At 32.0% G+C, this 72,089-nt stretch overlaps 5 protein-coding genes and 1 pseudogene across 6 annotated transcripts in view; 3 read left to right on the top strand and 3 right to left on the bottom strand.

Annotated features, from left to right (window-relative positions):
* The window catches only part of LOC130948609 (heat stress transcription factor A-5-like), a 4,258-nt gene extending 1,405 nt beyond the window's left edge, over positions 1–2,853 (top strand). The window contains exons 2-3 of one of the 2 annotated variants that reach the window (XM_057877403.1): positions 1–225; positions 1,472–2,853. The exon at positions 1–225 is cut by the window's left edge and continues 79 nt beyond it. In XM_057877403.1, the coding sequence (XP_057733386.1) occupies positions 1–225; positions 1,472–2,677 (1,431 nt within the window). In that variant the 3' untranslated portion in view covers positions 2,678–2,853. The other variant, XM_057877404.1, reaches the window with a different exon arrangement.
* A 12,764-nt stretch (positions 2,854–15,617) lies between these two features.
* LOC130950888 (RING-H2 finger protein ATL8-like) lies at positions 15,618–18,618 on the top strand. Its single transcript, XM_057879487.1, has 3 exons — positions 15,618–16,257; positions 16,475–16,572; positions 17,719–18,618. The coding sequence occupies exons 1-3, from the start codon at positions 16,099–16,101 to the stop codon at positions 18,143–18,145; spliced, it is 684 nt and encodes a 227-aa protein (XP_057735470.1). The 5' UTR covers positions 15,618–16,098; the 3' UTR covers positions 18,146–18,618.
* A 10,201-nt stretch (positions 18,619–28,819) lies between these two features.
* Positions 28,820–30,976, top strand: LOC130950095 (protein FAR-RED IMPAIRED RESPONSE 1-like). The gene is made up of 4 exons (XM_057878647.1): positions 28,820–29,190; positions 29,344–29,543; positions 30,191–30,276; positions 30,860–30,976. The coding sequence occupies exons 1-4, from the start codon at positions 28,838–28,840 to the stop codon at positions 30,974–30,976; spliced, it is 756 nt and encodes a 251-aa protein (XP_057734630.1). The 5' UTR covers positions 28,820–28,837.
* Positions 30,977–33,665: 2,689 nt separating this feature from the next.
* LOC130950094 (uncharacterized) lies at positions 33,666–36,148 on the bottom strand. The gene is made up of 8 exons (XM_057878646.1): positions 35,947–36,148; positions 35,380–35,437; positions 34,779–34,856; positions 34,626–34,691; positions 34,328–34,402; positions 34,201–34,254; positions 33,963–34,049; positions 33,666–33,735 (listed from the first exon to the last, which is right to left on the bottom strand). The coding sequence occupies exons 1-8, from the start codon at positions 36,146–36,148 to the stop codon at positions 33,666–33,668; spliced, it is 690 nt and encodes a 229-aa protein (XP_057734629.1).
* A 4,930-nt stretch (positions 36,149–41,078) lies between these two features.
* LOC130951271 (cytochrome P450 77A3-like) lies at positions 41,079–44,240 on the bottom strand. Its single transcript, XM_057879919.1, has 2 exons — positions 42,882–44,240; positions 41,079–41,751 (listed from the first exon to the last, which is right to left on the bottom strand). The coding sequence occupies exons 1-2, from the start codon at positions 44,128–44,130 to the stop codon at positions 41,447–41,449; spliced, it is 1,554 nt and encodes a 517-aa protein (XP_057735902.1). The 5' UTR covers positions 44,131–44,240; the 3' UTR covers positions 41,079–41,446.
* A 16,623-nt stretch (positions 44,241–60,863) lies between these two features.
* LOC130950093 (aspartyl protease APCB1-like) lies at positions 60,864–62,859 on the bottom strand (annotated as a pseudogene).
* Between the last annotated feature and the right edge of the window lie 9,230 nt (positions 62,860–72,089).

The following is a 72,089-nucleotide window of genomic DNA, read 5'->3' as shown; positions in this document are numbered from 1 at the left end:
GCGCCGCAATCCACCGGAGGAGGAGCAGGAGGTGGACCGGCGCCGTTCTTGTTGAAGACTTATGACATGGTTGACGATTCCGCCACCGATGACATCGTTTCTTGGAACAGCTCCACCAACAACAGCTTCGTTGTTTGGAACCCGCCAGAGTTTGCGCGCCTTCTTCTACCTACCTATTTCAAGCATAACAACTTTTCTAGCTTCATCCGCCAGCTTAATACCTATGTGAGTTGTTGTTCCTTCGAGTCGCAAGTATATATAGAGTTGGTGCTTATACTTATTTTGTAATTGTGTTCTGTGTGCTGGCTATAATTCAATTTTATGTTACGTTTGATAGTGCGATGAAATTGAATGGCAAATTTGATTGTGTATGATGACATCAATGATCATTATTGTGGTGAAATCAACGGAGAGTTTAGGTTTGGATCTGAAATGAAGTTTATCTGCAACTTGGACTTGCTCAAGATTTAATACATTGATGGTGTTGAAACAGTAGAATAAAATATGCTCGTTAGTTTAAATTACAGATGATGTTCGAAGATACGGTTGGTCAATGGTAGTGTTGCTTTCTCGTTGTTTGATCCTTGGGTATGGAGTGTGAATTTAATAGTTTTAGAGCTCAGAAGGAAAGATTTTGGTTAGGTTAGGGTTTGGATCGCGTCAAGGATTGTGATCGGTCTTCAGCAAGTCTAATACATACACTAATAAAGTACACTAGTGTTTTCCCATTAGGGAGAGGAAAATAGGAAGAATGTTGCTTTTGGTTTCACACAGATATGAAACCAAATGTGTTCAAATGTTAATCCTGGACTTTGATGTTGTATTATTGGCAAAGCATGCATGTTGGATGCATCTTATTTCTTTGCAGTTGTTAGAATGTTAGAATTTAGGGTTTTTGGTGTTGTAGGAGTATGGTGATGTTACCACCCTTTATGGCTAGACTTATATACTAAAAACCATCATAGTACAAGTAGCAACCAGCTAGAAACAGCAGCTACTAAGGAAGATTACTACGGTGAAATACTGTCAATGTTTGGTTTTCTACTTTTCTTCAGGGGTACAAATAAGAACTAGCTTGGTTGTCTTCTACAAGTGAAGCAAATGTGTTGGGTTTTAGGAATCAACAAAGCTCAATAAATAGTTATGGGTAAGTTATTTAATAATGACTTGATGATAGGCATGTTTGATATTTGAATCTGAATTTTGATATGCTCCTCAAAGACTCATCTATTTGTTCCATTAGTAGGTATCCATTTTTTTTCTAATAAGAGCTATTTGTTAGCTCTTCCTGCTTAGTGTTTCAAACAGATTGGAAGAGAAGATACAATTGAATTGATTTTTAAAAGCTCTGCTCATTGACCCATTTCCCCTCTCACATTGATTTCTGTTTTTAAGGGTTGAAACTGGACAACTTGTTTTTTATAGTTTAATTTTGTTTCGGTTTATTCATTCATGTGTGTTCATTGGTCAGGGATTTCACAAAATACATCCTGAACGGTGGGAGTTTTCTAATGATGATTTTATGAAAGACCAAAAGCATCTTCTTAAGAATATCCACCGCCGGAAACCCATTCACAGTCATAGTCATCCTCCCGGCTCTGTTGTGGATCCAGAAAGGGCAGCATTTGAGGAAGAAATCGAAAAACTTAACCGTGAGAAATCTTCCATTGAATCTAATATTTTCAGCTTTAAACAACATCAATCAACAGCGAAGCTTCATCTAGAAGAGTTTCAGCAGCGATTAGATGGTATGGAGAAGAGGCAGAAACATTTGCTGAACATTTTCGAGAAGGCTCTTCAGAATCCTACTTTTGTTGAACAGTTTTCCCGGAAAATTGAGTCCATGGATTTATCAGCATATAACAAGAAAAGACGATTGCCTCAAGTTGATGACATGCAACCTGTTGTAGAAAGTAGTTTTGTGGACAATCCTAACAATTTTAGAATGGAATTTGGGAATGTTTTCCATCAAGATTTCTCGAACAAACTCAGACTGGAATTGTCACCAGCTGTGTCAGATATGAACTTAGTGTCACGTAGCACACAAAGTTCAAATGAAGATGGGGAAAGTCCACAGAAGAAAATATCTGAAGGAGAACAAACAGGAACCCAGACAAGAACATCTGTTCCTTTTGCACCAGAAACATTGGAGCTTGCTGATACCGGGGCATCTTTTACTTTCAAGATGGATTCATGTTTATCACACAGAGCGACGAATTCTGAGAGCCCAAAACTGTGTACGTTGGAGCCAAGTAGTGAAGAAGGTGATAGTCACATATCCTGCCAACTTACTTTGGCATCGTGCCCGTTTAAGGTCAATAGAAATTCATACTCAGCAAAAGCATCCCAAATAGATTCTCAAGAAATTGGCAAGCTGGCAGAGCCTAGGTTTCATTCCAACAGTAAAGAATCCGACAGTGGAGTTTTCTCAAACCGAAACCAAGCTAATGATGCAACCAATTTGGCTTCTTCACTGGAAACTCCAAGTAACAACCAAGTTACTCAGCCAAACAGGGTAAATGATGTGTTTTGGGAACAGTTCCTTACTGAAAGACCAGGCTGCTCAGACAATAATGAAGAGGCAATATCCAATTACAGAGGAAACCCATGCGATGAGCAAGATGAAGGAAGGTTGAATGCAAGGAATGTTAAGAACATGGATCAGCTTACACTTTAAGCATGCTGTAATTTAGCACTCGTTATAGTAATAGTATGTAACAATTGCATGATTATTCCATACTATATACATACATAGTTTGACACTTGACATCAATTTGTGTGATGTCGCAGGAGACTGAAATTGTTAGGTATACAATGTTTGGCCTGAAAAATATAGAATTTGTGATTGCTTTGGAGACTGGTGCATGCAATGTAATCTAGCTGCTTGGCGGTGTTGTATATTGAGTAGGAATTAGTGTAAACTAAATGGGGTGTTGTCCCTGACATTATTGTTTATGCATAGATAATAAAAGTAACTTTGTCGGAAAACACGATCTATAATACCCTTCTGATTATCTATGATTTGTTTCTATTTTTCTTTATTTAGTTGTACGGCTTGGTGAAGGAAATACGAAAAATATTTACGAGACTTTGAAGAAAGAATTGCTTTTTGTTGGTGAATTTCGTCAAACTAACGTTACATTACGAAATGGCTTGGGGAGCTAACATAAATTGAAATTTCGAAACATTTTCTGAAAATGATCAAGATTCAAGATGCAAAAAGAAAATAAATGCTCTCTACCCTAAACAGTGAGTTTCCTCTGTCCTTGGTAATTCGTATCAGTAATAAATAATGTCTATTTGTGTTAGTATATATTAAAATTAATTACTAATATAAAATATATATTATAAATAAATTAAATTATATGTATATATACAAATATATAGTGATCGATTTTGATATGTAAAATATATTTGTAATGAATGTCATTAATAATTCAAACTTTAACTGTGACTCAATTTAACACTTGTTTGCAATTTTTACCTATTTTTTAATGTGACAAAAAGTAAATGGTGGCATATCATAATATTTACTTTTTATATATATACGTGGACACGTGATCAATCACCAAAAAAAATATTATTGTATAATTATATTATATGCATGAGATAAACTAAAATAAAATAAAATAACTTATTTCAAAATTTATTTCTCACGTCATTGAACTCCTTGACTTTATATTTTTTGTAATTAGATTATATTTATTTGCTATATTTTCAAAATATAAATCGGCATCAAATATATATAGTTAGTCAAAGTCAACTACGTATCTATATGGTCATCTATATAAGGTTTGGGATTATTAGGAGAAGTTGAATTAGAAAAATGGGGTTATTAGGATTACTATGCAGTGTTGTGGTATTGGGAATAATGATGATCTTTTTTTTTTGGTGACTGAATAATGATGATCTAAGTCTATGGTTCAGTTATTCCTGAAGCTACATGAAAAGAAATATAGTTAAATATAATTTTAGTCTATAAGGTTGAAAATTTTTTATTTTTGACATTTTTTTGTCTATAAAATAATCTCGAAGGTTTAATTTAGTTTTAAAATTATCCTTAAGATAAAAATACCTTTCTTCTTTCTTCTCCAAAATTAACAAGAAACAGAGGCACAGAGACACAAGTAAAAACAAAAACAGAAGCAAACAGAAGCAGAACAAAAAAAAAAAACAACAACAATAACAATGGATAATAAAATTAGAGCAACAACAAAGCAGAATCCAAAGCAGAAACAAAAACAGAAACAGGTAGAAAGAGAAAGTAGAAGTAGAAGCAACAACAATGAAACAACAACTAGACGCAGAATAACAACAACAATGAATCATGTATACAGTTAACCATTTCTTAAAATTCACTAATAGAAAATCAACATCCAGTTAAACTAATCCAGAATCAAACCAAAAACAGAAATTGAAAACAAAATGATAACCTGGATAATGAAAATATAAAATAGAAAATATTCTTCTTCTTTTTCTTCAATGAAATCAGAAATAAAAACAGAAGAAATAGAAGTGAAACAGCATCGTCTTCATCTTCAATGGAATCAAAAGTGTAGAACAAGTTATCCATGGGCTCAAGTTGTCCGTGGCACCCAGCCCAAATCCACCGCCGAGACTCCGCAATCACCGCCGCCGCCATAATCGGCCTCTTCCTCCTCTCTTGCCGCCAGTGTCGCATCAGTCCAGCTGCCTCCTTCAGATTTCTCGTCACCAAAGGGCAAAGGCCGCAGATGCCTCGCCGCTGGTGGACAACAGGAATGTTGTAACAGCTCCTCGCCAACGGTGAGCTCTGGTTTGAGGAGGTCTGAGACAGAGAATGAGAGAAGGGGGGAGAGGGTCGCGGTGGCTCTTGGGTTAGCGCAAAGGGGAGAGGAGCAGTGGTAGCGGCGAGGAGCATTGGCGATGACTCTTCCCCTTCCCTTCTCCACCTTCCCTTCCCCTCTTCTTCCCTGAACCAACTCCCCCTACATCCAAGCATGAATCCCTTCTCAATTCCCCTTTTTCTCTTTATTCAACGTTTTTTTTAGTTAGGAATATTTTTGGAATAAAAATTAAAAATTTGGTAAAAATGACGATATTAAAATAAATTGGAACCTTCGCAATCATTTTGTAAGCAAAAATTAGTTGGAGACAAAAAATTTTTTTACCTTGTATATTAGAGACTAAAATCGTACTTAATCCAAAAAAATAATAAAAGTGAATAAGGAAGGGACATATATTGGTACAGTGGGGCCAAATGCCTTTGAGCTTAAACCTCTTCTTCAATCACCTAGCTTTGTGCCTCATCACAAGTTTCCTAACCTTGATTTTGCCGGTAACATTTTATAAAGCTACTATGTGCTCTTGTTACATTATTTGATATTATTATAAAAATTTAATTTTTATGCACGGATACTATAAAATATTTTTATATCATCGTCTAATTACATTTATTTTTTAAAAGACTATTCATGCAATTAAAATAAAAATTAAAGAATAATTATTTTTACTAATATTTAGATACATATATAAATTTTTTTATACTGACATACATCAAAATTAATTCTACTCAAAATTGTTATGTATGCTTTAACTATTTTCTTCCTCTTTCTCGTTCATGCAAATTTAAAAGCTGGTTATTGTTCTTGCGAACTTGCGAAATTGCTCTTTTTCATAAGCAAATCCTTAATCTCGTCACTTGTTCGTCACTAAAAGTAATACCTCAGGATCGAAAAGTAAAAAAAAAAATTGTTCATCATCAGAAAATTTGTCTCTAGTTATTTTTTTTACCGAGGAAAAGTTTATTTGCCCTTCACTAATTGATCAAACAAGTGATATATTTGTTCTCTTCAACATGTATAAATTTTGTACCATATGACTTACTTGTTATTCTTTTTCGAATGGTGGGAGTCAAATTTATTGTGAGGCACATGTTTTTCTTTCTTCAAATTATATTTTTATTACACATACATTTTTTAACATATTTTGTACGATATGACTAATATTGTATTTTATTTATACCTGCATAATTTTAGTATTTGAATTAAATAAATTATATTCATATCTACCTATATAAAAATTGGCACATTAATAATTATAAATTAGATTGTTAGAAACAAGAGACTAAACTAAAGAAAGTATTTTTGTGTATTGTTCAGTCTGAATGAAAATACAATGTACAAAGGGGTATATATAGCTGCTAGAGGAATCAAAGTAATAAAAGTATAAAATTCTACAATTAATATATAGATACGCTATAGAAATACAAATGATACTAATTGATCTAATTTGATTCTAATTATGCTCTTAACATCCTCCCTCAAACTCAAGTGAGAGCTAAGGATACCATTTTGAGTTTAGATAACAGTGTCCGAAAACGAGTCAGATAATGAGTCTTCATGAAGATATCAGCAGTCTGATCCAGTGTACCAACAGCGATGAGGCGAACAACATCAATAAGAATACGTTGCTGAACAAAGTGACAATCAATCTCAATGCATTTGGTGCGTTCATGAAACACATCATTATGAGCAATCTGAATTGCACTGCAGTTGTCACAAAAAACATTAGTTGGGGATGGCTGAGGAGCACCTAAGTCTTCAAGAAGCCAACGAATCAAGATAACTTCAGTAGTGGTGTCAGCAAGAGTACGGTATTCAGCTTCTGTGCTTGATTGAGCAGTGAAAGCTTGCTTCTTAGCTCGCTAGGAAATGAGAGAGCCGCCAAGAAACAAACAATAACCAGTAGTGAAACGACGATCAGTAGGATCACCAGCCCAATCAGAATCTGAGTACGCCTGAAGGGATAAGGAGGAATAAGCAGAAAAGTAAAGGCCATGGAATAAGGTGCCTTTGATGTAGCAAAGAATGCGAAAAAGTTCCGCATAGTGAGTAGTACGAGGAGCTGACAAGAACTGGCTAAGAACATGAACCGGATAGGCGATGTCTAGTCAGGTGACAATTAAGTTGACGAGTCATCCAAGTAGCTGTCGATAAAGAGTAGGATTATCCAAAACAGTGTCATCCATAGGAGTAAAACGAACATTAGGCTCAAGAGGAGTAGACTCAGTGTGACTATCTGTAAGTCCGGCTCGAGCAAGAATATCTGAAGCATATTTAGCTTGAGAGAGATAGATGCCATCATCGGTGGATACGACTTTTAGACCAAGAAAATAGCTGAGAGAACCAAGATCTTTCATGTCAAAAGTACAGTGAAGGGATGCCTTGAGATCAGAGATATCATCAACATCATCTCCAGTAATGATCATGTCATCAACATACAGAAGTAGAATAACAACTCCACGTGCACTCTTACGAATGAAGAGAGCATTCTCATGAGGGCTGCAAGTAAAACCAAGATTGCATATGGTAGTGTTGAACTTGTCAAACCATTCACGAAGAGCTTGCTTAAGTCCATAAAGTGCCTTGCGAAGGAGACACACTTTACTAGAGGGGCAAGGATATCCCGGAGGTGGTTTCATATAGACTTTCTTTTTTAACTCCTCAATAAGAAATGTATTCTTCACATCCATCTGACTAAGAGACCATTTTCTAACCGCAACAATAGCAAGGAGAGCTCGAACAGACATAAGACGAGCGACAGGAGCAAAAGTCTCTTCATAATCAATACCATACTCCTGTGTACAACCTTGAGCAACCAATCGGGCCTTATAACGATCAATAGAATCATCAGAGGAAGTCTTGATCTTATATACCCATCTACAACCCACAACTTCCTGATCAGAAGGAGGATCAACCAAATCCCAAGTCTGTGCTTTTTTAAATGCCTGAATTTCTTCTTGCATTGCTTACTGCCAATTTAGATTGGTAGATACTTCTCGGAATGACCGAGGTTCATGATGATGAAGAATAGTAGAAAAGCAGTGATAATCAAGAAGATGAGGATGTGGATTTCTTACCCTAGAAGAACGAGTGGAGGAAGGAGGCATGACAGCAAAAGCAGGAGCATCGTCCGGTCTGGAATCATCAAAAGATAGAGAAGACGGGAGAGGAGGGGCCTCAAAGGATGGACTTGGGGTAGACCCTGTAGTATCATCACTAGAAAAGAGATCAACATCGAGGTTAGTAAAAAACAGTGATAGAGTAGAAGGGATAGACTCAAAAGAGGAAAAACTAGAGAACATGTGATGCTTCCAGAAGACAACATGACGAGATATACGAATACATCGAGAGATAGGATCCCAACAAAGATAACCCTTATGTTCAGAGTCATAACCGAGAAAGCAACACATGCGATCCCGAGGTTCAAGCTTATTGTGTTCATGGGGTTGAAGAAGGACAAAATAGACACAACCAAAAATCGAAGAGAACTATAATCGAGAGATGTATGATAGAGACGCTCAAAGGGAGTAGTGTTACCAAGAACAGAAGAGGGGAGTCTATTGATAACATGAACAGCAGTGAGAATAATTTCACCCTAAGCACACTCAGGACAAGAAGAAGAAATAAGCATTGCATGAACTGAGTCAAGAATATGACGGTGTTTATGCTCAGCTCTGCCATTTTGTTGAGAGGTACCAGGACAAGAAAATTCAGACAAAGTGTCATGTTCAGCGAGAAAATTTAAAAGTTTGGAGTCACGATATTCCATAGCGTTATCCCGTCTAAAGATTTTAATGACCTTTGAAAATTGAGTTCGAATCATAGTGGCAAAGTTAATATAAATCTGAGGCAGCTCATGACGATTAGTCATCAAATAAACCCAAGTAAAACGTGAATAATCTTCAATAAAGACTACAAAATATCGAGCCCCTCCCATAGAAGCGGTGGGAGCGGGGCCCCAAATATCAGAATGAATAAGATCAAAAGGAGATCAAGCAATAGAGGAATTATTATAAAAGGATAAGGCAGGTTGTTTTGCAGTTTTACAAAAAATACAATAAAAAGACTCATTTTGAACTTGACCTAAAACACCTGTAGACATAAGAGGACGCAATTTTCCTAAGGAGCTGTGGGCAAGACGACGATGCCACAAATAAAGAGTAGATGGAGAGAAAACAACACAAAGATTTGACGTAGAGGGAACATGAAAGGTTTCGAGCTCAAACAAAAGGCCAACCTTACAACCAGTCCCGATGATCTTTTCCGTTTGACGATCCTGCACACGACAACCAGAAATAGAGAAAGTGACATCAAAACCAAGGTCAACGAGTTGACCGACAAAGATAAGATTAAAATTCAATTTTGGAATAAAGTAAGTATCAGGAAGATGAATATTGGAATGTGAAATAAACCCTTGATGTGTTGCATGCAAGATGGAACTATTAGCAGTGTTGACAGAAGGTGCATTTGTGGTGGTAGACAATGATGAGAAAAGATGACGCAAAGGAGACATATTAAAATAACCAGAATCAAAATACCAGTTAGAATTACCTTGAGGGGTGAAAAGAGCAGCAATGGTATTACCAGAAAAGAGAGAAGTTTCTTAAGAAGAGATTCAATATCTGATGGAGAGACAGAAGGTGTATTGAGAGAGGTAGATGGCGTGGAGTCAGTAGCAGCAGCAGCAATAGAAGCAGGCACATGCAGAGAGTGGTTGGGACGAGGTTGATACTTGTTCTAATCTGAACGTGGTGGTCTAGTAGGACAGGTAGTAATAAAGTGACCCGAAAGTTTACAATAATGAAAAAATAGTTTCGGGCAGTTGGACCCAATGTGACCCTTTTGTTTGCACTTATGACATTCAATAGAGGGACAGTCGGAGAAAGAGTGCCTAGGACGGTTACAATTTTGACAGATTTTGTCCTTTCTGTCGGTAGCAGCAAGGACAGTTTCACTCTTAGAATGAGTCAATCCTAAGCGTGTTTCTTCATATTTAAGACAAGGAAGAACATCTTCAAGGCTAGACAAGGGATTATAATAAAGCAGAGAAGCCCTGACCGGCTCATAGTCATCAGTAAGTGTCATCAGAAATTGAATGAGACATGTCCGATTCTGATAATTCTCATATGCCTTAGCATTAGTGGGATTTTTAAGAATAGGCTCACAAGAGGTCAATTGATTCCAAATAATTTTCCTCTGAGCAAGAAAATCAAAAACTGCTTGGCCACGTTCTTGCTTAAGGCTATGAAGCTTTTTTAGCAGTTGATATTGATGAGAGAGATCAGAAATAGTATAACGTTTTGTCAAATGATCCCATACCTCTTTAGCAGTTTCAAAATGCCCAAATTGTAAATGAATGTCAGGAGTAGAAGTGTTGTGGAACCAAGTGATAATCTGGTAATTTTTACTATCCCAATCTTCCAATTTCTCTGTAAAGTCCTTCTCAGCATCCTCCTTGGATTTGGAGGTCCCATCTTTGGATTTGTCAGTCACAATTGCCTTAACAGGACAAACAATATCACCAGTCACATATCGCCATAATTTTTTCCCTTTAAGAAATTCTCGCATAGCTTCAACCCAATGAGCATAGTTGGAACCATTAAGGATAACAGGAATAGGCTGAAAAACATCTGGTTTCTCCATAATAACAAAAACAAAGGCAAAAAGGAGAAGAAATTGCAAATTTAGGGCAAAAAATGAGAAAACGAATGGCAAAAACGGAAAGAGCTCACTAAAAAACCTTAGGGGAGGGTTTCGCTGTCTGCCACGTTAGCTGCCACGTCGGATGACACGTCAGCAGCCATGTCAGCACACATGGACACGTGGCGCTGCGCTATTGGAGACAGATGATAGGTAGGCGCTGACTGGGCAGGGAACACAAGAGGGTTGGAGACGTGGTTCGGGTCGGACACGTGAGTCGAGCACGCTGGCCAAGCGTGGATCTGTTTGGTGACACGTGTCACGTCTTGGAGTCGTTGATTTAGGTGTTGATCCAACAGCGCTAGAGGTGTCTGGAGGGAGGGCTGCTTCAACCGGATAGCCAACTTTGACCGGCGCATGGCCGGGCGTCTGGCGGCGTACGGTTGTGATTCCAGTGGCATTGGAAACGTCGCAACGAGGAGAAGGCTAAGGTGGCGGCGGTGACGAACCAAAACGTCGAAAAGGAGTCGAAAAGTGAGCACAAAGTACTGCCGGAGAAAACAAAATAAAAGGAGTAGAAACCAATTGTTTTTGAAAAAAATAACCTAAACTCTTGATACCATGTTAGAAACAAGAGACTAAACTAAAGAAAGTGTTTTTGTGTATTGTTCGGTCTGAATGAAGTACAATGTACAAGGAGTTATATATAGCTGCTAGAGGAATCAAAGTAATAAAAGGATTCTAATTATGCTCTTAACATACATAAACGCCCAAATTTATTGTCAATGAAATTTAAATCAAATACTTTAATCCTAATAAACTTTTATTATTCTAAAATTTTAAAAAAATTATTTATATTAGACAAATTAATCTATCTATCATTTTGAATAGAGACTAATTTATCTTATAATAATATTTATGAGATTCAATAACTATTTTATAATAAAATTTATTAATAATTTATTTATTTAATACATATATTGAAAATGAAAAAGGGCCAATTTGCTGAGAACGTCCAAAAATAATTAAAAAATTTTAAAAATAAAAATATTCCATCTAAAATTATTAGAATTAATTTAAGTATTTATTCTTACGAATTTATTTGATCTCAATGATTTTTAGGATAATAATAATAATATATAGCAACGCAGGAAAGCGTTTTCCCATTGGTGAATCGGAAAGGGAGAGGGTTGTGGATATGACAGGTTTGGGCATTTTTTAATTGGAAAAAAATTATATCTTACTAATAAATTAACAGTAAATAATATGTTAGGTTATATATTATTAGTAAAATATATTAGTTTTCTAATTGTACTAAGATATAATACTTTAGAATTAATGATATTTTTATTGTTTTTTCAGGACATAATTGATCTTTTTTTATATTGAAAAATGTTATAATTATTGGGATACTTAATGAACGTGACTTATCCATATAAAATCTTTTCAAAATTTTTCTTATGTATATTATTTGATGAATAAAAATCTCATTCTTTATATGCTCGATCTGCAAATTGAGACAAAATTTAGTCTTTACAAGATATTTCATCTCAAATTCTTCTTTTAAATCTTTTATAATTGTTGAAATCTCTTCGGAAGTTTCAATAATATTTAAATAATCAACGTACACAGTAATTATAATGAATTCAGATACATATTTTTTTATGAAAACATATGAGCAGATATCGTCATTTTTGAATCTCTTTTTAGCCAGATACTCAATCAATAAGACAATTATACCACATTCGTCAAGATTGCTTTAAACCATATAAAGATTTTGTAATTTGGCTGAGTATAACCCCTATGAATATTCACTGAATGGTTTAGATATCTTTAGTTCTTCAAGAATTTTCATATAGATATCATGATTTAATGATCCGTATAGATAGGCTGTCACCACATCCATTAGATGCATATGTAGTTTATAGTATGTAGATAAACTGAACAAATAACGCAATGTTATTGCATCTATTACAGGGAAATATGTTTCTTCATAATCTATACCAGGTATTTTGTGAAAAATCTTGTGCCATAAGTCGAGCTTTGTAGTATACAACTTCATTTTTCTTATTTCGTTTTCTCACAAATACCCATCTGAATCCAACAGGTTTTACGTCTTCTCGTATACGTACTACAGGTCCAAAGACTTCACGTTTTGCAAGTGAGTCTAACTCAACCTTCATAACTTCTTCCCATTTTGACCAATCATTTCTTTGTCGATATTTTTCGACTGTTATTGACTCAATATCCTTACTTTCATGCATGATGTGTAATACCACATTATATGCAAATATTTCGTTGATAATTATTTTATTTCGCTTCTATTTTTCTCTTAGGTACATGACTAATGGTCATTTCTACCACAACAAAAATATTTATTTTCTGTTGATTATTTTACCTATTTTTTTTTATCCTACTTCTGGTGAGATCCTTTTTTACAAAAATAATTTTCTTTCTCCCATAATTTTTCTTGTTACCAAAGTCTTGCCCTTGGCTTCTTCTAGGGTTATGATTTGTCGCATTTACTTTAGAAAATGAGACGGTGCCAGCAGGGCGTGCTTCATGATTTCTTAAAAACAATTCATTGTTACGTTCATCAATAAGAATGTAAGAAATTAGCTCAAAATATTTTTAAATTTTTTTCCTGATACTACTGTTACATGGCATGTTCGAGGCATGGAAGGTCGAGAAAATTTTCTCTAACATGTCATTATCAGTTATCTTTTTCCCACATAATTTTATTGGTGAGGTAATTCGGAACATTGCTAAATTATACTCATTTATCGATTTAAAATCTTGTAGGCGCAAGTGTGTCCACTCATATCGGGTTTGAGGAAGTATTATTGTTTTTTGATGATTATACTTTTCAAGGTTCTTCACAGATCTGTAGGATCTTTTAGTGTGAGATATTAGTTTTTAATCCTTCATAAAGATGACGACGAAAAAAAATCATGGCTTTGACTTTATTCTTTTTAGAATGCTTTATTTTTAACTTTAATAGTATCTCTAAAATCTGTTGAACTAAGATGAATTTTAATATTTAATATCTATAATAAATAGTTATTTTTAAATATATCAAGAGTATTAAATTTAAGATGAGAGAACTTTGTCATAATAAAAATTTATTATCTAAGTCTTTTTAAATTTTAATTAGAATCTCATAATGATAACATGTTGTGAAATAAATAAATAAATAAATATAAAATTAAAAAATAAAAATAAAAATTTTAATATTTATATTCACCAATATTATTATCTCATTATAATAAAAATAATTCATATATATTCACCGACATATTATTATAGCATACACACATACATATATATAGAGAAAGAAGAGTATTCATGTTATTATCGTGTGAATCTTTAATCTGAGACCATGCCTAGAAATATGGACCTGTAATAAAACATATTTTTAAATTTTTTTAATAATTGTTAAATAGCCTTTATTTAATTTTAATTACAAATTAATTTTTCATATATTATTTAATTATAAAATTTAATTTTTATTTTATAAATTATTATTTTATCATTCATCTATCATGTTTATTAATAATAAAAAAATAAAAACAATAATAAAATAAATTTTCTATTAATCATAATAAATATTTTGGCAATCTTAATCCATCAGAATTGTATCATTGATCTGTTACATCCGTAAACGCGGATGAAATCGTGTTTTTTGAAAATCCAATCGATTGAACATACAATAAGATTGATTGAATTTCTGGATTTTCCAAAATTCAATCGATTGAAATTGCTACACAAACGATTGAATTTTGCAAGGCATGTGAATTTTTTCTAATTCCATCGATTGTTTGTATTATCCAATCGATTTATGTTTTCAAAACAATATGAATTTTCACAATTCAATCGATCGATTAGTTGTATTACCCAATCGATTAGATTGTGCTTGTATATTAAGATACTCTAATCTTATCTTTTCTTTAATATTAAGATTATAAATTGGTAAATAATCTATCATCAATTACTCAATCCTACTATTGGAATCGTTTAATAATCTCTTTAATTATCAAATTTTTCATTGTTTTTGTTTATGTTTATCCATCTATTTAATATTTAATTTTTTTTATTGTTTATTATTATACCCAAGCTGCAATTTAATTATTATAAATTAGTACCACAAAATGGAATATAAATATTAGAGATTTGTTTTGGCTGCTCACCTTATTGTTACTTATCGATTGAAATTAAAAATATTTTTATTATCATATCAATTGGTTGAATTTGAAAATACCATTAATCACGTACAAACTTCAATCGGTTGTATTATCGTACCAATCGATTAAATTTTGATATATCATTCTAATAGTGTAGGTCAATCGATTAGGTAACACAACCAATCGATTGAATTATAAAAATCCATTGCTTTGATAACTTCAATCGATAAGGTAACACGAACAATCGGTTGAATTAGAAAAAATTCACATGCCTTGTAAAATTCAATTGATTGGGTAACAATTTCAATCGATTGAATTTTGGGAAACTCAGAAATTCAATCAATTGTATTGTATATCGATTGAATTTCCAAAAAACACAATTTCACTCGAATTTACGGATGTAACGGCTCAAGAATAAAATTCTAATTGATTAGGATTGCCAAAATATTTATTATAATTAACAGAAGATCTAATTCATTATTATTTTTGTTTTTTATTATTAATAAACATGATAAAGGAATAATGAAATAATAATTTATAAAATAAAAAAATTTTATAATTAAATAATATATAAAAAATTAATTTATAATTAAAATTAAATAAAAATTATTTAATAATTATTAAAAAACTTAAAAAATATATTTTATTATGAAACCATTTAATTGTTCAAACATTTTAGAATCATCGAATCCGGTGTTATGCTTCTATTTGTATTTTATATAAGTATAAGAGTTACTTTTTTTTAATTTTATTAAGTTCAATTCATTTTAAAAATTTAAACTTTTTACTCTTGAGAAACTGACGCCGCCTATATAAAAAACAAGTCACATATTATTAAATTTAAATCACATCCATATCACAACGGTTTTAACATTTTTTTTTCCTTTCGGTGCACAAACCAAAATCAATAGCCTAAATGTGTTTATTTATAGATAAATTAACAAACAGATTTGTCAGCAAAATTCATAAAATAAGTAGACTACAAACTACAAAGTATGACTTAGATCTAAAAGAAAATTCTGGGCATGGTGATGATGATGATGATGTTAGCATTAAAAATGAAGAGCAACTGAATCTATCAATTCATCTTCTTCTTAAACTTCAATCCATATCCAAATCCCAATGCAATGCAGCTCTTGTTTCTCACTCTCACCATGCCTTCTTCTACTTCTAGGGTTCCCTTTTTCTCTCTCTCTCACACACTCTTTCACTCCGAACAAAATCCAACACTTCCACCAATTCTCACGCATTCCTTGATTCCATTCCCCTCTCAGCTCCCTTCATGCAAAATCCCTACCCACTTCACATTCCTCTGATATCGTCGAAGCCTCTTTCTGCTTCACACTCCTCACTGTTAATTTTTTTTTCTTTTCTTTCTGGAATCTGATTTTCAGGGCTGCGTTTCTCGAGTTGGGGAGTGAAAAGTTTTGATTTTTTTTTTAACTTTGATCGCGATGATTTCTTCTGGGCTCAACTTGGTGATGACTGTGATTGGGTTTGCGGTGAGCACCATGTTCATTGTGTTCGTGTGCACGAGGCTTGTCTGTGCTCGAATCCACTTGAATGCTTCAAGGAGATCCTTTCCCATTGCTTCCAGATCCAATCTTAGCATGGTGATGAACATTCTCTTACTCTTAGTTTTGTTCACTTTTCAATATCATTTATTGGAAGAAATTGAAATCAAATAAGATAAGGTTAATCTTATTTTGATTTGTTCGGATTTGCTTAGCTATGTGAATTATTGTAGTTGAGTTTTTAGAAGCACTGTATATGGTTAGTTTTATTTGCATTGTGTTTATTATTAGCAATTGGACATTTTCATGTGTTTAGATGGAACGGGGTTGGCATGGTCTTGAACGCACAGCTGTAGCTAAATTTCCAACAAAGAAGTTCAGTGACAAGTTCTTTTCGGCTGAAGAAAATTCTCAGTATGTTCTTCTATCTGTTTCTGTAAGTTACTTATCATGTTCGGAGAAGGCTTGTTAAGGCTCTAGATAGGAAGAGTGGATCAAATGGGGAAAGTTCTGTAGTTAAAGGTAGCGAAACCTTATGAAAACTTTTGGATCGAAAGATTAAAATATAAGTAGTTTAACGATGGATATGTTTTATGATCAGAGGGTACTTTGGTGTCGTTTGATCTACATAGTTGACCACAAGGCTTAGTTGCTGCCATTGTTAGTCCATCTATTGTTGTAGTTTCATGTCATGACTCATGTTAGCTTAATCCCCTGTAATTTGCGCAGTTTGTATTCTCTTTTGTTTAAGTGATCCTTCTCCACTCGTTTTGCATTTTCTTAGACCGCAGTATCTATCATTAAGTCAACTAGGTAAGAAAACCACTATCTGTTGTACAAATTTAGTAGTGCCTGCATCTCAAATTTAGCTAAACCAACAGCTATCTGCTAAAAGCATAAATGTTTGAACTAGTTAATTAAACTGTGTAATAAGATGGTGCCTTCACGACTTTGCTGAGTCTGCATAGTGTTACAAGTTTGTTCAGTACTTCAATTGTTGCTTATCATTTGTAACCTTCTGTTTCATGACATTTCAAAAGACTTCAGGACTCTTAGATTTCAATTTTGCTCGTGTTCATAATTATGTTTATTTGGTTCACTTTTTATGAACATTACTTTATGGTTATCTTCATGAACCTCCCCCACCCTCCAAAAAACAGGAAGATTTATCATTATACTATCCTACTTTTTCAACCACACACAAGTCGTTTACTGGTTTTCTTTCCCTTTGTTGGAGAGAAATACATTAATCTCATAATGAGAGGTGAATGTAACTTAAGCATGGGAGATAAGTGAAAAATTATTAGCATCACCAAGTACTTGTTGTGTGTCTAGCTCTTAAATTATGGGCTAAAAGATTATTCCAATCTGGTAACTTTGTTCACCATATTGAAAATTTACATTATTGTTGTAAAGGTGGTTACACCTTATATTTTTTTTTTCATTAATTCTTAAAGGATACACAACATGAACAGCCATCTGATGAACTTTGTCATGTCTGAAAAAAGGGCTTCAGTTATTATTCCTGGTTATGGATATTTAATTTATCTGTATATGCAGGTGTACAGTCTGCCTCTCGGAGTACCAAGGTGAAGATATTCTGCGTATCCTCCCCTACTGTGGACACTCATTCCATGTGACCTGCATAGACTTATGGCTGCAGCAGAATTCCACTTGTCCAGTTTGTCGAATATCATTGCGGGAATTTACTGAGAGAAAGCGGTTAATGCAACCCTTATTCAGCTCTGCTTTACGACCTCATCGCAGCGCAGAATCCATTGAGAACCCCCATTATCTCTGTATGATGGGTGATAATGGGTTACCATTGAGAACCCCAGACAACCATGGGGCTAATGTGATGCAAGAGGACAGTTTTCCATCCGAGGGTGGTGGAGCAGATGCTACAGATAGCATCACCTGTCTTATTCCGGACGATCTTGTTAAAGATGAAGAGAAGAAGCATATAGAGAGCCCGTCAAACTTCTAGAGACCGGTTCATGTAAATCCACTTTTTGATGCGGTACTCTGAAATCACAAATTGAGCAAAGGTCATCTTCCGAATTTGGGTCAAACTCCATTGCGTGCTGAAGGATGGTTGACTGCTTTGCTCTTAGTGTATATGTAGCCATGAGTTTTGTTTTCCCTCACTGGGTTTACATTTTTACTTTCTCCTCTCCTTTGTTCTGTTCTTTAGCTTCAACACTAGCTAGTGTTTGAGATTTATTCTTCCTCTCCTCTCTCTTTCTCTCTATCCTTGTGTGTGCATGTGCGCACGCATGTATGTTGTAATTAGTTGTAAGACCATAAATTGCTCAAGATAAATTGGAGCTATATCTCTGTGTCTTTGCCTCTTCTGGCCATTGATGTATGTTGTTGGTTTGGGAACACACAGTTATTCTAGCTAGGTTCTAGCTATCTTACCCCTGTTTTTTGTTCAATTATTATTATTATTTTGAAGGGATATGCAATAATGTTGGGCCTTGCTTTCTTAAGAAAAGGCACGGACATTGTATACTTGAGATTGAGGGAAAGGGATACCAACATGAGGATCACCTTTTAAAGATATGGTCCCTTTATTTAAAGTAAGTATTTGAAGAAAAATGACCACCTTTTGGATTGTTTTATTTATAACTTCTTGGGTCCAGTTGTCTCTTAATAGGTGGAATCTGCTTCCTTCTTTCTTCATATAAATGGTTTTCACTTTCCAAATATTTTCATCATCACTGTGGCTCCAGTTGTTTTAATTTGTTGCACCACCTGTGACATGGAAATTTCATTCACCTTTTTAGGTGACACCATATAAATTAGACAGAGAAACCATATGCAATAGAGTATTGCTACTCAAAACAATAACTCTCCACAAGTCTACATGTTTTTGAATTCATATTGCTATTCAGTGAGTGATATCATAGTTTCTCTAGGTTGGACATTGGCATATACTTTCAGTGTGATTTTTTATTTTTCTTTTATTTATTTATTTATTTGTTGGGGGATGGGGGTGGGGAATATGAATGCTGATTGGTTTTATGTAGTAACAAACAAGGCATCCTTGCTGACATTTCTCTCATTTTAAGAGTGCTGGGGGTCATTGGACACCAATCATAAAAAGGACTTATGGTACATACATAGTACTATAGTATTTATTTACTTATTTAAAGTGTGTCCCTTAAAATAATAACTTTGGCATAACTTTTGTTTGTCCCAATGACAATGACTACTTTTCCATTCAGTCATTGTTGGGAGACTTTGTAAGCCAGTTTAGTCAGAGTGTGTATGAGATCTTACATGAATTTACAAAAAGCCTTTTGTCTGGAGAGTGTGTCTCCTACTAATAATCTCCTTTAGTTAGAGTTTAAGTAGAGTTTATCCGTTCTATTTGTGATGAATGAACTCTGAAGTTTTAGATTGTTCAGCAGGTTGAATTCATTCATCAGATTCAGATTATATGTCTTTCACCCTTTTTCATGATTACCAATTATTAAAGCATTAAAACCTCTGATTACAAAAATGATTGCAAAAAATGTGTTGAAATTCTACAGAAACATTTATATCCACTAATTTACATTATTCAGATGAATAATTGTTAATATTCTTAGAAGGCCAAAACTGTAATTGACCGACAATATGGGAGTGACACACTGACACCTGACAGTTGACACACTGACACCTGACAGTTGAAACACTGATTAAAATTTCTAGTTATATCTTAATGGTGCTTATGACTAATACAAGGATGGTTATCAAAAGTTTTTTACCGCAGAGCCAATCTTGATAATATGAGAAAAATCAAAGGACATGAGTGTGTATTGTCATTGTTCGTACTTCGTAAGTTGGAGTGTAAGTTCCATATATGTGAATAGGAGAGGAAATTGTCAAATTCTTTTTGAGAGAGAATTTTTTTTTTAAAATTAGTTTTTGAAAGATTTTTTAAATTAAATTCGTTTTTTAAAAATTTTAAATTTGTCATATTAATTTTTTTTGCTACTTTTATTGTTAATAAAGTCAAAATTTGCATGTGACACGTTAAGTGACACTATACATTATATCTAAAAAATTTTTTAATATAAAATAAAAAAATTAATTAATTCCTGAAAGAAGATTTTTGAACTTTATTTTTCGAAATACGATTTTTTTTATAATTAAGGTAAGTTCGTCGTACCCCAACGAATTCTAGAGTGAGTTCGGCACACTATTTAAATTTGGTGGGGTTAGTTTCATTTGTCCCTTTCTTTTTCAATCTCTCCTCCAAATTTACTCTGTTCCTCCTTTCTGTCTTCTCGACGTCCATGAAGTTTGTTGTGGACGACATTCTCAGTTTCAGGTCAGTAAATACTATGTTAGTTAGAGTTACTTTTTTTAGTTTAGTTAGAGTTACTGTTTACATGTTAAATAAAGTTACTAGTTAGAGGTTGCATGTTAATTAGAGTTACGGATTTATTATTTACATGTTAGTTAGATTTTTTATGTTATTGTTTTCAAGTACAGTTGCTATTTATTGTCTATAACATGTTAATTAGTATAACAAAGTAAATTGTTAGTTAGTTTAGTCAGAATAATTAGTTTAAGTTGTGAATTAAAATGTAATTAGTAGAATAATTAATTAGGTTAAGTTAGATTAGAAAGAAACATAATTAGTAAAATTTAGGGTTCAATTAGTTATTAATTAGGGGTTGTTTATGGTGTTAGTTGACGGCGTCATGTAGTTGGGTTCAATTTAAATCAGTAAGTTTATAAGCAATTATAGATTCAAATATATTTTTTAATAATTTAGTTAACGTAAAAGGAACTGAGTTCAGTGTATGTGATTTTATTTTACTAGAGTGTGTTTAGATGGAGCAGCAATTACTAGGCTATCAAGATACGATGTACAGATTGGATGAGGCTGAGCATATTGCTAGCAGGCTTGATCAAGTGGTACAATTTTTTCACTGTTGTTTATTTTATTGTAATTAATAAACAGTGAACTTGTTATTTTATGTGTTCACCGTCCCTGTCTTTTTAATTTTTTGTTTCTGTTTGGTAGGCGCCTCAGATCTTGCGCACCAGGCGGAATTTGATGACACGTCCGCCGGAGCAGATTAGATCATATCTTAGACGATTCCTGTTTGAGTATGTGGCCTATATGGTTGAGTTCGAGCACGACTGGCCACTTGCCTCGGTGTTGATAGAGAGATGGAGGCCTGAGTCTCACACGTTTCATCTACCATGCGGGGAGATGACTATCACCCTGCAAGACGTGGTCTATCAGCTGGGACTCAGAATCGATGGTGATCTGTGAGTGGATGCATAGGTGGGTGGGAGCAGCACCATCAGGGACGGACCATTGAGGAGTTATGTGAGCAGATTTTGGGTGTCATTCCTGACCCAGAGGACAGACAGTCACAGACCAAATGGACTGTGAAGCTCACTTGGTTCCATAACACGGTTTGCGAAGAGCTAGAGCAGGACGCCACAGAAGAGTGCCTGTTGAGGTACACGAGAGGGTACATCATGTAGTTGATAGGGGTATCCTATTCCTAGATGCATCTGATTATCGGGGGCACATCAGGTGGCTCCCCCTACTAGAGGACCTTGAGACGTATGGCCAATTATCATGGGGCTCGACTATGTTGGCATGGCTGTACCGCCAGATGTGCCGTGCCACGGAGCATGGTCAGTGCAATTTGGGTGGGTGCATTAGCTTGCTACTGTCCTAGGCCTATCACCATATTCCGCTACTACGACCCGATGGCTTTGATACTCATCGTTTTTTCCTGGTCGAGAGGTATTATAAATACTTGTAAAAACCCTTCATTAAATTATTAATTAGTTAATAAAATTGAGTGATAATGTGGAATTGTGGTTGGCATTGTAGGTGGGTTCAGTACCGGCCGGACAATGCCAGAGACGAGAACAGACTTAGGCATTACAGCCGTACCCTGAACGGGATTGGGATGCTGAATGTAAGTGATAAATATTTAAGTGTTACAAATTTATTTTAATTTAATACCTATTGCATTTGAAATTTGAATGCCATCATTTATTTGTGTTTTGTGAACAGGTTGAGTAGACGCCGCATGCTGACCCACAGCTGATTGGTCTAGTTTCACTGGCAATAGCTGAGGCCGAGGCCGAGCGGCGATTGTCTGTCTGCTGCTTTGCTTCACGATAGTCGAGTGACATCAGGTGGACTGGGTGGTACGTCAGTTCGGTGGCCTACAGCACATTCCGACCAGGCCACTGAACATTGACGAGATGTACAAGCTGGATGGTTGGTTTGGTCGAGGAAAGTGGTTTTCACAGCTACTTGGTGGCTGGCATGAGTTGTGAAATGCTCGGGCCAACCATCGTCTATATATACACCATCATATAGACCTGCGTCCTTTCCTCCCATATATGACTCGGTACCTGCAGTGGGCGCACACGGAGTTGTTCGGTCTAGGTGACCAGCACCTGGTGGCGGCTGGGGTTGTGCTAGAGGACCTGCTCATTCACCATCCACTTGCTCTAGATCTATATCAGCCAGATGATGGTCACCTTTCGGAGATGAGGCCAGCTACCAGAGGAGGGAGAGGTAGGGGTGGGGGAGAGCCAGAGAGAGAGGTAGACGCAGTGCAGGCCGAGGGAGGCAAGTTGGTGATGAGGTTCACCGCGACAGAGACTCCATCAGCCCGCCAGCTCACCAGGCCGAGGATGCTAGCCAGACGGTTGGGTCTCTTTTAGGACCCGTATCCGGAGACTACTTGTCCTTGAGACCCTCTGGATCACATCCCTCGGAGGTCGGGACTCATCAGCATACTGTGCCCACTGTGACTGAGGCATTTCTTCTAGCCAGTTTGTGATTGCTACATTTTCGTCCTTCAGCCGGCCAAAATAATGAGCGAACTCACGCTGCGACTTCGAATATGCTACGTTAATCAAAACCTTCTTCAAGTCTTTGTTCTTAAAGTGAGTTATGAAGTTGGCTGCAAAGTGTTTTGTACAAAACGCCTGGAAGGCATAAGGTGGTTTCCATAAACTTTCCTCGGCGTTCAGTGCACCTTCAATGGATTTGTGTCTGTCTGAAATCACTAAGACCCCGGGTTGTGGTGTCACATGCTGCTGCAGATATAAAAGAAAGAACGACCAAGTCTCCTTCATCTCACCCTCAACAACGGCAAATGCAATAGGCAAAATGTTTGTGTTGCTATCTTGGGCTATGGCCATCAGCAAGGTCCCACCGTATTTACCATATAAGTGGGTGCCATCAATGGAGATAAGTGGCTTGCAATGCTTGGAAGCCTCAACACATGGTGGAAATGTCCAAAAAATCCGATGCAACATGACAGTGTCGGCGGAACCAGGCTAAAGCTATGTCACTAGTTGTACCAAGTACCTAAAGACACATTTTCAGTTAGCTTATTGTACATGTTTGAATTGTTTAGTAGCGAATAACCATAATGAAATAAATCTTACCAAGCAAGTACATCTGCATAGTGAATAACCAATGAGGAAGCTCGTTGTATGACTCCTCCCAATCGCCATGTATTCTAGCAATGACTCTCTGTTTTGTAAGCCAAACCTTTCTGTATGATGCCTTGTAACCAAAGTGATTCTCTACACCTCCTTGCAGAACCTTTGATGCTGATAGTTGGATCGACTTTGACCATCGTGAAAATATGTTGCGCAATCACCTTCGAATCCAACCTATGATGGTCTTGTCCCATCGATGTGTGCATACAAGTATGCGGACCAGTGTATCTCCTAACCTCCAACTTTTCTTGCTTTCGGCGATATAATATGAGTATGCTCCAATTACAACCGAGCCCGAACTGGATACATTGTGCATTATACCTGGTCACTCTCTACTATTTTGTACTCCGTAGCCCTCCTAATGCTGTACTGCTTAACGGCGAACATGACTTCTTTCTTTTTTTTAAATTGTTGTCTAACCTCAAATTTGTTGCTTGGATCCTCTTCGAGGCCTCCCTGGGTAAACGACCAATCGGAAGTCATTGCATCAAGATTCAACCTCGTGAAATGATCCGGCCAATCATATGGTCGAGAAATGGCAGGCTGTGTCAGAGCGATTCATATGCCACTGTAGTAGTTCATCTCTTCTTTCTTGTCACCATCATCAGGAATTTCAGGTAGTTCTTCATCAACATCGTCTCCGTCATCAGGGTTAACTTCATACTGATCGATCATCGGATCCCTGATAATAGAATCCTCATGACTTTCAATACCGTCATCCATTAAGTCAATATTACGAACTTCAACATTAGACCCTTCTTGACTACCTTCAGGTGGCATATTTAGATCTACCATCGTCCTTCTGATAGTTCGTCTAACAGCTCTACTCAACGGACTATCATCGATAGTATCTGCAGATGATCCTCGGCCACCCAACTCATCGAAAAACACGAATAATTCCAGCAGATGAACATTTGTCTATCGATTGTGCCACAACCTTATAAGTCGTACGTCTTCGTCGTCGCGCAAACGATACCTAATTCAAAACAATACAAATATTTCTCACAACAGTGGTCTAATAAATATACTAGCAACAGAGAGAAGACAACTGTAATATACCTTTTATAAAACAAACTCCCATCTAGTTCGGTTGGATATCTGTAGTAAAATTTTTCCCCCTTTTTGCCTTTTGTTACCCGACGGAATGCAATATCAGATTCTTCAACGCTGTTAGACTGTTGACTTTCGGTGTCATATAGGTAATTATCGGTTGTCCCGATCTAAAAATGATAGAACATTCTTCATCGTACACTATTTCACCATCGTAATGAATGGATAATAATGGATTCCTTGACATTGTAAAGAAAAAATGTCAACAATAAAAACAAAAGTGGACAATGAAATTGTGGCTCTTTGTTCCGCTCACCAACAGACATCCTTTTATTTTGGATAGGGGTGAGCACAGGTTGGTTTGGTTCGGGTTCAAGGTAAAATTAGAATCGAACCAATTAAAATGTAATTGATTTGGTTTGGTTCGGATTTGTGTTTTTTTCAGTATGTACCCGAACCAAACCAAACCGATTAAAAACGATTTGGTTCGGTTCGGGTAATTAGATACCCGATAACTTTGAGATTCATAAAAAAAATTCAAATTTTTATCTTAAAAATTCAGCAAGTACAATAAACATGTAACATCAATAAAAATAATCCAAACATGTTAAACACCAAATACATTAAAAACTAAACACTTTAAAATTCAAACATATTAAATATTAAACACATTAAAATCCAAACATATTAAATACCAAACATATTAGAAGTTAAATACAAAAGTGTAATATAAATATATCTTTTTTTATTTAATTAATATATGATTGGGTTCACGGGTTAGTTTGGGTTCCGCACTCCTAAAACCCGATACCCAAACCAATCACTAGAAATAGTCATCGGTTTGGTTCGGATTAGACCCGATTACCCATTGATTCTAGAACCAATTTGATTGGTTTGGTTCGGGTTCGGACAGGTAATCGGGTACCCGCTACCCGTGCTTACCCCTAATTTTTGAAACGTAGCATAGAGTTCTTGGGAGATGCGACAAATTTGTCTTAATTATAAAAAAAAATTGTTTTTGAAAAATAAAGTTTAGAAATCTTATTTCAAGAATTAATTAATTTTTTTATTTTATATTAAAAAAAAATCCTTATATCTATGGTAGTTTTAATTAGATATTAACATGATAAATTTACGCAATTAAATCAAATCAATTTCAAATTAAAAAGTGAGGCATTAAAATTCTCTCAATTTAAATATGATTTGATTTAATTTTATAAATTTATTATATTAACAACGAATTTTACTTTTTACTCATGAGGAGTGTGAATGATTTCAAGGAAGGGTGGGGGAAGGTTTTGAAGACCAGCGAACAATGGCGGGGAAGAAAACAAAGTGAATTAACTACATTGCATGATGTAATTTCTTGTGGTTGGGAACCTTAACCTAAAGTTACAACATGTTACAGGCCAACAAGAAACGTAGAAATGGCGATTTTGGAGAAAGAAGGAGAAACGTTCCGTATTCACAGAATAAGATCGAGGGACACAGAGATAAAGCAAAATATGAAACTTGCTCCGACACAAGTTTCTTAAGTCTCCATGAGCCTCTGAAATTCCAAAGCGGTGCCTCAATAAAACTCTAATTTTATCTTCCACACAGATTACATACTCAAAATTTTTCAGCAACTTTTGGTTTTGTTCAAATTAATGTTTCATCTCATTTTGTTTATTTCTTTTTCTCGGACAATGTTTAGTCAAGACTAGCAAATTTATCGTATATAATTTATTTGGGAATTGATCTTTTTAATTTTTTTTTAATTGAGAGAGTAAATCAGTAAAGTATAATTTTTAATTCTTTTAATATTTTTCATATTTTTTTATCTTATTTATAAAATATATAATAAAATATCACACTATCTTATTAAGTAAAACTAAAAATTAAGAGCATTTATTCCCAATTTACTGTATATATCTACCAGAGACGATACTTTCTTAGAATACAAGTATTTTCTATTAGTTAATTCATTCACGATTGCATTTTATGCTTCAATCAAAATAGCACTTTGTATGGAGAAAAATACATCTTTTGTAGTTATTAGTTCTTTCATTTTCATATAAGATTAGTCGAATATTTCATTCATGACTGCATTACTTAATTTCATAATTGTCCAATTCATAAATTTTTCTTGTCTTGCTGAAATTCTACACAAGATAGATCAAAACCAATATAGAGAATCTCTAAAACGTACGGTTTGCATATAGTTTCTTAGAAAGTAGTAGTAACGACTTTAATTGATAAGTTTTTGACTTTGTGTTGGATGAGATGCCTCGGTTTTCATTATTAGCTTAAAAGTTATATGTTAAAATAGTTAATATATAAACAGAAATTCAAAATTGATAGTTTGTAAACAGCTAAACATGCATACAAAATTTTAATTGGCTAAAATTAATTGTTATAGTGTTGTTTTTCTAACATAGTTAATTTACATTTGGAGGCGTTGGAGCTCTTATAAGAAGAAGAAAGACAATGCGCTCCTTGTTTAAAAATAAAAGGTACACTTTCATGCTTAACCTTTTCATTTTAAGATAATATAATTTTTTATTAAAAAATTCATTAAATAGTAACAAAATTAATTTTGTGGAGGTTTTATTTGTAATATGTGGAGTTTTAAACTTTTATAAATTATTAATAAATTTATTTTTAAAAAATTCCTTTATTAGTGGTGGTTAAGTGGAGAAAGACTGTCGCAGAAAAAAAAGTAATTACAGTACGAAGATTTTTTAAAGGAAAAAATAATATTGAACAAGAAATGAAATAAGATAATATTAATATTGATGATATTTGTATTGGTGATTATGACCGTAGAGGAAATAACGATGGTGATAAAATATGATTAGACAGTAAAAATAGTAAAGAAAGAAGTCATAATGACGAGGATGAAGAAGGTGATAATAGTAGTGATTATAATTGGTTATATTACTGAAAAAAATTTTCGGAAAAGCTCTGCATACAAGCCATTAGGGCTTGTATGCTTTACAAGTTTATTAAACGATAAATTTAAAATACGCGCTCCTCCACCTTCGTTGATTACACGCGCTATATAATATGCCGCGTATATCTAACTTTCAAATTTAAAATATTTGTTTCCTTCTTCGTTTTCGTTATTTTGAGATTTGGTTGTTCTTCTTCTCGCGCGTCTTCCCTCATTCTTCTCCATCGATCTTTTCCTCTTCTTTTCTCACTGGTATGTTCTTCGTTTACGTTCTCTTTTTCTCTCTCTACAACTCGAGCTTCGTTTTCTCTCTTGATTTGTTGTTTTCTGAAATCAAAGTTCGAACTCGTTTTGAAGATAATGGATCCTTCAAGCTCAGATTCTGTGCTGAATCCAGGCGATGTGGATTATGAATTTGAATCTAACGAAGTTCCTGAGGTTTGATTTACAGTAATTTGTATAGCATTGTGTAGTTTAAAAATTGCTGAACATTGTTTAATTACCTGGAATTTATAGCAGACGCTCGGGTGTAGATCAATTTCTTCTTTGGGTGTATTTTAGCTATAAGTGTGGGTGTATATACACTTTACTGGTTTTTGTTATTTTTAATTGAGTTGTTGTTGTTCAGGTGTATTATATCAGACATGATTGGGTGTGTTTTTAGTTTTTGACATGGTGTATTCTGCAGCCTGTGTATTGACAGTTTATGGCTTTAAATGTCATTCTGTAGTTGAGTTGTTTCGGTTCGGGTGTATCATATTAGACATGATTGGGTGTATTTGTATCATATCTATGGGTGTATTCACAGTTCTGACACGGTTTATTGTGCAGCCTCTCTCTGTTGTTGATGATGAGCTTGTTCCGAAGGTCGGAATGACCTTTACGACCCTTGAAGATGCCGGAAAATTTTACAGGAACTACGCCAAGGCTGCAGGTTTCTCTACAAGAGTTCGGTGCACAAATAGGAAGGGAAACGAGATTAAGAATCAACTGATTACATGTAGCAGAGAGGGAAAATGGAAATCTAAAATATCTCCAACCGAGAAGACCAATCCGACAGCCGGTTTAAACTGTCCTGCAAGAATTTATATACACACATTGAAGGATGTCGATGCTTGGATCATTTCAAAGGTTGTGCTGGATCATTCACACCCCTGCTGTCCAAGCAAAGCAGAGATGCTCAAACAGCACAGGGAACTAAGCATGTCCATTCGTCGTACGATAGAGAATAACGACGAGGCCGGTATCAGACCAAGCAAAACCTACCAATCATTTGTTGCGGCTGCCGGGGGTCACCGCGAGTTAAATTTCATCGAAAAGGACGTGAGGAATTACATTACCAGGGAAGTGCGGAATGTTTCCGAACAAGAAGATGCAAAGGAATTCGGGAAATATTTGTTAAGGATGAAAGAGAAGAATCCGAATTTCTTTTTTGAGCTCGAACTCGAGGAGGATCAATCGATTAAGCTGGCCTTTTGGGCCGATGCAAGAAGCAGAGCCGCCTGTGAGTATTTCGGAGACGTCATTTCATTCGACACCACCTACAATACAAACAGGTAACAAACTGTCCCTGTTTATGATGCTAAATTAATTTATTTTTACGAATCCGCAGCAGAGGTGTATATTGGCTGTGTAGTTGGGTGTACTCTAAGCATTTGTTGGGGTGTACCTAATAATTTTGCATTCTGGACCATGGTAATTCGTTTCAGGTATAATTTGGTCTGTGGTTCTTTTGTCGGGGTGAATCACCACGGTCAGTCAACACTTCTCGGATGCTCTTTGATGAAGAACGAAGAAATTGATTCATTCAAATGGTTATTTCAATGCTGGCTTCGTTGCATGGGAGGAAACGCTCCGAAAGGTTTTCTCACTGATCAGTGCGCATCAATGAAAAGGGCTCTAGAGGCCTGTATGCCAACAACAGTTCACCGGTGGTGTATTTGGCACATCATGAAGAAGATTCCAAGCAAATTAAACGGGTACAAGGGACATGCCGATATCGAACAACAAATGAGCCATGTTGTTTGGAACTCTCACAGCAAAGACTCATTCGATAGGAATTGGAACGATTTTCTGTTGAATTTTGGTCTTGCGGACAACAAGTGGCTTTCAGGTAATGTGTTTTTAAAATCTGCAGCAGAGGTGTAAATTGTTCGATCTCTCGGGTGTATTTTACTGTGTGTGTTTGGGTGTATTATGCAGATCTGTACGAAGACCGTCACATATGGGTTCCTATCTATCTGGACCACCACTTCTGGGCAGGGATGAGAAGCACACAAAGGAGCGAGAGCATGCATTCATTTTTTAACAAGTACATCACCCGGAACAGCTCGCTCATTCAGTTCGTCAAACAGTACGATAATTGCCTCGGAAGCAGGGAGCAAGCAGAGAGAGAATCAGATGCTGCAGATTTTCATACGGTCATACCGTGTGCAACCAAATCCTCCATCGAAGCTCAGTTTCAAGATGCGTACACCCACGCAAAGTTTAGGGAAGTCCAAGCCCAATTCAGAGGAAAGGCGAATTGCATTACCAGATTAAAGAATTCCGCTCTAGGCTATTCAGTATACGAAGTCGGAGAACAAGTTTCCAGCTCAATATTCGACAAGTTCGCGGTTACCTACGACTCAGTTGCAGCCGAGGTAAAATGCCAATGCTTATTATTCGAGTCGAGAGGGATACTGTGCCGTCACGCACTAAGCGTGTTAAGCTTCGAACAAGTAAGCCAAGTGCCCCCTAGATACATACTGGAACGATGGAGCAAGAAGGTAAAGAGGCGACACACACACATCAAGAGCAGCCACGACGAGCCACTAATGGAGCCAAGAAGCAAGAGGTTCGACCAACTGGTTTTTTGTTCGCAAAATATTTGCGAATTTGCCTCCGAATCGGAGGAGCTGACTGCAATTTTGCACCGTGCGTACGATAACGTCATGGCCGAGATGGAAGCATTAAAAGCCAAAAGGAAGGGGACATCTTCTTTATCCCACGAAGACGCCAACTTGGAATCCGTTAACGAGCTTCAAAGCCCGCCAAGGATTCAAACAAGAGGACGTCCAAAAAACAGGCTAGGTTCAAAGCTGGAGAAACAGATTGCAAATGCCACAAAGAAGAAGAAGACGAAAGTTTTAAGCGAGGTAAATGTAATGTTCTTTAGATTTGTGGCGATTGAGTTTATTTTTCTAGTTAATAGTTTAGCTAATGCGTGAGTGTTGTTATATTCAGATAAACCTGTTTGATGCTGCATCAGCGGCGCATTCAAGTTGCAGCCAATATCAGGGACAAGTTATAAATTATCAGTTCAGGGTACCAGCAGCAGCGGATAACTCTTTGGGTGTATAGTTATAAAGAGTATGGGTGTAAAATCACTGTTACCTTTGGGTGTATTTTTGTGAATTGACAATTTACATATAGACACATATATAGATACATATAGAACAAAAGCTGTAAAAATTCACAGGTTATGGGCGTATATTTTCAGTTGATGTTTTTTTTTCATATTTTAGTAGATGTAATTCATTCATTTTGAATACAGCACAGACAATTGGGTGTATATTTTATTCAACCTCGGGTGTATTATTAGACTTGCGTTGGGTGTAACAGTTTACAATATGCGTATGCTTTGATTTTTTGCTTTATGTTTTACCACCTGTAATACAGTTTTTGAATACATCACAGACAGTTTATCAGCACAGATAGTTTAACTATGGGAAAAAATATACATGGAATAGAAGTTGTTGATAAATGGCAAACATTTACATCATTTGTTCAATTTACAAACTACCCAGTTTCTATATCAGCAGAATTAGTCTGACAAATCGGACTCAATAATACAGAGGATGGCTTCGACAGTCTTATATCACTACTCTCTCTAATTGCCTGATCTCTTTGTGTATTCAACTCACTGAATAGTATCCGGGAAGCATACTCCACTCTATAGTGGTCCACCTCCTCCTACAATTAAAAAGTATGTTATGTTTAAACAGAAATATTAATTCAGTAAAGTAATACAGAGTTATATAGTTCTAAAGACAGTTACCTGTGTCCAATTATCCCATTCATACTTCCCCTTTTTAATGTTTTCCGGCTCTATTAACTCAAGCCACTTCATTACATAGATAGCACAGTCATAGCTGAAAATGAAGAAAATAAATTACAAATCTCATTTAGGAAAGTTTAAGGTTCATAGTCACAAATTTATACCTTGTTTTTTGGCCTGAAATTTTAACATATGGCGCTTTAATTTCCTTCTCCTTCTCGCCTTTCTCGAGAGGTTTCCCGCCGGCATATGTTATCAATCTTGAAAATACATATCCCTTAAATACCAAAACAAATCAGTAATGCACCCGTATGAATGGACAAGACACACCCAACTTAATATGGAATATACACCCAATTGAATATGGAATATACACCCAACTCAACTTTCAAAACAGACGTATCTATTAAAGTAAAGAAGACAGAGGAAACTTACAGTGAATTTATTAATGTCCTTTCTCTCAGGGCTTGGAGCTTTTTTGTGTAGCGGGTCAAGTATTTGACATTTCCGCGTTCTTGTATTTATCAGCCATAACCACCAATGTCCCGAGTGGCAAACAGGAGCAAAAATCTGAAAGATTGCCACATTTCAACAGTCTGTTATTTTATTTGGCATATAAATAAATAAGCGTACTAACAAATTTACGAAACAAAAACTTACATATGGATGCGAACTTAATTTTTTTCTATCTATGAATGGAATGAAATTGGGGTAGGCTTCCACCCTGAATTCTCTGTTCGTTTTCGGAGATATGAATTCCCCCTTTGGGTGATCCGAAAGTGCCATGCTCTGCAAGAATTGCAATACAAGAAATGAAAACATGAAAATACACAACTTACACCCAATCTAAGCTAGAAAAATTCACCCAAATCAATCCATAAAATACACCCAAAGTTCGTAGAAGTAACACTTACCACAATATCGGGGGGGAGACAGTATATTTGTGCCTGAAACCTCTTTTCCTTTTTCTGGTTTAGGATGAGGCAGATGGCAGATACAATCTAGAAATCAATTTTAAATTAATAAACATTGCAGTTGACTTTGGTGTAAAATCATTAATGTTAGTCTAAAATTACCTGAGATTCTATATCACTATTTGCCTGGAGGGATGCAAGGTGCGTTCTCATCAAAATGTATTCTCCTTGGCCAGTCAGAGTGCATATCTCCTCAAACTCGTTAGTATTGCCCTTTGCATCTTCCTTCAGTCTCGTCCCCCAGATGTAGCACTTTTCTTTCATATCATCCGGAATTTGATTTATTCCTCCCGGGGTTTCAAACTTAGCAGAACTTTCTCCCCCAGTCTCCCTCTGAATTTTTGGACTTTCGTCTTTTCCCTTTGACGCACTGCTTGCTATCTTTTGGACCAAACTGTCCAATTGTTCTAGCATAGTTGCAGTTCCTGGAGATTTTTCCCTTTCTGTCTCCTGCGTTGATGCCCCCTCCTGGCTTGAATCTATCAATCCGAGGCTGAATGATGGCATCCCCGGATCTGTTTTAGGAACATAACTTGCTGTCCGTGCCATCATCAACAGGGCAGCAGCGTCCTCGGCGTCTGGATGACTGCATCATTATGTATAAGAATAAGAGTAAGAATAAGTATATAAGGATGACAAGCAAAGATTGATTCTAGTCTAATTAACTTACATTTTTGTTGGAGCTGGGGGAAGCTTGGGTGTTGTTTCTTGATGTTGTTTGGGGGTTTCAGGAGTGCTGCACAGTTACAAAAAATCGATCAGGAAGAGTATACACCCAAACTGTTAGCAAATATACACCCAAACCCTAAACAAATATACACCCAATACTATTTTCTTACGTTTCTGTAGCCCCTTCAATCTGTAGCATAGGGGTTGGTTCGGAATCTGCGTCAGTGGTTGTTTGCTGGGATGGCGGCACAAAAAAACTGGATTGGGACTCTAAACAAGAATAAAAATGAAAGGTTAACAACGTATTTGAAAATAATAAGGTTATAAGGTTGAAATATTCTTGGATAACTCACATTGCAAGCGCTTCCGACGGCGTTTGTTCCCTAACAACCATCATATTCGAATCATCCGGAGTCAACCTAAAATACACCCAAAGAAGGTCAACAAATACACCCGAACAATTCAAAAAGAAGACGGGCTTTGTTTTTTGAGAACTTACATAGTTGCAGTTTTTGCTTTTTTTTGCTGCCTTTTTTTTCTTGAATAAAATAATAAAGGGCTTTTTTTTCTAAAAAAAATATATACAGAATTAGAAGTAGAAGTTATTAGAAGAAGAAAAGTAACGTTTATTTGAAAGAGAAATTACATGCTCTGAGACGGCTGGTTTACACTATTCTGTTCTGTGCGTCTTTGAGAGGAAGTATCATCACTTCCCAAGTTGACAGCTGGTAGTCTAAACAGATTTCATGTTATTCAAAAGAAATATACATCCAACTTAGTGAACAAGATACACCCAACTTGATGCACAAAATACACCCATATTGTTTCACAGAATACATCCAAATCACGATAACAAGAATTTATTAAATAATAAAGCTTCTTACGTTTCAGAGGACACATTGCGACCTTCTGTCGATCGCAGGTCAGCCTGGTTGTCCCTGCGAAACAAGATACAATTATTAGCAAACAAAAGACACCAAAATCTCAAATACACAGCACAACAAGACATACCCCTCTGCAGCAGATTTATGAATGTTTTCCCCTAGCAATTCATCGAGTTCGTCACTCGATATTTCATATGTCTCACTACATTCATAAAATAAGACGTTAATAAAAATAATTACGATGATAGACCGTAGGATAGCTTACGAGGTACTGTACCCGTAAAAGTATTGATCTTCTTCAGGAGGTGAATCCTCCACAACTACTTTTTTCTTTTTTTGTGGTGTTCTGGGTGGAAAAAAAAACAGTACCAATCAGAAATAAAAAATTAATTTTATCACAGAATATTAATGAAAGAAGTGCTTACTCTTTTGGTGTTGTTTTTGTTTTTTTCTTTTTCTTCTCCTTCTTCCTAGGTGATGATTCTTCGCTCCTATAAGTCAATAACAGACGCTTCAGTTAATACACGAAATCTTTATAACGAAGCCAAAAGAAAGGAGTAATAATTTCAGGACATTACTCGTCACTTGGTTCAGATTCAGATTCTGAATCAGAATCTGAGTCCTCTTGCCTCTGCTTTCTTTTTCTTGAGTCCATTCTGCAGGCAAACAATCATCATTTAGAACATACTAAAAATATACCCAATTGAATTCACGAGACACACCCAACTGAGTATACAATATACACCCAACGCAGCAAACGAAACACACCCTGCTTAATAAACTACATACACCCAACGTGGACAAACAAAATACACCCAAACCAAAAAAGAAATTACACCCAAGTATGGTACTTACTTTTTCCCCTTTTTGACGGGGTGTTTAATTCCCGAATCCTCCGAGTCTTCTTGAGCCTCAGACTCAGAGGTAGAAGTGTCACTGTCGGTAGTTTCTGTCTCCGAAGACGATGTTGAGCTCGCCTTCCTTTTTTTTGTTTTTTTATTTCTTGTTCTTTTTGTTTTTTTTCTTTTTTTCTCATTTTTTCTTTTGTCTCTGCCAAATTCAGAATCCCCTGAAATATGAGATATTTTAGTTAGCACCATTCGGGTAAATAAAGTACACCAACTTATTATGATAATCACCAAAATTTCCTCTCTCTCTTCATTCATTCTTTTCACCAACTGCTCCTTAGTCCAGTTGGCAATCCATGGCTTTGGTGGTCTTTCAACCCTGTTCTTCCCTTTGTTTTTTGAAAGGTGAAAGTAGATTATCATCAGGGCGAAGAGGCAGCCATTGATTGCCTTCTTCTTCTTCTCTTGATAGTCTGTTATGTCCCTGATCATGAAGGTCAAAACATGCCCCCCCCCCCAGTTTCTCTCCTCTATGCCGTCCATCTTAAAAATCGGGACCAGGTGCACAGGCGATATTTTGTTTATCGTCGTTGGCAAAAGGAACGCCATCTGTATGTAGAGGATGAATATCCTCTTGAACATCAGGCGTTCCTCTTCGTTGCCAATGCCGATTTCCATCATTTCATCGGTAAGACTTTTGAGGGTCTTACCCTGGAATCTTCTATAAATTATTTTGTCATCATCAGAAAGTTTCTTATAGTCAACTTTCTCAGGAAATAGATCTCCTACAAAAAGGAAGACAACAAAGCATTCAAGTCGGTTCAAATACACCCAAGCATCAGGTTAATATACACCCAAGCAAAAACTTAATATACATCTATAATTTTGAGCTAATTACCTGTTGCATTGATGCCAAGCGCATCACCTATTTTTTTTGGGGTTATATGGAAAGAACCATATCCTGTCTTCAGTTTGTTCTCCCCAAGTTTGAAGTTTTTTGCCAGCTCCCTTAAGAGTTGGTGATCCACCCTCAGTGGTGGGATGTGCATCAACCCACCAAATCCAAGATCCCTCACAATTGCCTTCTTCTCCTCAGTCATGTTTCTGAACTTATCATTCAGGAGATGTGTGGCACATTTCAGGTCTTTGGTTTGGTTTCTTGCTGCCATTTTCTCTGAAACTAAAAATACACCCAAAGATATCAGTAATATACACCCATATATATATATGACTCAGATACACCCATTGATAACAATTAAGATACACCCATTGATAACAGTAAGATACACCCATATATATGAGTCAGATACAGCCAAAGATATTCGCAAGATACACCCATTCATAACAGTGAGATACACCCATAGATATTATTCAGATACACCCAAAGATGTCAAGCAAGATACACCCATTGATTACAGTGAGATACACCCATAGATATTATTCAGATACATACATATAGATATCAGACAGATATCACTCAACCATGCTTTAATATAAAGCCACATTACAAGGTTAAGCAGTTTACACCCCCGAATCTACGGAATAAACCCCCAAAATTCAACAAAAATAGCAAGAGAACTTAGAATAACAATGTAGAATGACGTAGAACTTAGAAGAACGACGTATAACTTAGAAGAACGACGTATAACAAAGAAGCAAGAGTAATAGTAAACCCTAGCAGAACGACGTAGAAGAAAAGTAAAATATACAGTATTTTAATGGACTTACGTTGAGTATTCTTGGTTTGTTTTTTCTTCAGATTCTTCACAGAGAGGTTGATGGTGTTTTGATGCAGTTTTCGAACTACGATTTCTATATTTTGAAACTTGATTTTCGCTCGAAAATGAGAGGGTTTCGTTGTTTTGAAAGTGCCTTGAGAAATGGAAGAAGTGGAAGAAGTGGAAGAGTCTCCCATACGTAACCGTTCAAATGCTGAGCGCGTGATTTGGACGCGGCATCTTATCTCTCTTTCATGCGCGTGATTCGTGTTTGGGCTGGGCCAACTTGGTTGCTTGTAAGCTTGTATGTGTAGCAGGCCCGAAAAATTTTATGGAGTTTAAAATCCCACAAATTACAAATAAAACTCCTACAAAAATAATTTTCATTACTATTTAACGAAAATTTTTACAAAAGAGTCATATTGTTCTAAAATAAAAAGATTAAGGGACGAAATATCCTTTTTTTTAGGACAAAAAACGTCTTATTTTTCATAAAAATGAACAAAAATTGGATTTAGTGTTTACTCTTAAAAAAAAAATATTATTCCTTAGCCTAACTTCTTAGTGAATAGTAGTGATTGTGCATCATGCCCCAAAACTAAGTCAAATAATCACTTACAAAAAATTTATAAATTATTTATTAAAGAAACTTTTATAATAATAATTAAAAAAAATATAAACTCGGTCTTCCCAAATACTTTTCACATTAATGTCTTAATGAGAAAGTATAACAAAATCTTAAGATGCAAAAATTTGAAAGTTGTTAACATCATTGAGAGGAAATTGTAAATGCTGCCAAAATTAGGAGAGAAAGTGGTCCATACACATGACATAATGAAGATGTTTGTTCTATGTTTGGGAGCATTAAATGGATGGTAATTGGTAAGTGTTACCAATGGCGAATTGCCCTGCTCCTCCAACTAACAAAAAAAGTAAGTGTACAGCACAAAGCCAGAAACCATTAAAAACTAGATGTAAACCCTGTCATCGATCAAAACATGAAGATTTTTTTGTTCATTAAATAATTTAACAAATAATACCTTAAAAATAAATGAACCAAATTATATATAGATTATGTTAATTTATAATAATTTCAATTAAAACTACATAATATGTAATTGTGTTAGTCGTTTAACACGTTTTATTTTAAAATCATTATATCTTAATTAAATGTTAAAAAAATTTATACATAGCTAAAGTTTTTCTTATGAAATCTATAAAATTAAATTACACTCAATTTTGCAATAAACAATCAAAATTTTGGAATCTAATATAAATTTTGGCCAAAAAAAGTAAACATGAATATGTTAATAAAAAAAATCATATTTTCTAATTATGAATTTAAATAATGTAAAAAAAATACATTTTTCTAAAAATTTATATTAATTGATAACTCAATTAACAATTAATTCAATGAATCATGCATGACAACACTAACCATTACAATTTAGTAAGTGTACAATAGCAGCAATAACAAGCTTAATCGAACAACAGAATAAGTAATTACAAATTGGTTATTAACAACTAAACATCTAAATCCATACAACTATAACAACAAAAAACTCAACAACAATAAAGGGATAAGAGAAGGACAAGAGACTTTCGTTTCGTCCAAAAGAACAAGCGAGAGGCAATGAAGTAACAACGACAAATTAAAAATGATGAGAGGCGATGAAGACGACGATTGAAAGGCAAGAGGGGAAGGAGAAAATCATCGGAAGCAGGACGAGAGAACCACGGCTGCGATAACCAAAACGATAGCAAACTTGATGGGGAGAAGCGGTTGAAAGGGAGTGTTAGAAACAAGAGACTTAACTAGAGAAAAGATGATATATTATTGAGTGTAATCAAGTTGTCTATTCAAATTGTCTACTCAAGTTGTCTGGAATAATACAATATAGAAGGATATTTATAGGGGCTAAGAGAATCGTAATAATAAAGACGTAATATTCTATAATAAATATTCAGATATACTAAATAATTCTAATTGATCCTAATTGATCCTAATTATATTCTAACAGGGAGAAAGTGAGAAACCAAGAAAGGATATTAAGATATTGCTATTTAGGGTTGGCAAACAGAAAAGTCCGTTCCGTCTCATCTCGTTCCACTAAAAGCCTGTTATCTCGCGGGTTAGTCCGATTCATTCTGTTTAGTGAGGCGATTCTAAGTTCTTTCTCCATTCTGCCTAATGGCGGACTAGCGAGTTGACGGGCCAAACTCGTCAAATCTCTTTTTTTTAATGATTAAATATTAAATAATATATATAATTTTTTAAATATTTCAATAAATTTATAATTTTTAAATTCACAAATATTAAAGTCTTTATAATTATAAATATGTAATAAACATAATTATAAACAAGTTTTTTGAAACAAAATAATAAAACTAACATTGTCCAAAGCAAAACAAATATTGTTCAAAACATATAATTAAACATCTTCAAGTTTATAATCAATCAAACATAAACATAATTCAAAATATAACTTAGAACACATTCAATTATCATTTTCATTTTCTTGTAAATCAATAATATCATAGAAATTTGTAAAAAAATGACTCTAACAAAAAAAATGTCTAGCCCGACGGGAAAGCTTATCCCGTCCCACCAAAGCCCACAAGATTAGACGGTGTATGTTAGGCGGACTTTTTAAGTTTGGCGGTTTCAAATTTCCAATCCAACACACATTTTTTAACAGGTTACGCGGCCCGGCCCGATAAATTTCTGCGCGTTTGTCACCCCTATGGCCATGCCTATTCGCTATTTTTTTTTTGTCTAAAACGATGTCATTTTGGCATAATTCCTTTGATTCACTTGTTTTTGGCCGGTTCTTTAGTTTGCCACGACTTGAAACAAAATGGTTGAGTAAGAACCAAACTAGCTTGGCTACTGATTCTCAATTGGTTTAACTCGTTTATAAATTAGTGAAATTAGTCCTTTAAAAATAATTCGTTCTTCAAATTCGATTTTAAAAAATTTTACCAATCAAATTAGTTTTTCAAAAGTTATAAATTAATTTTTTTCGTCACTTTATTAATAGTTTTTGTCAATAATTAATGATATAAAATATTAACTATATATGATACCTAATATGTTTAATTTGACACTAAATGAATATGTTTATAAAATTTTTCAATTTAATATCGTTAGATTATATTGGGTTAGGGTTTACATAATTGAAAAATAGAGTTTGTAGAGAATAATGAACAAACTAAAATCAAGACTAGTAAATAATGGTTCTTGATCTTATAAGAGTCTTAAAAAATTATATTATAATTTAACTATTTTTATTTATATTTAATTTTTTAATTATTATTTTTAGTTAATTTTAATAAATTTTATTAAAAAAAGAATTAAGCGAATTATTTTGCTAATTCGTTATAAATCAGGGTGGACTAACATTATGAACTCACTTTAATGGATGGAATGGACTAATCTGCTCCATTTATGATACTGATCTAGGCGGTGCGAGTTGGAGCGCCCACCTGCTTTGCCAGCCCTAGTGTTGGTTAGTTATCACTCCTGAGGTTAGTTTGCAGCGGTATATAAGTGTGCAGTGAAGAGAGTAAAAGCTTTGCTTTTGTACATTTCATATTTTGTATAGAATACAATTTCTTCGGTCAAAAGTTTCCTTTTCTCTCTACACCAAGATTTATTCTTTGCATATTTTCCCTTCTTTGTTCTAAACACTTGGAATATCGGTGTATGAATTCATCTCAAATTTTTTTTGAGTTAAATTGATAAATTTTTATAAATATATTAGATATTATATATATTTTTAATTAATATCTTATATTATTAATTTTTAATAAAAATTATTAATGAAGTAAAACAAAAATAAAAATAATTAATTTATAATCTTTTAAAAGACTAATTTAATTAATAATATTTTTTAGAAATAAATTTAAAAAATAATTATCTTTTAAAAATCAATTAGACCATTAATACATTTTAATAATGATACTAATTTAAAATATACCAAAATTTTGGGAGGATGTGATTCTAATTAATTTTGAGATGTAATGGCCGTATTATTGGTTGTCACTAAATATTAGTTTTCAATCCATTTTAAAACTATATTTACTTATTAAATCTAATAAAATTTATTGGTCACAATTAATTTAAATTAGTCGAGTGGTCAGTTTATTTATGTATTTAAACAAGTATTAGAAGTCCAAATTTTACCTTATACATAAAAAAAAAGGTTTATTGGCTACACGGGTACATTGTCTTTGTTTTCATCATCAAATTTGTACCACAGAAAAGCATCCCATAAATGAAAATTGACTCAAGTGAGACTGGGGTGAGAAATCCACAACTTGAATTGAATTGCCTCAATACAAACACTCATTAGACACACAAACCAAAGTTCCTCCAATTTAAGTTTGTAACAATTGGATACAACGCTTAGAGAGCTGCATGTTTATAAATCATCACAAACATGGTATATCTATAAATAATAAAATACAGCCATATCACTATGTAAGAAGAACCACCAAAAATTGTACAATGATATAATAATTTTTTTTAAGAAATGTTTTCGTAAAGACTGATTTTTCTTATACTCACTGTATATTCGTTAGGTCCTTATTATAAAATAAAATGCGATTCCAACTCACAAGTGCTATCTGAGTACAAGAAAAATAAGGAATCAGGAATCGTATACAGATCGTTGTTGTTTAAGGTCTTGGCATGACGATTGCTCTTAGAGGTTCTTTCATGACCACAGTGAACTCAAGCTTGCCAGAGAAATCGATGTTCTTGCCAGGTGGATAAGCACTCCATTGAAACTCCTGAACCATCCGAGCCAGCATGAGATGAATGTGCACTGTCCCCATGGCCAAACCAGGGCATATCCTTCTCCCAACACCGAACGGCATCATCTTCACTCCAGTCACTCCAGTTATGTCTGCTTCTTCACCGCCTGTGATGAACCTATCTGGGTCAAACTTCTCAGGGTTTGACCAGAGCCTTCTGTCCTCACCTATATATATGTCCCACAAATACAATATGAATAACGCTAATGAATATTTATAGATGTCTTAATCAAATTTTTATAGTAATTTTCTCAAAAATTATGTTAGATCGTTTCAGAATGATAGATAGAATGAACAATATTATTGTTAGTTTGAAAGAGGAGTCACAAACAACGCAAGGATGTTTGAGTAACAATTAAGACACGTTATGAAGCCTCCTTGAGGAGAACGACACCCAAATTTCATTTTCTTATAATGATGGTTCAGGTTAACTCTTTTCAAAAATTTTATTTAGTTTTTTTTTTATAAAATCATTTTGGATTTTGTTAGGTAGACAATGACTTTTGTGAACAATGTGAACAATAAACTATAAAATTGGTCTAATAAAATAAAAACACACTACACCCCAAATTATCCATCTAAATCTTAATATTAAGATAACTATCCGCACTCCTAATGAATTGAATATTTGATATATCTATTGTTTACATTATTTATTATTTTCATTATCTACCTATACTTTTCCGATTATTTTTTTTACTCTTTTCTAAAGTTCAACTTAACTCGCTCCTGGATATAAACTCAAGAAGCATTTATACACTCTGCTCTTACAGAGAGAATAAATTTGAAGAACAAGTTTGAAACTTTTGAAGTATATCTTTGAAAAACAATTTTATAATATTAATAAAAAAATATTAGGTAAATAAATTATTTTTGTAATTAAATTTAATTAAATAATTTTTTTCTTTTTTTATGCTTCTCTCCCTCTCTCTTCTTTTTTTTTCCTTCAATTAAAATTTGTTGTTATTAATTCTTTAAGTTATTAAACCCACTTAATTAAATTTAATTATCAAAATGACCTGATCATACAATATCACTAATAATAATATTTGATGTATAGACAAATACATACATAAAATTGAAGTAATTTGTTAATAAGAAAAAGTATAAAAATCAATTTTTGTAAACCAATATTTAAACCAATTTTTCTTATTTTTTCTAAACATTTTTTATATTTTTATGAGGAGTGCTAAAATGCCATCAAATTTTATTATTTTAAACCAATCATTAGCTAACATTAATATTTTTTTACACAAATCCAAAAGAGTGTTGAAGAAAATGAATGTTAATTACTGACCGATGGCGGGGGTGTAGACCTCAACATTTGCAAAAAGGGGAATATGATATCCACCCAAAGTTGTAGGCTGAGTAACAGCATGTGTTAGCACAAAGTGGGTTGGAGGATGCTTCCTGAGAAGCTCCTTAACCACCGCATGCAAATACGGCATCTTCTCTATGTCCTTCTCATCCACCCTCTTCTCCCCAACACATTCCTTTATCTCTCTGTAAAGCTTTTCTTGGACTTCCGGATTCGCAATCAGCTGCGCTATCCCCCATTCCACCGCCGTCGCCGTCGTGTCCGTTCCCCCGTTCAGGAACTCTGAGCAGAGGGAAACCAATTCATCATTTGAAGGACCAGATTTCCTCCCTTCAACCTTCAGATCGAACAGTGTGTCAAGGTATGAGAACGTTGTTGCGATTTCGTCGGAGCCTGGATTCTCTATAGCTTTTCTTCTCTGTTCAATCAACGGTACAATGAAATCCACCTGTTCCTTTCGAACTTGCAGCGCTCTTTTCCTCTGTTTCGAGAAGAAAGGACTCAGGATCGGAAGGTAATCATCGAGTCTTGGATTCAGAGTTATGAGAACGTTCTTCATCACTTGATCTATTTTCTCCACCTTGTGTTCTTCCATGTCGAGGCCAAAACACATTGCAACGAGGATGCAGAACGTCGCGAACCTCGCGTCTTTGCGGACGAAGACAACGCCATTGTTGTTCTCTGCTTCGGTTCTGAGGCGGTTGATGAGCTTCTCCATGGCCTTGTCCCTCACGGTACGGAACTCCCTCAGCCTGGTGGAGCTCAGCATGTTCTGAACCATGTTCCGCCGCAGAGACTTCCAAACCGGTCCGTAAACGGCGGCGTTAACTGTGAACTTGTTAGAGCTGAAGATAGTCCTGGTAGGATTCTCCGGCGGCCTTGACGCATACATGGCGCCTTTCTGGATCATGGCTTCGTGGACGAGCTTGGCGTCGGTGAGTATAATCATTGTTCTTGTCCCCATTTGAAGAGTGAAGATTGGACCGTAGATTGATTTGAGGTCATTGACGTAGTCAAAGAAGGGCTTGCCGGAGCGGGCGAATTGGAAGAGGTTTCCGACGATAGGCCAGCCGGCGGGACCCGGAGGAAGGTTGAGTTTCTTGGATTTGGTTCGGTGAGTGAGTAAGAAAATGAGGCATGATAAGAGGAAGGCCAAGAGAGTGAAGATGAGGTGGTAGTAAGAGGAAAGATCAAGAGATGAGAAAGACATAGACATTATTGTGGCCATTTTTTGAGGATGAATTGAAGCAATGTGGAAGATGGGGAATTGGGGATATAAGAAGTTGAAGTGTGCTTGAAATTGCAGGTGAGTTCAATTAAAGCCACCAGAATGGCCAAAGGTAGTTGTGTTGCTGCTAAATACTGTTGGTTAAGCAAGAATTATTTATCAATTTTCTGATTGTGACGTGTGTTTCCAGTACCCACTACTTTCCTTCCAGCAGCCAATTTACCAGGAAATTTTATTTTCATGTAATCTAAAATAAAAATGTTATTGGTACATTATAATTAATTATTAATGTATTTATGTGTATAAATATATATATATATAATTTAATTTATTTTAATATGTATTTATATTAATATGAATTAAAAATAAAAATTATTCATATTTACTCTAATTTTAAAAATATTGTTTATTTTTGTGTTAATCACTATTATACACATTATATATTAATTATATTGGCTTCTTATATTTTTTTATTTTATATTAATAACTAATTTTAATAGCTGATTTGAATATACACTTAATATAATTGAATATAAAAAATAATTTTATTGGTTCAATTGCAAAACGTCATTTTAATATAAATAATTTTTTTTATATTGATGACAAAAATACTAAATAATCATTTAATAAATAAATATAATTAAATAATTATATAAAATATTTTATAATTATATTAAAATTAAAGTCGTTACCGTTACGTAATAATTAAATACTTAATTTATATATATACCGACTTCTTTTATATACTCCTTAATCCTTATGTAAGTAGGGTAGTTATGTCAATTTATATTGTTTACAATTATATAAATATTTTTTAAAATTCTCTTAAATCTTAATACATAGGTATATCTTTTGTTTGGAAACAGTTATTATCAGAGAGTAAATTACGTCTAATTAATTTCTTAAGGCAAAGAATGGCTTTTTCTCATTTAAGTAAAAAAATTAATTATTTACTAATTTAAATATAAATACAAATACAAAAATATATTATTTTGTGTATTTAGTTATATTATCAAAATAAAAAAATAAAAGACGGTATTTTTGCACGGCTAAACTATAAAAACGAAATAAAATTATCAACTATGAGACAGAAAAGTTTTACGACTTCACGGACTCAAACTCAATGCGAAAACAGTTTGTATGTGTGTGGATGTTTGTTGGATTAATAATTGAATAAAATAGAAAACCAAACAACTTTTTTTCTTATTTTCGATAAAGATGTGTAAATCGTTTTTTTGTAAAGATGGGACGTATTAATGAATTGATTATTTTTTAATTTTTTAATAAATTAAAATAAAATCGATATTTTTTATAATAATAATAATAAATCTAATTTTTTTAGGGATCTAATTGTATTTTTAAATTTTTAAGAATTTAAATATCTACAAAACAAAAAATCAAAGATATATTTATTTTTTTATAAAAAAGTTTAAAAATATTTGATTTAAATTGTATAAATCAATCAGATCAAATTGGGTCTAATAATTATAATGCAGATAATTATATTTATTATTGTTGGTATAATAAAACGATTTTGTTCTAATTTATTAAAAAGTAAATTATTAATCAGTTTAATAAAAATATCTAATAATAATATGACACATATAAATATGTTTAAAAAAAATATTTTTAATATCTTTATTAAAGTGATTTTTTTTTTTTATACAATGTCTCATCAATATGATATTTCACTAATTCTATAAAAAAAGTAACTTTTAACAATCAAAATTATTTTTTTATCTGAATTTAGGTCAAATCAATTGAAATTTTCTATATTTAATTTGTGGTATAAAAAATAAATTACAAAAAAAATTGAGAGAATCATCTTAAGATACTTCCAACGAAAAAGATGCAACTTTATATATGTTAACAATAAAAAAATGTAATGAATAATCAAAATCTAAAAATAATTTGTTTTCGCAGTTTAAGTGTGCGAAAATAATTGATAATTTTGTCTCATTTTCCGTGGTCTAACTATTCGAAAATGTAATTTTTTATTTTCATTTTTCTTAATTACGAAAATACAACTAAATACAGTCTAACTATTCGAAAATGTAATTTTTTATTTTCATTTTTTTAATTACGAAATTACAACTAAATAAACAAAATAGTATACTTTTGTATTCGTATTTAAAGTGATAAATAATTAACTTTTTTATTTAAATAAAAAACCGGCAAAGAATAGAAACATATTGAATAATTATAAGATTTGAAGTTAATTTTAATATTTTGATAATATAAAATATTTTATATAATTATTTAGTTATATACATAAATATTTTTACGATGTACATAAAAGATAAATTCATAAATAATTTTTTTTCTTTAGCTTCTTTATTGTAAAAATTAGCAAATTTCTCTCTAAAACAAAATAATTTATTTAATTTGTTAGTGTATGTTTTCTTTTTGAAGCAACTTTATTATATTTTAACTATAAAATCGTTGTCTAAGAAAATCATAAAATGTAAGACTCAAATTAACGAACTCTATACTTTATTTATTATGAATTCTATTTTATCTTTCATATTGGTTGAGAAGAATTTTCTTATCATTATGACAAGAAATTAAAAACAATATATAAGTAACATTATCCATTAAAGAGTCACATTAGTTTCAACATGATAAATAAATGGTATTACACGTCATGATATGATTTAACAAAAAAGAGAAACAAAGCAAACAAAACATTATAAAAAGAAAAATAATAATGTTAAAAAGATAATAATTTAAAATTATATATTTATAAAAAATAATCAATAAGTATAAAATAAAATAATTTTAAACTAATTTTGATGGATTTTTATTGTATTTTAAATATTTTGAAAAGAAAAAATAAAATAAAAAAAAGAAAAGAAAAAGGGCGTAGGATGGCTTGTGATTCTGACAGGTAATTAATGGACTCAACGACTTAGTTGAAGAGAGATAGAGTGAATTTCCTTTTAGATAGCATGGAAAATTTATGACTACCTACAATTGAACAAGTGAGCACAGCACAGCACCTTTTTCTAGAGGCTGAAAGCAGCAAGAAATAAAGTAATTGGAATTCAAGTCAAAGTAGACTACCGAGAGTCTCAGACCAGAGTAATCGCCAATGACTCGGAAAGAAATTAAGGTCAACTTATTAGAGAAATTTTGAATCATTTTTATATGCTTTTTTTTTAAGTATATTTACATTCTAAAAATATTTTACTTATATAGATGTTCAATATTTTACATGAATTTTACTTAAAAAATTATCTTTTAATAGGGTAAAGTATATTTTTTATTTTTAAAAATTATAAAAAAATTTTAAAATATTATAAATTTTATTTTGTTTTAATTTTGTTTTATAAATTTTTTATTTGAATTAAATATATTCTACATTTAATTTTAAAAAAAATTAGGATCAAATTCAGCAACAATTTATAAGAATAACCATCAACATAAATAAATTAGAAATAGTTGTCATGTCATTTAAATAAATTTGGACTGAGATACCCTTTTAAAAAGTTGCCTATAATAAGAAAAAGTGTTGCTTTTGATCAAAGACAATACTTTTCAATAAAACGCAATATTTTTTAGGAAATTGGCTATATAGCCATTACCTTTGGTTTAAGGCAACACTTTTATGTATCAAAAAGAACTTTTTTTATGGTAACCTTTAAGAAACATTGTCTTTTCTACAAAAAAATAAATAATAATAAAAAAATTCTACGTAAGGGTTATCTTAGAAGACCCAAATACAATGTTTTAATAAAGACTTTATGACAATATTTTTTATGAATTGTATTTTTTAATACATAAAATAATACTTGACCAATTTTTTTAAGTTACCTTTTCATACTTAAAGAAATACTTATATAAATTTTTTTGGTTTTTTTCATATATCTAAATCAACACTTATCTAAATTTTTTTAAGTTGTTTTTTCATAGACCTAAAACAACACTTATCAAAATTTATTTGCAGTTATTTTTGCACATTATATTATTTATTAGCACGTATAGAAATTCAAATTACAAAGTGCAGTGGTTATTGCTTACAAAGGTATACCTACTTATAACAAATTCATAAATAATGTCTAAGTTTTTATTATTAGTACAATTAAGAAAGCAAATTAAAACAAATAGTATGTGAAGAGTTAAAAAAACTTTTTAAAATGCCTATAAACATAATCAATGCATTTAAAAATTCTATTTTCATAATAAAATTCAAAAGCTTCTTACCAATACGCACTCGTCCAGGAGCCAAGGCACTACTATCACCAAAAATGGTATTTTTGTTTACAGAGTTTGCGGAGAAGAGGCGAGACAAAGAAAGAAGAGGAAGAAGGAGAAGGAGGAGAGAAGGAAGAGGAATTTCTCAATGGTGGTGGTTCAGTGCAGAACGAGGAGCGCACCGTGCCGTCGTCGTAGAATAGCGTGCGTGGAGAAGATAACCGCGCCGACGTCCGTAGAGGAGAGCACCACGTAGTCACTATATGTGGAGGAGAGTATCGCGATCGAGAGCTGCTATCGCTGTTAGAAATTCCTTGATTGGCAGGAAAGAGTGTGTCGCCGTTAGTGATGGATTACTGAAGTGTTAGGACTTAGGGTAGTGAACTGAAGCACATACATGATACATTTGTTCTTATTTTTTTAAGTTATTTTATTAGAAAAATAATTGGTGAAAATATGAACAATTTTATGAAATTTTTTATAAATGTTATTTATTCAATTTTTTGACAACCCTTATAAAATGTATTTTTATTTAAAAATATTGCCTTAAAATTTTTATATTGCAACATTTTATAAATGTTGTTTTAGATATCAAAGACAATTATTTTTGTGGGTGGCCAAAAATTTTGTTATCTTTGTCTTATTCAAGAGCAACTCGTCAAAAATATTATCTTTACCTATTTATGACAACTTTTAATAAATGTTGTTTCGAATAAGAGTTACCTTAAACAAAAAATATTGTTATGTGTGTTATTACTGAATTAGTTCTAAATTTTTTGAAAATTTAGTTTTCATGGATATATTTGAAGTTTTTTTATTTAAATAAATTAATAGGAGATGCAAATTATCTAAATCCTCTAAAATAAATCCTAAACCCGCTAACATAAATCTCAATCTAATAATTAAATAAACAAAATTAAAATATATAAAATTAAATTAAATATTTTAATATTTAAAAATATAAATTTATAACTATTAAATAATACTTAAATTTTTTATATTACAAATATCTAAAACACGTATGAGATTTGTTATTTCTCTCATAAAAATTTAGTTTTGTTGAACTAAAATAATTAAGGGAATAATAATTTTCTTTACTTACCAAGCCTTTGATAATGATGAGCTTGTATGATTTGTCAAATTGGCACTTCATTATTCCTTGAGCAATTTGATATCTGTCACATTCCATAGTTAAAGCCACAAAGTTTGGTGCAAACATGAGTGGTTTAGGGTTAGGCCAAAACCAAAACTAATAATATGCGGTGCCATACCAGATGTCATGACTTTCCTTAATTCCATTTAAATAGACCATAGTTCTTCTCTTCTACGGCGGCCTCTAAAAAATTTAGTTTTGTTTCATTAAATATGGTATGAGAGAGAAGCTTTATCGTAGGGTGATCGTGATTTTTAGACATTGCATCCAAACACTACTTCAAAGTTCAAAACCACTTTTGATCTCAATAATGAAGGCGTTATCATTTAAGTATTTGACGATGCCCAATTTTTTTTTTTTTTCGGTTCTTGGGAAAATATTAAAGAAAAGAAACAAGGAACAAGAAAAATCTTTCTGCTGTGGATAACTTCCATTTATAATTTCAGCTCCCATGCATATACATACGACAGAAACCAATAAATGTCACATGTATATTAAAGTGGATATAATTTATATGGAAACGATAAAGGGGAAAAAAGATTGCCAGTGTTAACATACCAAATATATGATTATCATCACATTTAACATGAGAAACTTTTTATATATACATTCCACAATAACAAAAAGTACAAATAATCTGCGTTACACACTTACACACATGTATAAATCATAGAATAAAAAGTGAAATTAATTTTTGACGTAGCCTTTTTTTTCTTTTTTTTATTAATGTTATTTTGGAAGTGATGAGAGGTCAGGATCTTTTTAATCTTCATAAACATAAATTTGTAGAATTCGAACACCAAACTATGATGGATCTTCTCATTTGTTCCATGTTAATATTTCCACGACAATGGGTGCTTGTAAAAAATTCTGATAATCAAGTTAGTAAATATTGATTGGAAACATCGTAGTAAATTAAAAGTATAAGAATTTGGAGTTAAATTATAAAAATATTATTTATATATTAAAATTAATTACTAAAATTAGTTATCTTTATGTATAAATAAATATATAATTTAATTTATTTTTAATATATATTTTATATTTCAATACATATTTTATTTTGGTGACTAGTTTTAATTGTACACCTAAAATTTAACATGGTTAAATTATATAGTATATATTAAACCATTTATTATTTATAGTATTTAGAGGAGGATACATTCGTGCATAATTTATTTATCTCCTACAATTTAGATTATCTTTTAGAGCGATTCTTAACAAATGTGTAACTTGATTCTAACAAGCTTATATAGATTAAATTTATTCCTCTATTAAGTTAAGGTTAAGTTACTACCCTTTTTAATTTTTTACATAGTTTACTCAAGTACTTGCACCGTTGCAGTTGCAACTCGAGTGTGTAACCAAAACAAAACTCTTATCCCCGTGCTAGTGAACTTTTCTTGCAATTGGAACTTAGCAACTAAGGCAACTAAGTCTTAAATAAGTGATGAACTGAAGTAATTAATCAATTAATTAAAGACGGGACCCTATCCAATGCTCCTTGAAATTTTAGAATATTAAAACTTTTTTTTAAAGAGTTAGAAAAGTTAATACTTATATTTATTTTATTTTTTATTTAAAATTTATTTGGACTAAGATTATTATTTCAATTTGGGCCATTTTGAGCCCATATGTTTTTGGATTAATATTACCCATATTAAACTATTATAACATGACAAAAAAAACTATTATAATATTTTTGAAAAAAAAGATTATTATAACATTATTATAAAAAGTTTGAAAAACTGAAAAGTCAAACATATTTTTTGGCATTGATTTTAAAAGGTTAAAATATTTTTTAAGATTAAAGTTATTTAATTTGAATTAAAAATTTAATTTAATTTTAAATAGAGTAAAACTCATTTTAGTTTAATTATAAAAAGACAAAAATATACTATTTTAGGGTTAGAGTTGTTTAATTATTTTAAAAACTAAAAAATATATTTAAATTTTAAAAGATAAAATTATCTCTTTTAAAGGTTAATTTAAAAATTTTAAAATATTTATTTTAATATTAATAAAAAAGCAAAAATATCCTTTTGGTATTGATGTTGTTTAAATGCATCAAAAAACTAAAAATTTAAACAATAAAAATTATTTCAGAATTAAATTTGTTTAAATGAATTAGAAAACATAATTTTAAATTTTAATTTATCAATTACTCTACGTGTAATTTTATAAAAACAAAAATACACTTATAAAAATTAATGACCGACTTATAAGCTCAAACAACTAATCCAATAACAAATTAATTATATAACTTTTATCTAACCCTAATCTCACTTCAATTATCATTCATCTTTTTTTTTTCTTTATTCATATTTTTTTTCATTGTAGAAAATTTTTCTTTTCTTTTTTTGTTTTGTTTAAAAATATAATTCTAATTTGAATTGATATCATTTAATAAATTTATAATGTTAAAGTTTAAAATTGATTTTAAAAGATTAAAAGGCACTTTTTATATAATTTTAAATGATAAAAATACTCTTTAAATAATTAAATTTTTTATTAAATTAAAAAAAATTTGAATTTGATTTTTTTTCTTTGATAACTAAAAGAAACAACATAGGAATGCAAATTTGAATTTAATTAATAGAATCAAATATATTATTTAGCATAAGTTTAAATATTAATATATATTTTTAGGATTAGATTAGTTAAATAAGTTAGAAAGTAAAATTTTGAATTTTAATTTAAAAAACTAAATTAGGAGAAAAATAGAATATCAAAACAATTAAAATAGAGACAAAAATTGAAGAACAGTTTAGGAACATATAAGAATAGAAGAATAGAACAACCAAAATAGGGGATAAAAATTTTAAAATATTCTAAAAATATTCTATTTAAAATAAAAATTTGAAGAAAATAACAAGAACATATCTAGAATAAAAGAACAGATCCAGAATACAGGAACAGATTTAAAATAGGAATGGATCCTCTTAATTGTTAAAAAAATTGAGAGTGTAAAATGTGATTTTTAACCCTTTATTGTTCTCTCTCTCATATTTATTTTTGGTCCCACTTATAAAACTAATGGTGAGATATCACACTTTACTTCCTCAATTATTAAAAAAAAATTGAGAGAATCCATTCCCATCTAAAATAGACTAAGGATTTGTTTGGATATAGAAAAGAAAATGAGAGGAAAGAAATAAAATAAGAAGAAAGAAAATGAGAGGAGAAAAAATAAAAAGAAAAGTAAAATTATTTGTGAGCGAAAAAAAATAGAGAAAAAAATTTCTTTTGTTTGAATAAAAAAAATGAGAAGAAAAAAAATCATAACGGTATAAAATTATATTAATATTCGTATAATAAAATAAAGTATAAAATTTTATTTATTTATTTATATTTTATCAATATTATAATTTTATATATTTAATTTAAATTATTTATCTAATACACATATAATATTTAAATGTGAATTTTTATTATAATAATATATTAAAACTAAATTTAGATTGATAATTATTAATAATAATATAACTATGAATAACATTCTAAATATACAAAAATTAATATATTTTTTTTGTTTACTAGCTTGTAATGGATAAAAAATTTTTTTGGTAGGATTCATATAAAAAAAATTTTTTTCCTTCTCATTTTTTTTGGAATCCAAATAAACAAAGAAAAATGATCTATTCATTCTCCTTCTATCCTTTTTATTTTCTCTTATTTTTTTCTTAAACCAAACATAATGTAACAGAGCAACTAAAAGAAGAAAACATAACTCAAGCAAAATAGAACGACCACAGAAAAATAAAAAGCAGAATGACAGTAAAAAAGTACAGCAGCACGAGAATAGAAGATGTTAAAGGTACCGAGAATATAGGAGCACAATAGTGTCACTACTTACACCACAGGAAGAAGTAGGCGGCGAGTAACTACGCCGAAGAGAAGACAGCAATGAGAGGCGAATCATACAAGTCAAGGGGGCAATGGCCTCCCCCAACTATCAAATTTTCTTTACAAGTTATGCATAAATTTTAGTTTAGCCTCCCTTAAAATTTTTATTTTATTCTTTGTTAATTATAAAATTTTTTTGGCCCTCCCTAAAAGTTAATCTAGCTCCATCCCTGCAATGACAGGCTACTGTTGCGGCCTGCGAGACACTAAGCCAGCGAGGTAAAGTGGTTCCGAGAAGGTGAAGGAGACATGACGGAGATGATGAAGGAGATGCAATCTTGAACAAGACGATAATGACGGTGGTGAACGGGTGATGGACGTTGTTAGAAGTGAGATTTAAAAAAAAATTATAAAATAAAATAAATATAAAGAATTTTTTAATTTAAAGCAGAAAAAGGTGAAATGAATATAAAAGGTATAAAAAATTTTAACTTCGAAAAACTAATTTAAAAATATTTAAAAATAAAAATATACGGAATATTAATTCATTAAATAATTAAAAACTTTATAGATTATCGTTTACCAAACTATTAGGGAGTATTATAACATTCAATTTATCTTTGTTATTTTAATGATAACAAAATATTTTTTATCTTTTTAATTTTTTAATTTTTATTTTTTATTTTTGTTATAATTTTATAATAATTTAACATCAACTCAAAAATAAAATAAATTTAAATTAAGATAATAAAATAAAAAAAATTATAACTATACAAAATTTTGATATTTTTTATTACGGAGTACTAAAATTTTATATATTAAATCACGTGTCATAATTGTGCAATCAATATGTCATGTAAGAATAAAAAGAAAACAGTCACCCAAAATCTATTTTTGAGTGTACCACAGAAAGCTATTGGTGTACGGTAAAATAATGTGATTTCGGACTAACACATGTTGAGAAGGCCCTTGGTCAGCATACTCAATCTCGTAGTGGCATTGATCCGAGGGAGCAGCAATTGATATTCATTTGATAAGTAAATTTTAGCACACAACTCTTTATCACGTTACACAAGGTTGGTTTTGGACTTATAGTCGTATATAATTGATTTGATGGCTGTGAAAGGTGGAAAGACAAGACAGAAATCAGATAAAAAGCTTGTAATGATTGCTATTAATATTTTATAATGTGACTTAAAACGTATGTTTACTTTGGTGTAACTTTTACATGGTTCATCACAATGAACCCAAATTAAGTCACTACCAAAGTCAATGTTTAAATCGTATAATTTGGAAATAGCCAATACTTAGAGACAATGTAATACTTATAAAAAGAGGAATGTTTATTTTTTAAACAGTATAATTTAAATCTGATACCGAATAAAATTCACTCGAAAAAGTTAGCAGATATATTAAAGAATTAATCTGAAATTTCTTAAGTAAAATAAGACGTTTATTCTAGAACTCATGAAATTGAATAATGTTTCAATACGATTAGCATAGCTCTCTTCAAAAGATAAAAATTGAAAAATCTATCCAAAAAAATTAAATTTATAAAAACATTTAAAGAAAAATATCATGCTGAAATAGAATTTAGGAAAGAGTCAATAATAAAAAAATTTGATTGTTTTTAAGATAGAAATTAAAGGTTGAGAAAATTAAAAAAAAAATTTAAGAAATGATAAGAAATATACCCAAAGGATAGATATTCCCTTCAACCTGTAAAACAGCCGAAGAAGTATTAGAAGCTTTAAAATTTCTTTTCTTGGGTTCGAGATTAATTGGCTATTGAGAAAGTGGGTGAAAAATGACCAAAAAAAAATACATGTGACTGTGTGCAAATATACTATTTTCCAACTTTTGACACTTATCTTCGGAGAGAAAAAGAATTGCTTTGTCGCTGAAGAACAGAGAAGAAAAAAAGACAATAATAAGATTGAACTTTAAAAAAAATATTTTTAATTTCAATGAAATAAGAGATGGACCATGAAAATTATGATTCAAATAAAGAGTTAAGATAAAAAAGGAAGAAAAAAAATGGGCAAAAAAACCAAAAGACACTGTCATGTCCTAGGTCGAGTTATACGACCCACTACTAGTGTGCATCGTATTCATCTTTCGTTACGTTGCTAAGCATGGTGGCATGTCTTTCATACACGGTAACAAAGATAAAAACGCACGCATTTAACTTTTTTATAATAAAAAATATTTTATTTTATTTAAAAAAATATAAAATACAAAATTCAAAATATATATAAAAAAATACTCTAAAACTTCACAACACAAAAGTACTAGGATTACGTATTTTTGTAGGGTGTGAAGATAAAGAAATATAAATAAGAGTAAAGTGAAAACTGACTTTAAAAAGTGAAAATAATAGATAAAATAAATATTTTTTTAACCGTATTTTCTCTTTGAACCGTACTCCTATTTTTTAAAATTAAAACCAAATTCAATCGTACTTCTATCTTATACTTTATTTATTTTGTAGTTGTATTTCATATTTATTTTTTAATATTAATATAATTTATTTTTATATTTAAAAATATTAATTTTTAAATATTTTTCATTTTAAATTGCCCCTTTCACATTATTTTTTTGAATATCATAATCATTTTTTCTTTAATAAAATAAAAAATAATTTATTATAAAAATAATTTATTTAATGAACAATTAATTAATAAAGTACTAGTAAAAAAATTAAAAGAATAAAAAATTATAAAAAAATACAGATAAAAAAGTTGGCTTTTATTTTTTTAATTTTTCTTTTAATTTTAACAATTTATTTATTACCTTTTAATTTTTATTTGTTAAAAAAATGTTTAGAATACAAATTTTAATATTTTTATTGTAAGTTCCTAATTTTTAGTATACTTTTATGTACTATTAATAGATTTATTTTATTATATTCTTTTTTATATATGTATATATCTTGCATCATTTAATTAGATGAAAATAAGTTTTTTTTTAATAAAAAAGTTAACAACCAAACTAACTATTATATATAGTGTAGTAGTGAATCAATAGTCAATTTTTATAGGTATTTATATTTTTTATATTTATGTAGGGAGTGATTTTACTAATTTAAACTTGTACATGTATGAACTACTTATGCTTAGAATTTTTTTTTACATAGTTTAGAGCTGTTAGGATATATTTTTTATAAAATAAAATAGTATAACTTTCTAAAATATTATATATTTTACATTATAAATAATCTTTTTTATTATAAATGTAATTAATTATTTTAAGATAGTAATTTATTTCATATTTGATATTGAATAAAATTAATGTTAATTTAATAAAAAAATTAAATAACTAAAATTATAATTTATTAAAAATATAATTTTTAAATTCTAAATATTAAAAATATATTTTAAAAATAGACCAACCAAATATATTTTTATTATTTTCAAGTTTAAAAATAAATTCTCTTTTTACAAACCAATTGCATTTTTTAAAATATAAAAAAATTAAAAATAAAAATCTATTTCAAAAAATAAAAAATAAAAATAAAAACTATTTTCACAAATCGATCCATCCTTAAAAATAAAAGTTACAAACACACTCTAAGATCGGAGAGCATTTTATCTTGACGATGATAAACCAAAGTTATTATTAAATTATGGATCAGGTTAGAATGTATATCAAGTTAAATTTTATATATCATACATTAAAATGATCCAATAATATATATCTATCTAAAAATACATACACTTTTTCTGGTTTTTTTTGGCGATTAAGTATTCATTAAATTTCATCTTTTAATCGGTCATGATCTATAAAAATTTTAAAAATTAATTATAATAATTATTTTTAGATATTATGTCTCAAATCTTGTCTCTCATATATCTAAATTTAAAAATTTAGTCACGAGCATTGGATTGGACCACACACAAGATGATTGGTATGGCTTTGTCCTTGGAAAAGGAGCTCCGAAATATTTTTGAGTTGCAACGACTATCTATCCCCTCAACCATTAGTGGCTCTTGAATTCTTCCCTCAGTGGGTACCTTTAAGATTAATTGTGATGCTAGCTATCCTGGCAGTGGTGCTCGAGTTGGTTTTGCTTGTGTTAGCAAAGATTGGAAGGGAAGATGTCAATGAGGCTGTCTGGGAATAATTGAGAGTCGTAGCATTTTGCAAGGAGAGTTATTTGCTATTTGGAGAGGCTTTCTTTTAGCATGAGACTCGGGACAAAAAGACATTATATGTGAGACAGATTGTTTGCTATTCTTTGGTGTTAAAAATCTGAGATATCATGTCTTGGAAATAGCGTGCTGATCTTCGGTTGATCTTGAAAAATGCAAATACAGTAGCAGACATCATGGCAAAGACCGCAATGAAAACCCTTTCTCTCCAAGTGGAGCTTCCGTTGCCTTGGAAGGAATTTGAAAGTAGTATTTAGCGGAACTGCCTTTCTTAAGCAGTTTCTTATTTTTTCTCTCTCTTAGTTTTTATTTATTTTCTTTTAAATCACCAAAAAAAATTAAAAATCATATCTCCTTGGAATTTAAAAATCATATCTCCTTGGAACAGGTTCAAACATCCAATAATATATTGTCCATGAATAGATAAAGTATTTTTATAATCCGAAATAAATATAAAAATAATGGAGAAGAGAAGACTCTCAAATTAAAATTCATCATACACAAATGATTATGATTCTGCTCCCAACAAAGAATACCACCATGTTTGAAGCTTACACTCCATTAGTATGGTTACCCTTAAAAAAAGATAAATCCACATTTACAAAGGTTAATAGAGATATCACATTTGTTGGTGATATATCTGTTATAACTTTATAATTGGGACCAGCATGTAGCTCAATAGAGTATACATTATAACTTGGCCATAGTAACTGATATGTTACTAATCATCCAATTTAACCCATTGATTCGCATTATTAGCATGCTTGTAAGTTGTAACCTCCAAATGGTAATAAACACGCTTTAGTTATAAAATGACAAAAATTTAAGGAAAATATGTATGAGAAAAGATCCATCCTTCATCTTATTTAGAATATTTTATTTTATCTTATTTAGATATAACTCATTTCACCATTTAAAGTCTTTGGAATAGATTGTTGCAAAGACAAGCTATACCTATTCGATTTGAAGATTGTTCACCTGCTAAATAATTGGCGTCTACTGTGAAATCGAAAAATTACACTTTTTTGTGTGCCTCAAAATTTTAAAATGTACTCATGGATGATCAACTTCCTCTAATTCAATCTAAACTTCTTCGTATGGTAATCGAGTTGCAATAGGTTAATCAAGATATGGTGGCTGAAAATCAACGAATGACAAGTCAAATAGCCAAACTTACCAATACTCGGATAACCCATAACAATAACAATTAGGAAGAAGAACAACCAGAGGATGAGAAAGTTGAATCTGATCCAACTCATGTTTCTGAAACTCAAAGGCAAGGCGAAGATAAGATCAACCAGTTATCAAAGCCAACGAAACAAATGTAGCCGATCCATTTACTGCAAATGTCAAGAATTTTCAATTGCTTAAAAATTTTGCTTTACCTATGATGTTAACTCTTTAAGATGGCTTGGGTGACCTCAAAAAGCATGTTAAAAAATTTCGGTCAATGATGCTAGTGAATGGTGCATCTGATCCTATTTTATGTCGTTATTTTTCTACTTTTTTTAGATGGTCCTATACTTGATTAGTTTTCTTGCTGCAGCATCTATTTCATGTTTTCAGGAATTAGCTAAACTTTTGGAGGATCAATTAACAACATCTTCTATTTATTTACATGATTCAGATTACTTGAGTATAATTAAGCAAGGGCAACAAGAGAATTTTCGTGATTATGTTACTTGGTTCACAAAAATAGCTATGAGCATTCCAAATCTCCATCCAGAAATACATTTTCATGCAATAAAGAGCAGACTTCAGTCAGAAAATTTTCAGGAGACTATTGCTATTGCAAAGCCAAAGACTATTGCTGAATTTCATAAAAAGGCAAAAGGTCATATGAAACTCGAAGAACTTAAACAAACTCGACATCTAAATAAAGGGAACACTAACAAAGACAATGATAAAAGTCGAGATGTTAAGAAACCCTTTCTACTTACACCTCAATATGACTCTTACACGCCGTTCAATACTAAGCGAGAAGAAATTATTAAGAAAATTTTAAATGCCAAACTTATTAAACCTCCACAGAAGCCAGGTATTTATCAGGATATGAAAAATGTAGACAATACAAGATATTGTGCTTTTCATCAGAAACATGATTATATTACTGATGAATACGTGGTGGCCGATGATTATATTACTGATGAATACGTGGTGGCCAAGAATTTACTGGAGCGACTAGCTCGACAAAGTCATTTGGATAGGTACATTGATGGTCACATTCAAAAGAGAACAGGGTGTCCTATCGACCATTCCTCTATAGAACATCATCCAAAAGATAAAGGTAAAAAGGGTCATTTATCAACCTACTTAACCATGAGGTCTAATTAATTATATCTCTAGAGGATTTGCTAGTAGTAGCAAAACTAATTCTACATGCAAGCATACATACCGAGCTATGTTCTCTGTGAAGAGAGTAGGTAGCTCTGTAAACCCTCAGCCTAATAATCCAGAAATAGTATTCCACCCATCTGCCTATAGAACCATAACCACAAATTTGGATGATCCAATGGTCATTTTCATACAATTGGAGGATTTGATTGTACACAAAGTCCTTCTACATCTCGTAAGCAGTGCCGACTCTTTTATTATTCTATATTTCAAAAGATGCGGCTGGGCGATCACATTCTACAACCTTCATCTGACGACTTGGTGGGTTTCTCATGTGAATGCTTCTTGTTTTAGGTTCTGTATGGTTAAAAACTACACTGGTGAGCATCTCTTAACTAAAATTTTGGATATTCAATATTTTGTTGTCAATTACTGTAGTCCTTATAATATTATACTTGGTCGTTCTTTTCTAAATAATTTTGATGCTATTGTCTCCATAATTCATCTTTATGTTAAGTTTTGTCTACAGAATAATATTATTGCTACTATACATATCATCAAGAAGCTCGGCATTGCTATAACGCAAGTTTTCTAGCACATAATTCAATAGAATTATGTTCCTAAATATATGGATAGTATTCAGTACTTTTTCCTTATATTGGTAAATCATTTTGCTAGTATGTGGAAGTAACAGGGAGTCTACATCTTGCATTAATGACATTTAAAATCTCACTACTTCAGCACTTTTCTCCATTAGTTAATCGTATTGGGGTTAGAACCTATCATCTATAATTTCATTAACATTACGTTATGCCACATCAAATATTGTACTAAGCATATAGATATGTTGTACTATGTGTAATCATATATTCTATCTTATTCACATGTGAGCATCTTGTGCCAAATAACTCATTTATTTTTCTGTTGTACCATAAGTTGTGGAACACCGATCAGAAAAAGATATCAGAATTAGCGGCATACAGGTGTGAAAAATCTTCTTTAACAAATATGAAGAGTTGGGCTTATAAGCTAAGCCTATCACATCTGGCAGAAATTCATCCGATCTTCTTGTTCTCGTTGTCATAAATCACGATTTTATCTTATAGCGAGATGTCTATTGAGCACAAATTTAGAAAAAAGATGTATTATCATCAAATTTTTAAATGAAAGAGAAAGAAAAATGAGATTGGCATCAAATTTTACCTCCTATTATGTTAAGATTTTCGAGACCTACTTCAGTACCATCTAGAATTCCCAAACATACATTTCCATGTTTCTGTAAAAAAAAGACAGAAAGTTAAGAGCATAATTTCTCTTGTTCTCTTCACTAGAGTGGTAGAAATGTTATTCATAGTCTTAGAAGGTGCCAACAGTAACAATTAGATAAGATTCTGGTGATAGCTGAAACTGCAAATTCTTTGCTTCTTGAAAGCTCAATACTAGGGACTTAGAAATAGCTCTTTACTTCACTTAGGGATTTAAAAGGCTTTGTACCCTTCCAACAAATCGGTAGTGAGTGATCATCAGTAGCTCTTTTCAATTTATGTCTCTTTAAAATTTTCGAGACCTACTTCAGTACCATCTAGAATTCCCAAACATACATTTCCATGTTTCCGTAAAAAAAGACAGAAAGTTAAGAGCATAATTTCTCTTGTTCTCTTCACTAGAGTGGTAAAAATGTTATTCATAGTCTTAGAAGGTGTCTACATTATTTATTCTATCTTACCAAATCAACAACAGCTTCGTAAGCTTCGGAATTCAAATATGTGTATGAGCTGCCACTATCGAAGATAAGTTCAAGATCTTTAAGGTAGCGTTTGTTTTGAGATACTGAGATAGAGACTGGGAGACTGAAACTCAGTATTATATTTGTTGGTTCAGAAATTGGTACTAAAATTTTTGTCTTTGTCCCTAAAATTTCAGTATTTCAGTACCTCCAAAAAGTAGAGACATAGGGGACTACAATGTTTAGAGATGGAGACTGAAACTTTAATAACATTTTATACCTAAAATACCCTTATTTTGATTAATTAATTCTAATTTTACCCTTTATGCTAATTAAATTAGAATTTTATTCTTATTTTAGTTTCTGTTTCCTACTTTGTACCAAACATAATACTGAGATTTATTTCAATCTCTATCTCTTAGTCTCTGTCTCTCAGTCTCAGTCTTTCCGTCTCTGTCTCTCCACCAAACACTACCTAATAGACGTACCCTTTCCATTGAATAAAAGTTTGGCAGGCCCTGCACTGCAGTGTTTTCTAAAGAAATGGTTGTGTGAGCTTTTTCATTTACAGAAAAATTAAAAGTATTTCTTGACGAATTAAATAATATATATAAACTTCAACAAAAAAACTTACTCCAAAGAACCAGGAAAAATGAGTATCCAACCAACTCCAGATGAGGGAATGAGATCATCTCCAAAGAATAGAAACCCTCCTCCTTGCACACTCAAGCAGTGACCAACCACATCTCGAACCAAACCGAGAACATGAAGTTGAGACAAAAAGCTTGCAATGCACCTGCCAAGGCCAAGGACTCCTGCTGTCGATGGCGGAGAGTTAAGACCAAGATACTTCTGATCATATCCACACCTACCCATAAAAAAATGACTCTAAATAAATTTAGAAAGACAAATAACAATTTTGCTGTAGTATCATTCACCATCACACATAAAGATAGAAAGAAAATACCCACCCAAAATCTATCCTTGGGTGTACCACAGAGCCATCAGTGTACGGCAAGGTAATGTGATCTCGAACTAACACGTCCAAAGAAGAGCCTTGGTCCGCATACTCAACCTTATAGATGCATTGGTTTGACAAAGCAACACATTGATACTCATTTGATGAGTGAATTCCAGCACACAACTCTTCGTCACGTTGCACAAGATTATTTTTGGGCTTATACAATTGATTCGGTGGCTGCCAAAGACCCAAAGACAAGACAGAGACCAAATAAAAAGCTTGCAATGACGAAATGGTTGCTATTAATATTTCATAATGTTGCTTAAAGGTATGTTTACCTTGGTGCAACTTTTACATGGTGCATCACACTGAACCCAAGTTAGGTTACTACCAAAGTCAAGGTCAAAATTGTATAATTTGGGAGGATAGCTGATGCTTAGGGACAATGTGTAATGCCTATAAAAAGAACAACATTAAAGAAAATATTTCGTAAGCAATATAATTTAAATCTGATACTAAAAAAAATCCACTTTAAAAAAGTCAATAAAAATATTGAAGAATCAATCTGAAATTTTCTAAGTAAAATAAGAGTCTTACTTTAGAACGCATGGAATTGAATAATATTTTAAAACAATTAGCATAGCTCCATCCAAAACACAGAAATAGGAAAAATTATCCTAAAAAAAACTAGACTCATCAAAAATTTAAAGAAAAATATCATACTAAAATAGAATTTGGAGAAAAATCAACAATAAAAAAATTTGATTTTCTTTGAAGACAAAGATTAAAGGTTGAAAAAATTAAAGATATATACCCAAGAGGGTAGACATTCCCTTCAATCTGAAAAATAGCTGAAGAAGTATCAGAAGTTTTGGAATTTCGGAGTTGATTGGCTACTGAGAAGATACCTGAAAAAATAAATGACAGAAAATAACACACAAAGTATGACTGTGTGTAAATCTACTACTCCTCAGCTTTTGACAATCATCTTTAGAAAGGAAAGGAATTGCTTTACCGCTGAAGAATAGAGAAGAGAAAAAGACAATAACGAGTTTGAACTTTGAAGAAAAGATTTTTAATTTTAATAAAGCAAGCGATAGACCATGAAAATTGTGATTTGAAATAAGATAGAAAGAAAAGGAAAAAATAGAAAAAAAAAAACAAAAAGACAGAGATAAACTACTGGTGTGTCTTACTCGTCTTTTGTTACGTTGATAAATATGCTGGCGTGTCTTTCATACATAGTAACAGAGAAAATATTTTATTTTATTAAAAAAAATATATAGAAAATTATGTATTCTTTTAGGAATGTAAAGACAGAAATATAAGTAAAAACTGATCTTAAAAAGTGAAAATGTTAGAAAAAATAAGTATTTTTTTCTTATTTAACCGTTTTTCTTAATTGTACCCCTATTTTTAAAATTGAATTCAATTGTACTCTTGTCTTGTATACTTTGTTCATTTTATGCTTTTACCTTATATTTATCTTTTAATATTAATATAATTTATTTTTATATTTAAAAATATTAATTTTAAATATTTTTTATTTTAAATTGTTTCTTTGACATTATTTTTTTCAATATTATAAACATTTTTTCTTCAATAAAATAAAAGAATGGTTTATTATGAAAATAATTTATTTAATGAACAATTAATTAATAAAGTACTAGTAAATAAAAATTAAAAAATAAAACAATTATAAAAGAAATGCTGATAAGAAAGTTGGTTTTTATCTTTTTAAATTTTTCTTTTAATTTTGAAAATTTATTTATTGTTTTTTTATTTGTTAAGAAAAAAAATATGTTTAGAGTACAAATTTTAATATTTTGTTGTAAGCTCCTAATTTTTAGTATATTTTTATGTACTCTTGATAGATTTATTTTATTATTATCTATTTTATACATGTATATATCTTGCATCATTTGAATAAATAAAAATAAGTTTTTTTTAATGAAAAAATTAACAACCAAACTAACCATTATATATAGTGTAGTGAATCAATAATCAATTTTCATAGGTATTTATATTTTTGATATTTATGTAGTCAGTGATTTTACTAATTTAAACTTGTATATATCTGAACTACTTATATTTAGAATTTTTTTTTATATAGTTTATAGTTGTTGAGATATATTTTTTATAAAATAAAATAGTATAACTTTCTAAAATATTATATGTTTTACATTATAAATAATCTTTTTTTATTATGAAAGCAATTAATTATTTTAAGATAGTAGTTTATTTCGTATTTAATAATAAATAAAATTAATGTTAACTTAATAAAAAATTAAATAACTAAAATTATAATTAAATAAAAATATAATTTTTAAATTCTAAATATTAAAAATACATTTTGAAAATAAACCAATCAAAGATATTTTCATTATTTTTAAGTTTAGAAATAAATTTTCTTTTCACAAATCAATCACATTTTCTAAAATGTGAAAAATTAAAATTAAAAATTAATTTTAAAAAATAAAAATAATAATAAAAAATTAAAATAGAAAATATTTTTATAAATTAATCCATCCTTAAAAATTCAAGTTACAAACAAATTTTAAGGCGAGAGAGCATTTTATCTTGATGATGATAAAAAAAGTTATTATTATATTGTGAATTGTGTTAGAATGTATATCATGTAAATTTTATACATCATACATAAAAATAATCTAATAATATATACGAACATCTATATATATATTTTTTATTTTAAGAATGAAATTATTTGACTTTAGAAAAAAACTATATATCTATCTAAAAATGTATGCGCTTTTTCTGGTTTCATTAAATATTTTTTGCAATTAGATATCCATCAAAATTAATCTTTTAATTAACCTTTCATCTATAAAAATTTAAAAAATTAATTATAATAATTACTTTTAAATATTATATTTCAAATCTTCTCTTTCATATATTTAAATTTTAAAATCATTTCTTCTCTTAAAGTTGAAATATTTAAATTTAATTTAAATCTAATAAAACAAAAATAATAAACCAAAATTAAATTAAAATCAAATTAAAATTAAAATAATACTATCAAAATTAATCTTTTCGATTCTAAGTGTGGTATATAATAATTAGTTAACAAGAGTAATAACCACAATTATTTTTAGATGTGTTTTGGACAAAATTATGAAAATCGAATCGATTATCAAATTGTTTTAATTATTGGTTCACTAATCCAACTGGTCTAACTATAATACAATCAAAAAAATTGTTTTATAATAAAAATAATAAATAAACACTCTAAGACATAATTATAATTTAATATAAACCTTAAAATACCTTCTAAATTTAAAACATTACATGTAAATTAAAATGTCATCAAGCAAATCTTATGACAGATAAGTCACTTATAATCTAGGAAATTATAGTACTATTCTTAACTGCCTCAACAAACTAAAGAATCTCGGACTTAACCTTTTCTACTGAATTAGCTTTTATTGCTGCAACATTAGAGGTATATTTTTCAGAACCACCACATAATCATGCTTGATTTTCTTGACAGTTCCCAAGTCAATGATAGGAAACTTGCCATACTTGAATCTAATGTTTTAAGTCACAACAAAATCATACTAAATAAATTCAAGTGCCTTGGAAAATCACTAAATAGAATTCTACTTAGAATGAGACTAAATCAAGACATATATAGAATCAAATCTCACATCAACAAAAGGCTCTGCTGATACTGTGAGTAAGCCAGATGCCTTCCAGCGGTCGCCCATAAATTGGGTCACTTCCTATAATGGTTGTGCTCTTAAATGCTGACCATTCATCCATCTGAATAGAAGACAAGGAATAAATTTAAGAAACCCTAACCAGATATTTATTATATACTTTTTAGCAACAATGTTTTTTAGGAGTAAGAAATATATAACTCAAAATTTTTAATATAAATAAACTATCTAACAATGCATTCAACAACTATATGCATATAAAACGCCATGTATAATAGGAATTTGACATTCAGAACGTAAAATTAGCAACCATAAGTTTTCATCTCATCTCAAATTACAAAGAAAACAAAAACAAAAGTTACCGTAACTTTGTGGAAACAAAAACCGCACCACTTTTGTTAACACGTTCAATAGTGAATTTTTCAACTGTTAGACCAAAAATAATATATATGCGTAACGACATGTTCAAATAAATTCCTGTTCGGTAAGCAATCAGTCTCAACTCTCAACAGCATACCGTCTTTATAGTGCAATAGTGGAATTAAAAACAAAAAACCACTAAACGAGTTGATTAAGGGTGAAAAATTCATTTTCAGTTCCATCACCCCAGCCTAATAATGCAAGGTAATTCACCATTGCTTCAAGTAGGTATCCCATCCCTGAACTGTGAGACAACAGGTATTAGAGTTTGGACTAATTATCTATGTAAGAGAAGCTTTACCAATACATATTGGGTGAAACATGATATATATAAAAAAAATAATAAAAAAAGAGGGGGGAGGGGATAAAGTTAGACCGCAAATCATAACTTCTATGACAAATAAATTGTGTAAATGAAGAATCAACCTCACCTGACCCATTGATGTACACTATGTCGTTTTGATAATTTACTCCGATCAGGAGTCAAAATCAAGAAAACATGTGCAAAATAAGGCATGAGAAAACCTAAAGCCTGCAAACACATTCATGAACAGTGACAAGAAAATCAGTTAATTAGAACAAGTAATGTCTCTAATAAAGCAACAAGGGGATTAGTAAGCGATATTGGTGTGTTGATATCTATCTTCCTCAGAATAGCGATAATTCTCTTTAGGGTTTCTGAAAATTGACATCAATCATAAATTCTCTCATTACCAGTTCTAAGGCCAAGAATCAGATATGGTGTTTTTGACGAGTGAACTGTTGGGTTTTTTCTTTCTTTTGTGAAATCCAAACCCAACATTTTGAAGGTGTCTCTTTGTATTTATTGTGCCACAATCTTAATCAGATTTTTGGGGGTCTTTTGAGAGTGTAAGAGTGTAGCCACAAAGTGAGATAGAAGAGGGAAAATAAAATTCATATTTTTATGCAAAACAGTAAATTTTAAATTGCAGTTTCTCATTCGTTCACCGTTGGATCTCCTTAAAATTTGAAATGCATGTTTTTCTCATATTGTTTTTCATTCTGAACGGTTGTGATGTTGATTGGAAGTCGACAGTGGGAGAAATTGATTTCGCAAGAGAGAAAATAGGTTTCCCATTTTTACACAGAGCAGCAATCTTTGAACAACAGTTTCTCATTTTTTCACCATTGAATCGACTTGAAATTTGAACTGCAAATTCTTCTCATCATATTCTTGATTCTGAACGGTGAAGATTTTAATTGGAGGTTTTCAGAGAGAGTAATAGGCTTCGAACAGTAGCTCTATTTTTAGGTATTTTTCATCTTCTTTCTTCTCATTTGTAAGTTTTGGTGCTTTGATATTTTGGCTGGTTATATGCACGTTTTTGTATTTTATTTGAGACTCTCTTGTACCTCATTTGATTATAGTGAAGCTATTTTATTGGTTTTGATGACTCGTGGTTTTTACCTCTCACATTGAGGGGTTTTTCACGTTAAAATCTCGGTGTATTTTTGTTATTATTTTACTTGCTATATTTGCTTGTTCATAGTTGCTGCCATATTGTGTTTTGAGTGCTTCCATATTGTTCCTGTGTTGAATATTTGTGTTGTTTTCGCTACTGGACTCTTTCATACTGGCATCATAGCTTATTTGTATTTTTCTGGGCTTGTAATTTTGTAAACAATGGAAGCTAATACTAATACTAGTAGGATAATTACTCTTAATGATCCTAATTATGATTTGTGAAAGTCAAAAATAGAAGATTTACTTTATGTCAGGAATTTTCATCAACCAGTTTTTGGTACAGAGAAGCCTAATGATAAATCTGATGATGATTGGACTTTGTCGCATAGATAAGTTTGTGGATATATTATTGGAGAGTCACATGCTCGGACCCTTTGGATTAAGTTTGAACAGTTTTATGCTCGAAAAACTGGAATAACCATATGTTTTTTATCAAGCAGTTGTTGGCTTTGAAATATACAAATGGGACATCAATGACAAATCACTTGAATAACTTCCGAATAATGAATCAGTTATCTTCCATGGGTATCAAGTTCGATGAAGAGGTTCAAGGATTGTTACTTCTTGGCTCTTTACCAAACTTGTGAAAAATTTTCAGAATGTCATTGTTTAATTCTGCTCCTAATGGTGTAATCTCTATGGATCTTGTCAAGAGTAGTGTTTTGAATGAAAAAATGAGAAGAAAATCACAAGGTACATCGACTACACATTCAGATGTTGTTATTTCTGAGTCTAGAGGGGAGAAAAAAAAGCCAAGGTCCTAAAAGTAGAGATCAAAGCAGAAGCAAATCTCGAAAAAAGTATAAAAATATTGAGTGTCATCATTGTGGTTAAAAGGGACATGTGAAAAAATTTTGTTGGCAACTAAAGAAGGAGTAAGCCAAGGCAAGTAAAGACAAGAGTAAAAATAAAGATGATGGTAACAATGAAGACAAGGTTAATGTAACTCATGATGATTTTCTTCTTATTGAGGAGTTTGAATCTGTTAACCTTGTTGATAATAGCACTAGTTGAGTGATTGATAGTAGTACTTCTATTCATGTTACATCTAGGAGGAATTTGTTTACGTCTTATACTCTTGGTGATTTTGGTGATGTAAAAATGGCTTATCAAGGTATTGCAAAATGTGTCAGTGTTGGACATGTTTGCTTAGAAACCTCAACGGTACCAAGTTGACTTTGAAGCGTATGAAGCATGTTCCAGATATTCAGTTGAACTTACTTTCTGTTGATAAGTTGTGTGATGAAGACTTGGATAGTTTATTCTCTCGTGATAGTTAGAAGCTCACTAAGGGTTACATGGTTGTTGCTAGAGGTACACAACACTCTACTCTTTATTTAACTCAAGCAAAGATTGTGAAAGATGTTGTTAATGCTGTTGAGTTTATTGATGAAACTGATTTATGGCATAAGAGATAATGTCATATGAGTGAGAAAGGCATGAATATGTTATCCAAGAGAAATCTTTTGTCTGGTTGCAAGGTTGCTTTGAAAAAATGCAACTATTGCTTTATTGGAAAACAAAACAGGGTTTCTTTTAAGAGCCATCCACCTTCAAGGAAGCCGGAGATACTTGACTTGGTGCATTCTGATGTATGTGAGCCGATGAAGACACGAACACTTGGAGGGTCTATCTATTTTGTAACCTTTACTGATGATTATTCTATAAAATTATGGGTTTATACTTTGAAGTTCAAAGATCAAGTTTTGAATGTGTTCAAACAATTTCAAACTTCTGTTGAAAAAGAAACTGGGAAAAAGTTGAAATATATTCGTACTGACAATGGTGGTGTGTACTCAGGTCCATTTGATACTTATTGTAAAGAGTATGGTATAAGACATCAGAAGACTCCTTCGAAGACTCCTCAGTTGAATGTCTTGGCTAAAAGGATGAACAGAACATTGGTTGAAAAAGTTAGGTGCCTATTGTCACAGTCTGGATTGGAAAAATCTTTTTGGGATGAATCTTTGAGCATTGTTGTTCATGTCTTGAACCGGACACCATGTGTTCTCTTGCAATTTGAAGTGCCAGAGAAGGTATGGTCAGGTAAAGATATTTCTTATGATCATTTAAGAGTCTTTGGATGTAAAGCTTTTGTTCATATTCCTAAAGATGAGAGATCTAAGCTTGATGTAAAGACTAGGCTGTGTATTTTTATTGGCTATAGCATGAATAATTTTGGTTACAAGTTTTATGATCCTGTTAGCAAGAAGGTAATTTGGAGTAGAGATATTATCTTTGTTGAGGAACAAACATTGAAGGATATTGATAATGCTGAAAAGCCAACGATTCATCCTAGTGATGATTTTTCTGACTTAGATATTACTCCCTCTATGCCTATAGTGGAAGATGGTAGAGTTGAAGCTCAAAATAATGAGCATGATACAAGTGTAGGTGAAAATGGAACAGTTGATCCGATACTTGATGAAGTTGGTGATGATGATCCAGATGAACAACCAGCTTTGGAAATTTCGGCAAATGCACTCAGAAGGTCTACAAGAGAGAGGAAGCCTTCGTCAAGGTATTCTCTAGATGAGTTTGTTTTGTTGACTGATGGGGGAGAACTTGAATGCTTTGAAGAGGCTGTTGAAGATGAAAGCAAAGCTCAATGGCTTGAATTTATGTAAGAAGAAATGAAGTCCTTACTTGAGAATGATACCTATGAGTTGGTGAAACTACTGAAGGATATGTGAGTTTTGAAGAACAAATGGGTATTCAGAATAAAAAATGAAGAACACAATTCTAAGCCTCGGTATAAACCTAGATTGGTTGTTAGAGGCTTTAGCCAGAGAAAATGTGTTGATTATGAGGAGATCTTTTCTCCTATTGTGAGAATGTCATCCATTTGTGCTATGCTTGGATTAGCAGTATCTCTTGATCTGGAGATTGAGCAAATGGATGTGAAGACACCTTTTCTTCATGGTGATTTAGACAAGGAGATCTACATGGAGCAACCGGAAGGCTTTGTTGTTAAAGGAAAGGAAGATTTTGTGTGCAAGCTTAAGAAGATTCTTTATAGGTTGAAGCAAGTTCCAAAACAGTGGTACAAGAAGTTTGAGTTTGTTATGGGGAAGCATGTTATCGTAAGACAACTTCAGATCATTGTGTATTTGTGTAAAAATTTTCTGATGGTGATTTTATCATTCTTTTGCTTTATGTGGATGATATTTTGATTGTGGGAAAGAATGCTTTGAGAGTTGAAGAAACAGTTGAGCAAGCTCTTTGATATGAAGGACTTTGGTCCTACCAATCAGATTTTGGGCATGACTATTATTCGTTATAGAGATTTCAAGAAGCTTTATTTGTCACGGGAGAAGTACATAAAAAAGGTGCTACAAAGGTTTGGCATGAATGATGCCAAATGTGTTGCTAGTTCTTTTGCTCCTCATTTTAAGTTGAGCACTAAGCAGTGTCCAACCACTAATGAGGAAAAACAAGCAATGGATGAAATTCCTTATGCCTCAGCTGTTGAAAGCTTAATGTATGCTATGGTGTGTACTAGACCAGACATTGCTCATGCGGTTGGTACTGTGAGTCATTTTCTCTCTAATCTAAGTAAAGAACATTAGAATGATGTTAAATGGATTATGAGATATCTCAAAGGTACAACTAACTTGAGTTTGAGTTTTGCTGGTGAGAAACCTTTGTTAGTTGGCTTTACTAATGCAGACATGGCAGGAGATATTGATTCTTGAAAGTCTACTTCAGGTTATTTGGTCAAATTTATAGGGGAAGCTATTTCATGGCTGTCAAGGCTACAGAAGTTTGTTGCATTTTCTATCACAGAGGCAGAGTTTATTGCAGCAACTGAAGCATGTAAAGAGTTGTTGTGGATGAAGAAGTTTCTTGTAGCGCTTGGCTTTAAACAAGACCGTTATGTGTTGTTGTGTGATAGTCAAAGTGCTATTCGTCTTGCCAATAATTCTACTTTTCATGCAAGATCTAAACATATTGATGTTAGATATCACTGGATATGTGATGTGTTAGATTTCAAGTTATTGGAACTTGAGA

The sequence above is a fragment of the Arachis stenosperma genome, chromosome 9 (genome assembly GCF_014773155.1).
Source record: "Arachis stenosperma cultivar V10309 chromosome 9, arast.V10309.gnm1.PFL2, whole genome shotgun sequence".
NCBI classification, from domain to species: Eukaryota; Viridiplantae; Streptophyta; class Magnoliopsida; order Fabales; family Fabaceae; genus Arachis; species Arachis stenosperma.
This window is presented reverse-complemented; position numbering and strand designations above follow the sequence as displayed.

Excerpts from the sequence above, each read along its gene's own strand:
- LOC130950888 (XM_057879487.1), top strand. The coding sequence starts at position 16,099 with ATGATTTCTTCTGGGCTCAACTTGGTGATGACTGTGATTGGGTTTGCG. Across the intron at positions 16,258-16,474 it reads CCAGATCCAATCTTAGCATG|ATGGAACGGGGTTGGCATGG; the intron begins GTGATGAACATT and ends TCATGTGTTTAG. Across the intron at positions 16,573-17,718 it reads TCGGCTGAAGAAAATTCTCA|GTGTACAGTCTGCCTCTCGG; the intron begins GTATGTTCTTCT and ends CTGTATATGCAG.
- LOC130950094 (XM_057878646.1), bottom strand. The coding sequence starts at position 36,148 with ATGACTGAGGAGAAGAAGGCAATTGTGAGGGATCTTGGATTTGGTGGG. Across the intron at positions 35,438-35,946 it reads GCTTGGCATCAATGCAACAG|GGAAGAACAGGGTTGAAAGA; the intron begins GTAATTAGCTCA and ends CAAAAAACAAAG. Across the intron at positions 34,255-34,327 it reads CATAAATCTGCTGCAGAGGG|GGACAACCAGGCTGACCTGC; the intron begins GTATGTCTTGTT and ends CTTGTTTCGCAG.
- LOC130951271 (XM_057879919.1), bottom strand. The coding sequence starts at position 44,130 with ATGGCCACAATAATGTCTATGTCTTTCTCATCTCTTGATCTTTCCTCT. Across the intron at positions 41,752-42,881 it reads GGTCTACACCCCCGCCATCG|GTGAGGACAGAAGGCTCTGG; the intron begins GTCAGTAATTAA and ends ACATATATATAG.
- LOC130950095 (XM_057878647.1), top strand. The coding sequence starts at position 28,838 with ATGTCCATTCGTCGTACGATAGAGAATAACGACGAGGCCGGTATCAGA. Across the intron at positions 29,191-29,343 it reads ACCACCTACAATACAAACAG|GTATAATTTGGTCTGTGGTT; the intron begins GTAACAAACTGT and ends AATTCGTTTCAG. Across the intron at positions 30,277-30,859 it reads ACGACTCAGTTGCAGCCGAG|ATAAACCTGTTTGATGCTGC; the intron begins GTAAAATGCCAA and ends TGTTATATTCAG.